The following is a 72,089-nucleotide window of genomic DNA, read 5'->3' as shown; positions in this document are numbered from 1 at the left end:
TGCCAAAAAAAAGTCAGCCGGAATTAGTCTAAAATACACTATCTTTAGCACCTATTAAAATAGGGAAAATGAATTTTGCCCAACTAGACAATACCAGCTTCTGAAAGTCCCATGGATGAATTACTACATATATAAAATGTATTTAAAAAAACCGTTATCAGCTCTTTATTTACAATATATCTCTGATGTCCAGGAAGTGAAAATGACCAAGCGGAGCTAACCGTTTTTTAAAGATGCACATCTGGAGTAAGGTCAAACCGTATACTCTATAACCCATAATACACCCATCAATCATACACTAAAATAAAGGGAATTAGAGGTTTTTGAACAATACCTAAGATGTATAAGGTCTTTTTTAAATAGCCAGTATAACCAGTGAGGAAACCCGGGAAATTATTTCTCTTTAAAATTCTAACCCCTATTCAAAATACGAAACTGTAGAGCGCCACCAATAGCTATTGAATTTGTTGTCTTTCGTATGTCTCTGCATATTACATCAGTGCACAAGTGTATTGTAAAGAATTAAACCTTCAAAATTCTTAATGTTGGCATACAACTCGAATGATAAGAATTTCAATATTTGGTTTTCATTTGGGATAACCTCACACTTAATAATTCAATGTCCTCGTCGTTAATATAATATAATATAATATGATATAATATAATATAATATAATATAATATAATATAATATAATACAATATAATATAATATAATATAATATAATATAATATAATATAATATAATATAATATAGTGTTGTGTCGTGGCGTGTCGTGTCGTTTCATGTCATGTCATATATCATCTCATCTCGTATCATATCATATCATATATCATATCATATTATACCATATTATATTATATTATATTATATTATATTATATTATATTATATTATATTATATTATATTATATTATATTATATTATATTATATTATATATAGACACATACTTAGACACACCTTAAAACTATGATCATATCTTTATCAATATGCACAGTTGGTGATTTCATTAGTAAAATTACACAATCACCAAACGTTTCACAAAATCATGCAATACGACAAAATTAACGCACTAAAACGATTATTCATCCAGAGTTCAAACGTAACCCAATTATAAGAGTCGTATATTGTGTATAAACCAATCATGCCAAATTACATGCAACAATGAAGAAAATTGTTATGGTGTTTATACTTTGCTAAACCATCGATGTTCCACGACAGTGTACTTAGGTCAACATATGTGTGACATATTCGGTAAAGCACAGAGGTAGTTTCCTACATCATATGTGACTTATGGAATTCCGTGCTATGAAAACAGGTATTTTCTGACCGTGGCATTTCCACAAATGTCATCTCTTCCATGATTTGATCGCTTAATTTCTATCTGAACGTTTGGATCAAACAAACGGCATTCTGTCTTAGACGCTTGCTTTCATGAGCATGTTTCACTTGTTCACTGCTCCAGTCATACATATATAAATGGTGTCATATGATGAGCTTGTCAGACTTGATGAAAGCAAAATCACCCTCTAGTCTCAGTCGAATTATATAATCAAGCAATGTTGTTCTTTCAGCTTTAATACGCTTAGAGAAATCCTCTCGTTATCTGAAGCTATCGTTACACATAAGAATTTCCTGCGTTTTCATTATTACGTTGTCTCTGGCCTTATACTAGACGAACTTTACGATGATTGGTTTGGCAGAACCGACTTTGATGTAACTGGAGCACTCTTTATCTCAATGGAATTTGAGTCAGCTATATGGATGGTGTCTTTAAGGAAATCACAAAACAAATTTAGTGTTCGGAAACATCACACGTTTCGCTCCGGGTACTCCCAATTTCATTAAATAATTATTTCTACGTGACTGTGATGCTAACCTTCCTAATCTATTCTCAGCATTGACAATGTTATCAGACAAGATCTTATTATTCTCCCGAATCTCCAGATTATCGGCTCGTGGTTCACATAAAAAATGGTTTGCACATTCGAACTAAGTTTTAAGCAACAAACACTAACTGATTAAGTTCCTAATGTGTATCTTTCAAGGCCTAAAAAATGTCAGGATCTGAGTCTGGGATAGGTCATGAGCGGGTCACAAGAACTTGTCCAGATTCGCCAACAGAGAAAGTAGACTTCATCCTTGAATTCCCATTCCGAGGACCCAGGTATATCTCAGCTGTCCCGAAACAATACACAAAACGTTGACCATCAACACGATTGTTAAAATTTGACCAACTGGATGTTCCCCAACACAGATTGAAAACATTCTTACATTTATATTTAAACAGGGCTTAAACAGCCAGTTTTTGTGTGACAATGGTATGTTTCTATTGCTCAGTGGCATGGTCATCAGAATGGACATTATCGTTGATTACAATTTCCGGAAATCCAGAGACTTGTATAAACTTGTATGATATTATTATTACTCATAGATAACAGAATCATATGCTAGAAGCTGATAAAAAATACATGAAAGTACAACAGAAAGTTAAGATGACAAAAGGAAAGGAAAAAACAAGTGAGTAAAAAATTATGTATGAAACAATCATGCTGCTGAGAGCTCTACGGTCAAATCTGACAAAGCTATCCAATACTAAGATGTTCACATGACACATGTCAATCATATAGTGTGTACGATGCCCTAATTAGATACGTCATAAAACCATATGTGTCATGCAAGGAGCAAACGATCATATTTATTGAAGCTTATGGTTGGTGGAGCCGCTGTACTATACTTTTATTTACATAATATTAGTTTAAAAACCGCTAATGGCTATACATTTGGGAATCGCTCAATCTTGCTAGGTACTTTGATTACACCCTTGATCAAGAATGAAAACATCGAAAAGACAAAGTCATTATGCTAAAATAGGCACGATAATATCTTCAGCTAGGAACGAAACAACCTGTACATTTACATTCACAGCCGGCTTATCTCAGTTCCAATTTGTTCAGGCAATGCTGCTGATTTTTTGGGCTCTTCTGAACAAATAATGATTTATATGTTTAAGCTCTTGTTAATTTTGTTAACCATGAATCGTCGTTGTGTCCTAGTGGGAATGCTGCAGTTTCATCCTCTTCTAACCCCAACTAAATGTTGCACAAAATGTGCAGTAGACATAACAACAGATGATTTGTCATAGCAATATATGGTGATATTTGTCAACTTTATATTTAGCTTGTCTCATCTGTGAATCAAGCCGATCGTCCGTGCTTATTGTTTCAAACAGTCAGTTTATGATTATATTTAGGATGAGAATCCTCAGCAGGTCATTCACGTTTTGTAGCTATTACATTCCTTTGTCTAACCAAATGTGTATAAAACTCCTCTCCATTCTGGACAACAATAGTAATACATGTTTAACATTATTCTGATGGTTTCTTTATCACAATGTGGACTATCATCTCCGTTCTGTAAAGATGTATAAAGTTTTAATATCGTCCAGTCTGATTAGTTCATTGTTTTCAGATTATTATTCCATAGTTTTCATCGTGATCTGACTTGTCCAGGGAGTTTTATTTATGAAATAAATATTTTAGTATTTTGTTCTGTCGTTCCTGTACAGTGTGAAAAAGACACACATTTTATCATTTTGATTTTGTGTTCCTGTTGTAAGTCTCTGCAGACGTATTTTATTTTTTACTTGGATATAATTCTAGAGGAAAACAACAATTTGTTTGGACTGTTCGGTTGAAATGGAAATAGCTCATTATTTTGACCATAATATTATTCTGAAATATGGTGAATTATTCAAAGGAGCTCTGGACGACGCCATTTTGAAAATATCACGATTCTTGGAGAGCCAGTACATTTCCGGTTTTATAACTTATACGGAACTTTTCATTCACTTAGGACTTTCACAGTATCGGGGTTATTTTGGATTCATACTACTTTAAGTTCCTCTCTCGTTTTCATTTATAACTTTGATAATTAAATTATTGTTACGTTTACAACACTTGTTTGGTTTGCTTCTTTCTTTTACTTTGTTGTTACCATACGGTCGCAAGAACTCTCATTGTGAGTTAATTCACATGCTGACATAGTCAATTTGGATCTCATGCATTTGTGCACATTCAGTCCTGTTACCAACCCTGCATCTGGAAATAATCTAAAATGTACGCTGTTTGGTTCATGATTTGATTACGTCATGGATACAGTACATGGTTTGTATCAAATCGGATAAAGTGAAGGAAGAACATATTAACGAAATAACAAAAATCATGAATTTATGTATGTACAGGATTTTATGGTACATAACCACAATCCTCTCTATTTAGCGCCAGTCAATAATACTAGGCAACAAAAAGGTAACGCAAACGGCATTGCCTAAACCTTCTGAAAAACTGACACCTCTAATCAGAAGCACGCATGCACCTGAAGACAAAAGAGAAACCATAATGAGGCTGCAAAAAATCCCTACAAGGCAAACAAAAGTAAGGTAAAGGCAGCTATATTCTTTCCTGGTGACACTAAATCTAATAAACAAAGAGACTCCGTCAACTTCCCTGAATTATACATTGTATTCATACCTGATTTATTCTTCTCAAACACACACTAGGAAACTAAAAGCGCTATTGTTACTATTGTAATAGCAACGAAACTAATGGATTATAATTGAGTATCAACTAATGTGTTTTGAATGATGTGCGTCACAGATAAATGAATACATCCATACAGTACGATATTGAAATTGGAGCGATCAGTAAGAAATGCATGACTACGACACATTCTGGAATAAAAGCAATCTATCTGGTAGCGATGAAGATAACTTGATTACGGATGTTCTTCATCAATGCTATGATTGCTAAGAACTTTTTGTCATTCTTGTTAAAGCACTGTACTGGTTAACTGAACAAGATTTTTCGTAGTGAATAATTGTTTTTCAGGACTTAAAAACACCATCACCACCAACACAACCATCACCAGTAATAATAATAATAATAATAATAATAATAATAATAATGATAATAATAATAATAATAATAATAATGATAATAATAATAAGCAGTAGTAGTAGTAGTGGTATTGACGTCAGGTATAAATCAGTACAACTGAGTACAAAACTGGCGGATATCACGCAGACCATTGATGGTTTCCATGTAGATTGGCCTTATTCTTTAATGTGTGAAAATGTGTTATAAGACCACTCTCTGTCTCTTCCCTTAGAGCATGACAAGCTGTGTGGACTGACACTTGACCATACTGTCCAGTATTTCCCTAATAAGATCTTACAGATTTCTCAGGCTTTCGAGAAATTGTAATTTTGTTTCCTTTGAAGCGCTCCCAGTAGTTATTAAGAAATATTTTAAGCAGCATTTTGTATACAGCTTTTGCCATGTCTGGAACAGTTTTGATAGTCACACTTCCTTTAATATAGACTAATGAATCAGGATAGCGTGGTACATTTACAATACCAGTATCAGAGACGGTTTTAGGTCTGTGCAGGCCCGATGCGAAATAAAAACAATAAGCCAGCAAAATCTAATTTCTCTGTCACTGAAGAAATTCTGTGAAATATTCATAGAACAATACGGGTTTGATTTCAAAATCAAAAGTTATTTTGAAATAGTTTGCTTTAATTAAAATCTGCTTTAAACAAACTCCACAATTTTCGGGGTGAGGGGGAAAACTAGCTTGCGGGCCCGGTGCGATTGCACCTTTCGCACCTCACTAATGCTGCTACTACCAGTATCAGCAATGTTGGACACTGTATCATCAACAAAGTTCATTAGTGAAATTTCTTCATTGCCTGTTCATTATTTGACTCAGGTAGTAAGTCACTATCTTTAACTCAAATTAAATTTGCAATCTTCCTTCTCAGATTTCATTTTCGGGATGCACGGGCGGTTATGCACAAATACTTTCACAAAATGGTTTCTAATTGAAAATAATTATAGGTAACCAAACCTATAGAAATATTATACTAATAAAAAGATTAAGGATTAATGAAATCACACGACAGGAAATTAATTCTTGTCATATGCGAATTAAAGGATGTGTCGCAAACCCTGTATCTAAGTTCAGGCAATAGTGTTCGTAATTGGCTTTGGCCTCCAATCACATTCTGAAACAGTCACGCGGAATCATTTCCTGTATTATATTTTTATATTTTCTTCCACTAAAATGTATAAAGTATGCAAGGAAACTTGTATAGATACATGCATAAACATACATACATACATACATACATGTATGCATACATACATACATACATACATACATACATGCATACATAGTGTGTGTACTTTATCACACCATTTACTGGTGCACTGTAAAATAACAATAAATATTATGTGTTTTTCTTCCATCACTGCATATAGTCCCTAGTTTTAATCCATCTTACCGCAGTGTAGACGGCGAGGTCTAATTCGTGTAAATTTACATGTCTTTCCGTGCGAAAAACATGTAAGAAAAAGGTATTGTGATATTTATTAAGATCTTTCAAAATAGTAAATAGACTTGAAACACGTCTTTCTTAACTAGTTTTATATTTTAATGAATAATTCGTGTTGACTCAGACTTTTCGGTGAGTCGAAAAAAACAAACGTATTCCATTTTAAATTCTCCGTGTTTCAAATGATCATATGCATGATTCCTTTCGAAAATACGACAGTTAAAGAAAGAATGAAATAACATATCCCCAGGTAACTCATTCAAACATTTCACTTGTCTCTGCAAATTGCTTGAAATTACGATGGTTTCATTGCACGTCGAAGAAGAACTTATACCATTAGAACTATCGTATGTTAAAACAAATCCACCAAGGTCATAATTCTTTTTCCTTTGTTAAATGTGCTTGATACTGTACCTTGCTGTATATTTGTACAGTTATCTTTCTCATATATATTATAGGATTAAATGATCATGGTTGGGTATTTATCGATGTGTAAATTTTACCTAATCATTCACAAAGTAAAACAAAAGTCCGAATGACTTTATGTTAACTTTGTGAGTGATTAGGTACATTTTACACATCGATAAATACCCAGCCACGATCATTTAATCCTTATAATTCCAATTTCGTCCTTTCTTTCGTCAGATCAACTTATTCCATCTATAATTCGTTTGAATTTAAGCAGCGCGTACTTTCCTTTTATTCGCCGCTTCAAATCGCCCTATAGTACATAACCTGTACAGTATCACACGAACCTATTGACTGCTGTCACATTTACGTTTATTCAGAATCTTCATACTGTACATCTTAGGCAATGGCTACCAGCGGTTTCAACACATTTCGTTTATTTACAACATTCTTGTTCAATTTTAGTCACTTCCATCTGCTACGTCAGATGACCATGACCTTACATAATAACAGCTGATACGGATTGAACAAGTGTGCTAAATTAAATTTCCAATCAAACCTGAAATCATAATGGATTTTTTCAATGAACAACATAGAAATATGAACAAAATGATGATATCACTATCTAAAATAAAGGTAACAATGAAATAAACTGTATACGGGAATAACATTTTATGCCATTCTCAACAGCGTTAATACTTAACAAGACCCATTCAGTGATTGTCACAAAATAAGGCAAGAAATAACTTGGCTTCGCCTTAGAACGATTTGATCATTTTCGTCGTATAGGCGAACAACTTTACCTAGGGCGAATAATTGTTTTTCTAGCTAAGCAAATGGCATGTACCTCGCCATAGATCGCTTGTGGCGAGAGTTATTAAAAGCACGGTATGCACGGGTATGTTACCCTGACTAATACTCACTCTCCTGTGGATTTAAGGCAGTTCCGTTTCTAACTGACACACTGGTCTATGGATCTTGTCAAGGAGTGAACGTTCTCCATTTTTGTTCTCCAGCCAGTGTTGCATTTGTATTTTATTTGATATGTATTTTATTTGATATGTGAAGCGTATTCAGTTTTTAATGTCGTATCGTGAAATGATGCCTTCACTACTACGCAGATTTGAAACGTTGTGAACTTTTAAAGTACAAGTTGCTATTAAATAGAGTTTAATTTAGTAGCATGCATCTATAGATTTTAGTTCTGAACCTATTATTATGACCAGTTTGGTTTTATTGTAGCTGTCTAGGGCTGTCTGTAGCTGTCTGTACGTATGTCTATACGTATGTCTGTACGCATGGTGGATCCATGAAAGTCGGGCGTGGCCAATACAAGTTTGCCAACCCAGTTTAGGAAAACTGTGTGCTGTCGGTGCGTTAGTGTGTGCGGGTATATCAGGCTATCTCTCTGGAAGTATGTGTGTCGACACCGCTAGTTTGTAAACTTGTGCGCATGGTGGATCCATGAAGGATGTGTACGGCCAATACAAGTTAGGGCCAACCCAAGAATCCGGGAGAGCTCTGTGGTTTGTCAGTGAACACATTTGCAAGTTTTACAAACATTTATGAATCATACGGCTGTACAAATGACTGAGTCATGTTTGTTTTAAATGGTTGTTTCAGTTCAGAGTACAATTGAGTCATTTTGATTACATAAGATTATTTTAATCTTTATTTTGATTACATGAGGTTATGTGAATCTCACTTTCATTAAATAAAAAAGAAATTACATAACCTTTTGAGTTGTTATTCGTCTTCTCAAGAAATAAATCTTCTGTACAAATTTGAAAGATTTTAAATGTTGAAGGATATAATTACTAATGTCACCATATTACATACATAAATCCCAACCATAAATATACAATATATGTCCTTCAATTAATGACTTCACATCCAAAATAATTTAACTTGGCAAAATAATCACTTTATGGATTAATATATACATTTTTCAATGGTATTTAGTCACATTGTTGGATATATCATGATAACATTGTCATGTCAACAAACTATGCACTATGTTATTATATATGTTCAAGATCTATCCATCAAAGATATTCCATGTGAATAATCTGATTATATTGTTGTTTTATCATTTCAAAACTTTATTCAATCTTTGAATAATGGTCTCATAAATATTTGTTTGTATTTTTGTGCAGGTGGTCGTATTCACACCATGCCACCAACGCCCATACTCGTTGGAAAATAAGCAAATAAAATTGTATTTAAAAAATACCATTAAAAACGCCAATGCCCCATTTTGTGTTTCGTTTAGTATCCTCTGAGTATTGATTTATTTCAATAGCTTTAAAGTCCTCCTCAGATAAGTTCTTGAATCTTAGTTTATATCCCTAAGATGCCTCAAAATCGACTGTCCCAGTTCCCGCGCTATTATTGTTGTTGTTGTGTATGGCTAGGATGACGGAGGTCATCGGGTGCTTTGGGAAAGAATTTGCCAATCTCTGTTGTTCTGTTTCATTTTCAGCTCGTGTAACATCCATCGCAATATCATCAAATCCATGTTCATCTATTTCAACCGCTGCTCTTTTAACTCCTTGTCATCTAATTGTTCAAAAACCTCCGCAGAAAATTACAGTGAAAAATCATTGTAATTGCCAATTTTGCTCGATTACGTATCAGACGAACGCTAAATTGTATGGTAAACTATGCATTCAATCAAAGAATATTGGAAAAAGTAAAAAAAGAGTAAAGTTATATTTATTTGCTGAATTAAAATTGTAAAGATTGAAACATTCTTTTAATAATGACGTGTCTGCAATGTTTATTTATATTGCAAACCGAAAGTAGTCCCAGAATTTATCGATGTGTAAAAAATTCCAGATCGGTATAACCTGACCGTTTACATCCATTATTATTGCAGAAAATCCATTTTATTCCTATAAGTTTGAATTATTGAGATTTAAAGTTATAATACCAGGAGCGGAGAGCTTCTTTTCAATGAACATCTTGTTCACTGGTAAAGGACGTATTAACTCTCAAAAGTGAAATGTATAAATTTATTTATTTATCGTGATGAAGTGCATGATCAGCCATTTGACAACATCATCATCAGCAAGGTGCAGAGCCTGCAGTCCACCGGGGAACTTTATAAGTGGACAGTTGTTTACAATGTGTGACGAAATATCGGTCATATCCTCCGGCAACGAACCTAACTATATTTGACGTCTCAAAGTCAAGCAGACTGCTGGTTGTGTGGTGATGCCCATGTACAGTGGAAGTTTCTCACTGGAATAGACCTTAGCCAACACTTTTGTGGTTGAGTCCTGGCGATGCAGATGTGGAGGGTGAATGCTGCTGAGTACCGACAGCCATGGTAAAGGAGGAGGACGTAGTGTTCCAGAGATTGTGAGCATTGTTGTGTTGAGTTTAACTCGGTTTGGGATGATCGAGTCTAGACAGGAGCACGATACTTGGCTGTCGAATAACAGAGGGCCAAGGCTGATGTCCTGAGTGTCTGAGCACTAGCACTCCATGTTGAGCCAGCCAGTTTGCGGAGTATGTTATTTCAAGTGCTAAGTTTTGCTGAAGTTTTCTTCAGGTGGTTGTAGAATGTTAGTGATCTGTCCAGGGTCACACCAAAGAATGTAGGTGTCGGGTCGTGTTTTTTATTTGCTGCCCATTGAGGAGGATGCAAAGCTTACGTTTCGCATTTGCATTGTTAAGGTGGAGGACGGTGGAGGCTGTCTTTGTTGCACTTGTGATGATGACGCCGTTTCTTGAAGACGTCCGTCATATTCATATCCGCCAGGTCCTTGTTCAGTACCTCTTCATGCGCAGTAAATGAGCGACTTTGGGTCGGTAGAGCAATGTCATCTGCATACATAAACTTACGCGACTGTGTTACAGGAAAATCATTGATACAGACATTGAACAAACTTGGCAAAAGAACAGACCCTAGTGGTAGTCCGTTAGTCTGACGCCTCCACGAGTTGCAGCTCTCTCTGATGTGTACTCTGAAGCGCCTATCGAGAAGGAACAGTTCGGTAATCTCAACTATCAGCCAGGGAATACTCTGGAAATTTTCAACAACAGTCCTGCGTGCCAAACCGTCTCCTATGCCCCTGCTAGATCAAGGGAAACGACTCGTTTTAATGTTCCTCTGAAAACCGTTTTCATAAAATGTAGTCAGGGCAAGGACTTGATTGCAAGTGCTACGGCCATGCCTGAAGCCTGCCTGCTTCACAGTTATGATATTCTCCTAGTCGGAAACGATTCTTTGGAGAATCAGGCGCTCCAGTTCCTTTAAACGGACTGAAAGCAAGGAGATCGGCCGATACTTGGCCGCATTGCGGAGATCTTTGCCAGGCTTTGGTATCGCAATAATCTTTGCCTGGATACAGAGTTGCATACATGCCGTGTTTAACGCACTTATTGATTTGATCATGAAAAGATTAACTAAATTTGTATTTTGTATTTTATTTTTATTATATGGCTGATGATATAGAAATGCTCTCTCTCTCTCTCTCTCTCTCTCTCTCTCTCTCTCTGCTAGAAGTCATACACTTTAATGTGAAATAAAGATAACCAAAGTTTGCTGACTTACTATTTTCAACATTTTGATGCTATGTAAATTACATACTTCATTTGTGGACGCAGCTGATGCGCCGTTGTCTGATTTTGTAGATGGCGAATCCAAGCCACTCAGTCTGGCCGCTGTAGTATATCTGGGGAAACAGCTAGACATTTCTCTATCAGTGTGTTACCGTAGCTTCTATCCGAACTTTTATTTCCAATGGTTTTAATCGCAAATCTATCAAGAAAAGCTCTAAGAAAGAACAAATTAAAAGACAAAAATTACATTCAATGACGCATGAATTTTGGTGGCAGCAATTTTTCATTTCTAGCCTTTCTGTTTATCAAGAAAATATAATCATCTCTGTCCATCATTTCAAGTACTACTACGCTACCGCGTTAGCATTAATTACACATTTTCCTGATTAGCGTCAACATTAATAAACGAAAATTGTAAGCTATAACAATGATCAAAATGTTTTGCCATTTTATCGGTCAATACAAACATTTACTGTCAAAGAGACAGGCAAAATTTGCCCAACATAGTTACTTTTTCACTATGATCTCAGTTTCAGACAGTTTATATGACTTAAAACAACACGAATACTATCGTTTTGACATTAAATGAATTGTGAAGGTTTGTTATTAAAATCGTTAGCCATGCCATAATTTCTGTAGCAGCAAATCTATACCATGAGTTTAATGGGAGATTTGTGAAGTCTCAAGCCCTCCTTGTTATATTGATTATTAGATATGTATAAAATTATTTGTTTTTAATAATATACATTTTATGAATTTACGCTAAAATGTCTTCTTAAAAGCAACTGTATTTTCCAAATCCCCTTTTAGTCCCAAAAGGTAACCTCGTTGAGTTCAATTCATGACCTAAATCTCATTAACACAGAAGACGAGTTGTTGGTGAGATCATATTACAGCTAAGACAGCTTCTAAAGCAGAAGTTTATTTTGCATGCATTCCGATGAGAGCTGACCCCTTGCCCCGTTTTGATGTAAATTTTAATCGCCTGAGTATTTCGACTGATTCTTTGGTACATATTCCTGACAGTTTATTGATAGGTCAACATATTTTCTGGCGCATATTTCAGTATATATCGTATAACGGACACATATTAGACAGGACACCACGTGGACAGAGGTGAGATGGCAGTGATAGGTAAAACGAGCGCTTTAGGTCACTTGGTTCCACCACCTCCAGTCAGTTCGAAATTCAATACCTACCTTGAGTGAGCTTAAACAAATTTTCAAAAAAACAGAACCATCTTGGCCTTATCCTATTTAATGTCTCTACGATAACAATGTGGAGAGAGCAAAACTAGATGTTTAGATAATTTCAAATTAAAACTTTATGAGGGAGTCCTCTTAAGGTAATCTGGCTTACTGATCCCGTGTTTACTTTTCTTTACAATTTTTTAGATCCATTATTCAACCAAATGTGTTTGAGTCAAACCATTATTAGTCTCTCTCTCTCTCTCTCTCTCTCTCTTTCTCTCTCTCTCATATTTTAATTTTTAAATCCACTCCATAGACTGTTTTATTAAATACACATATTAATTGAATATTAAATTTCTACCGCAAATAAAACGTTTCCAATTACTGATTATAGCTTCAGGTCCCCTGGCGAGTATAGCATTTCATATGAATATTTACACGCAAACTGATCATCTCATTAACGATATGAAAGGATCTTTCTAATGTAATGGAAAAGGGAAACAATAATCTGGAAAATACATATTGACATACGTTAAGATTAATGGCTATTTTAGTGAACGTGGCTTTCTAACCATATTAATTTAGATCACTATTTTCTGTGTTCAGTGTAATTTAAATCTGGTGAAATTCACTTCAGACTGGATAAAGAATTTCAAAAATACCCCTATTTATTCTGTAGATGGACTTTAATTATAAAATTCAATACAGTATTAGATGGTAAGGAATAATATTATATTTAAGTGATATGGGTGAACAAATTTAAATTCATGTACAAAATGATGAATTTCCCTTTACGCAGACAAGGCAGCTGCTTTGGTCCACAAAACTCAGGGGGCGGAATATTTTATTCTTTGAATACCTGGATTTGTTAAAAGATATTTATTTTGTTATTTAAAAAAAAGACAGAAATAAAAAGAAGAAAATTCTAGTTATTTTTCCCATCATTTAAAGATTTAAAAGTCTTTAAAGACTCTGATTCCAAGGAACTGTTTGGTCGGGGGGGGGGGGATAACTCTGACAGTGCCGGGAGCGGCAAAATCATAAATCTGTCACTGCCTGTATATGTGTCTTATTCCATTTCTAGTCGAAGGTGTGTACATTTCTAAGTTTCTTCCGTCCACGTGTGTGCTTTAGGATTTTATGTCAAAATACCCTGACAACCCTTTATTATATTCTTGTCCTTAAACCGCCGAACTCTTTGCTTATATATCTATAGAAATATACGTCATAAGTTATTATTGATGAGGAAAGAGCTCGACATAGGCGTAAACTTGTTACTCAATCTCCGCGAATCTTTATGTGCTAATTTATACAATTTTTTGGAGTATGTTTGCAATTTGTACTGTTTACACCAGGGGTTTCAAACACGTGGCGCAGGGGCTCCATGCGGTCCGCCAAGCCGTACCCTGTGGCGTCACAAGGTGTTATGAGAGATAACAAAGGCGGTGTGGCCCTTGGGCCATCGAAAATGACTCATGCAGCCCTCAGGTTGATTTGAGTTTGAGATCCCTGTTTTCAGCTTAGGTCATATGTTATATTGTTAAGTACACCTAGATTTTAAGTTTAAATCCAATATCAGGGTTTATTGCAACTTCTATCACGGTCCATTGGAGAGAGAGAGAGAGAGAGAGAGAGAGAGAGAGAGAGAGAGAGAGAGAGAGAGAGGGGGGGGGTCTAACTCCAAAATCTTGTTTAATATATCAGCATGCCAGGTCTTTAGAGTGATTTATTTTATCCTTCAGAAATTAATATGAATTTACAAAATTATAAGGGGGGGGGGGAAGAGGGGCGAGTGGCCGAGTGGTCTAAAAAGCTTTCCGTTATAGATCACTGTCTGCGTGGGTTTTAGTCTCTGATTCGGCCAGTGTGGGTATGTGAGAAAGCTTGCCAGTAGCTTCTCGTGGGTCGGTGGTTCTTTCTGGAGTTTTCAAGGGTTCTTCCTCCACCATTAATACTAGCCGCCATGTTTAGCCTATCGTGTGCTGAAAAATGGCGTTAAACCCTACAACAACAACAACAAAATTATAATGATATATGACTATGATACAATGCACCACTCAACGTGTCGCAAGACATATTATATTAAAACGAAGAGCAAGAGGGGCCCCGAGTGGCCGAGTGGTCTAAAGCGCTCTCCGTTACGGATCACTGCCATCTCACCTCTGTCTGCGTGGGTTCGAGTCTCGGATTCGGCTAATGTGGGTATGTGAGAAAGCTTGCCAGTAGGTTCTCGTGGGTCAGTGGTTCTTTCCGGGGTTTTCCCGGGTTCTTCTTCCACCATTAATACTAGCGGCCATGTATAGCCTATCGTGTGCTGAATAATGGCGTTAAACCCTACAACAACAATAACAACAACGAAGAACAAGGGAATAACTAGCGCTATATATAAATACGGTAAACACAGCTAGTGCTTCACTTACGAGAAATGTTACATTTTATCCTTTAATAATTTGATACAGTATTATCAGAATAGAAACCCAGAATACGACAGCTGTATATGTATTACAAATATATGTATATTTACTGTAGAAAATAAACAATTGCAGTCGCATCGCTTGAAAAATGTAGGGCAGATTTACACTGATCAGAACTAGCTGCATTTACTTCTGTATCAACTGAACGGAGAACTTCTTTATACTTCTATAAATAGACTCACCTGCAAAGTAACTAATCTGTCACTAATCGGAAGGCATGCACATTGTGTGCCTTTAAAACTAAATAAAAACAGTTGCTTCGTATTCTTGTTAAAAAATTCAATAAACTGATTTGACAGAATCAGATTACAAATCTTTATAATATGTCTGAAGATAAATGATTCATTCTTTGATTAGATTTGAGGGGAAAAAAAACAGCAGGAAAACTCAGAATCTGCCAAGAAGAACATTGGGACTATGAATTATAACACTTTGACGGCAGCTCGTTAAAAAATTATTTTAAATCATGGGCAAAAAAACATAGGGATTGGGAGGAGGGTGATTCAATGACCAACATTATAACAATTGGATTCACAGTACTAAAATGTAAGATGCCGACGTTGATAAATACAATTTGGGGGTGGGTGGTTAAAAACAATTTACGATACTACCCCATAATAAGTGTCAAGGTCGATGTCTTGCACTCTTTGACCAGTGGACCACCATCACTATTACCATATACCAATAGTCTTAATGTCATCTGTAAGTAGTCTCTGTACGTAGCTGAAATTGTTAATGAACACAGAAATAAATTTAAATAAGCGACAATTGGTTACTCACGTGACTGTTCAATAACGATTCGGCCAAGTCACTTGCGAGAGCATCCAATCCATGAGTCATTCGAATTTCAAACAAAATAACACATCCATTGCTTTAAATGTTGAACTTCAACTCAGATCACATATGCCAATAAAGATCAAAGATTAAGAACGTGCTGTGAAATGCTCAAAACCTTAGATCGCCTACCATATGTAGAATAATTTGTTTGATGTTAACATTGCTATTTCGTTGCGAATGGAGAATCCACTGTTTTATGAATGGCTACGTAGCAGACGCCCTCAGCAAGAATTCAAACGCTTAAACAAATCTTTATAACTGTTAGGAAATTTCTTTAATTGATAAAGAACAGAGTTTAACATTATTTTTCTTGAGTTTATCATGGAATAAACTGTCAGTTGTCGACTCGCACAGCTTACATAATACCCTTCGATATTTAAGATGTGTGAGTCGGCAACTGACAGTTTACATATACAGAAAATTGTCAGTCATACAAATAAAGAGAGAGAGATTAGATTAGATAGATAGATAGACAGATAGACAGGCAGACAGGCAGACAGACAGATAGATAGATAGATAGATAGATAGATAGATAGATAGATATGGGTTAATGTGTAAAGGCAAAGCGATAGGTGCTGTTGTTACCCGCAGACCTATAAACTGTGTCACATGCTCGTTCTTCGTCTGAACACGCAAAATAAATCATAACTTTATAAATTTGTAAATTTACTTTTAAATGTTGAAATTAGTCCGGACGCTTGCCACAAACACCTTTTAGTACATACCATTTTAATCAAACATGGTCTATCTGCGAATGTTCAATACGTATTTCCGTACAACCCACACAGACTATAGAAGTCCTCGTGTCGATATTTTTCTATGCACGGAATCGAACTTCTAAAAACTCTAATTTTCTTTTCGAAACTCCATGCGAACTGACTGCCGTAATATATCTGGAAAGCGAGAGAAAACGGGGTATGTAATCAATACATTACTGCATACATGTTTTGTTATGAAATCCGGCAAAGAACTCACTCGATGTAGCATACGAATACGTCTCAAACAGACTGGCTCAACGTATATACCATACAAAAGTCTTTCGATTTGACGACTCGAAACAAACCTCGTATTTAGTTTTGTGTATTTACTCAACTAAGCTATCGTCTCTATTAAATCTAAGATACTCAGTTTAGTAATACATTACACAGTCATGAATTAAGTTGAAATTGGGGGGATTTAATATTTTTAAAGAAGCAATCATCTCTGTAAAATTGTGAAATGCACAATCCGTTTATATCGACCTATATTCTTTAGATTTTCTTACAAACATATATAGAAATTCAGTACACAAAATAACAAAGAAATTCAAAAGACAAAATGACATTCAAATTCAAAAAGACAAAATAACATTAGGTGGATATGAGCGCAAACACACATGCGCTGACACACTGTATATTAAGTGACAGAAGTCAGACAAGCCGAAGATAAAATCGGAATCTCGTTATTAAGGATCGCCCATCAAACCTGAAATTTCCAAAGAGAAAGACACTGTGTCTTTTGATAAATTTCTAGCAGCAGTAATGATAAAATGTTGACAAATACATTTATTTCATAACTAAGGAAGGCTTTTTAAATATAAATATTGTGACTTAGTATATTTACACTCAAAACGTCTATGACGATTTAGTAGTGAAAATATACGCTTGTAACTATCCTATATAGTATACGATTTTAAGGCTACTGTTTCCCATTTGTTAATAATATTCAATCGAAGATCAAAAATGTTTATGGTATAACTTAGAAAATTATGTTATGTATTTTTGATTTAATTATATCTGATTTAATTTATATTTATTTCAATTTATTTGTTTGTCCGTTTTTATTATTTTTATTTGTATTACATGATATTGTAATGTAAATGTATTCATTAGAGATGATACTTTTTTCAGAACATAGTTTGACCTTGACTGTTCGTTTTATAAACACTAGATGTTGATCTAGATCCTGACCATGATTCAAAATTTGTAGTAACCATGTAAACAAGTTCTATTTTTATTTTAAAATCATTGGTTGATGTCGATATCATGATGGGACTATGTGTTTAAGATGTAAACAATTTTTTTTTTATTTCTCAGAGTACACTGATTGGTTTTCGTCAGGTCCACACTGGGTGGAAGTGATCTTTAAGAAGTACCTAATTTTTATTAGCTTCTAGAACATGATCACGTGACCACCTGTTTACATTTTAGAAGACGATATAACCTCTGTTTTGAAGAGTTATTCTCAGTTGCAGCTGGCCGTTCTCTTACACTGGAAGTTGTATGTTATGCTGTTTGGAGTTATTTCAAAATTACCTGGATTCAAAACGATTAATTCTGTTATGTTCCTGGAAAATATGTGTTCTCATGTGAAATTGTTAAACGAGGACAGTTTTTATTACTTTTATTCGAATATCCGAAACCGGACTGATCATGTTGTTTCTACAAGGAACTGTAGACATTCAGACTTCAACACTACAGATTGCAGCATACGTTATCGTCTTCCATCTTGGATACTTCATCGGGATTCGAACTTGAAATCAGTAAAACATTTTGTTATTAGGACTTCGAACAATTTTATTCGTGGATTATTCTTGGATTATTTTTGGATTTGATTCTTAAAACCGTAAATTCATATTTCTTTCATTTTTACAGAATTTTCCAGGGAAATAAATTATTATTTTATTTTTCAAAGCTTGTTGTTTTCACTTTTTCTTGTGTTACTGTTTATTCGAGCCTAAACACGTGACATTAGAATTCCATCGTAATTTGTTTTTGGTTGACAGCAAAACGATATCAATACCCATACAAATTAACTTGTTCAAATTTGGGGAAAATACTAAGGGCTCTTCTTGTCACCTACAGAAGGCTACTCCACGTGCAAAGACGATATAGGTGAAAGGTGTTATGTGAGAAAATATCGTGGAAGAAGTGTGTGTGTGTGCGTGCGTGTGTGTGTGTGTGTGTGTGTGTGTGTGTGTGTGTGTGATTAATCTTGTGGTATACCTAGATGACTGTTTTCAAGTAACTTTATAAAAATTATTGTCAGTATTGTATTAAGGGAGCAATAACAACCATAAAAAGCCTGCGCCAAAAGTAAAAATAATACTACCTTTTCCGTTTTGAAAAAAAAAAAACATTTATTAATGAAGTTCTGTGTACTAAACATTTTACGTACTGGGCCATTTTCACAATTTCGTTTGAGAATATATTAAAATTATTGGTCTAATGGGTTTCCTGATTTTGCCAGCTATTGGCAGGAAGGAGATTACCCGACGGTTGTCTCAGAATTTTATGTTACCTTTCCGCGTGTACTAATGAACGATGGGTGCATCCTTCTACTCGTCCAGTATAGTTCCTTGAGTCCACATTGAGTCATGTTTGAGCCTCCAGGTATGTAGCCGTGTTAATATATAACATCTGCTGTAAGTACTTCGCCGTTTGACAGCAGGTTAAATGCATTCTCAGCTTCCGTCCACATTGAGGCGAAGTTGATTAAATACCTCATCACTGATAATAAGTGCTGATTGATGATGTTGTTGAATTTTTCTGCCCATCTTTACATTATACTTTCTTTGTTAATGATTATTGTAGTGCCGTCAACACTCGTTAATAGAGATGTTCCTGGCATCTGTGACCCGTATATTGTCTTCAAAGTACCACAGAAGTTCTTCATTTCCTTCTTATGTCCGTAGGACTGAATTTCGCCTGCCCCTTTGCTCAGCTTCCAGTATTGCAATTCTCCGAGATTGCATAGGATAGTCCTCTTAGATGCTGCTTTCTTAGATTATAAACTGCTGTCTTATAAAAGATCCCTTTTGAACCGATGTATCTCCTTCAGTAATGCAGCATCCTTCTCATCAAACCAATCTTGATGTTTACCTGTGGTGCGAGTACAAAGTCTCTAAAGAATGTCTAATTTTTCTTCAATATTCTCGATGTTCGCATCAACTGCTATTATTTGGAATCACGATTCTTCAACAAACACCTTGTTCGTATTCTTCTGCTTCAGTTTGGACCTTTAGGGTGCTATTTTCCCTTGTAATTGTCTGCTAGGCCGAATCCGGATATTGAGCTTGGAGACTTTGAGGATACAAGGATGAAACACTGCAAACGTGGTGACCACGCTCATTGACAATACTAGCACTTGGTGCGTAAATTATGTAATTTCGATGCTTACCTAAACCCTAAAGATATCAATTGGCTATGCATATCGTAATCTACGAAGCAGTTTAATTTTTCTTCACCACGTCATCATTATTTGGTGAAAGATTGTATTCTTTTATTGTTGGTAGCTACGTTCTCAAGGCTTCCTCACACAGTAATACAATTTATGTAAATTACTATCTGCAAGATAAAAGTTCAATCAAGGCCAATAATGCAATAGATAAACAAATTACAATTGTTGTCCAATACTTGTGTGGAAGTGATATGTTGAGGTTTAATATGTTGATATATGTTGTTGAAAGCTAATAGGTTATATACATTCATCAATATTCTACATAAATACATAAAAGTGTCTGTGAGCATGTCTTGCTATCTCTTGCATTATTATATCAAATAAAATATATGTTAAGTCCCAAGGTCAGGGTTTTAATACATGAGCTTTATATTTGCAAGTACACATAGTGATACATACATATATGTTTGTCCTCGAAACCTGAATGTTGTTCTCGTTTTCATGGTATTGTTACTTAATCGAATGAGTCATTTGTAACTACAAAGTCTTGATAACTGACCACACCATCCATTTCCCTGCCCGTTAAAACCAAAATACTAACCATTTTTGATTGTCTATATTTCGTTTGGTCCGTGACGTGAGAATACTGCAAACATGAAATTTAATTGTTTTTAGCACCGAACAAAAGGTGTAAATCGCTTGTAGAACATTTAGGAAAGAAAAGGAAGAAATGTCTCAGCATTGTCCAGCGGTTGCTAGCTTTTAAAGGATTCCGCGGAAATAAGATCACTAAGAAGATTCTATCAAAATGAAGTCGACATGAAATACAATTAATAGGCAGGAAATTAATCTCCTGCCGTAATATGCTGGACGGCAATTTTGTCAGCTGGCTCCACTGTCTGGTCAAATACGAAACCTTGACCGTTTCTATCCACCATCAAGTCCTTTATATGCGCATTGCTCATTCAAGGATCACTATTCCAAGCAATGATAAGCATCATCGTTACCTGAAGTATACATTGTGTGACCAGAGATGCCTTAGTATTTCATGTCTCGAAAATAGGTTACAGACTACGGATGATACATGACAATCTGTACAAATCACGAATCGGTGTAATCTAATACATACTAAAGTATAGGTCGGTCAGATTGCTTTGGTTTAAACATAACAACTAAAACACATTACAATTTTGATTTTCTTCGGGCATCTTTGTTTCTTTCCTTAATGGTTGTTATTCGTTATGACGTCAGACGTTTCTGGTTTGACATCACTTTAAACTATTACTATCTTTCTCCATTAAAGAGAATGTAATTAAGTTACTGGAATGAGAAAAATCTGTGATAAATACTCAAGCGAGTTCCGTGAGTTCAGCTGCAAAATGAAAGCAAGGAACCCTATTAAAATGCATAATAATGAACACGTCCATACTTAATTTAAATCAATATATGATGATTTATTTTCAGTTTGTGGAGGATTAAAACTATTTCAACCACTTTTATCCAAACTGTAAATTAAACGCATAATTGTTAAAAAATATGGTACCTTAAAGAAACTTTAGTTTACATCAAAGTTATATCACTTGTTTCTCTTATGACTTTGATTTTACATTAGTTCATTATTTATGAATTTTATTATCATTTTAAGAAATTGCCTTGTTATACCGTATGTACTCGCTTATGAGCCGAGTCCAATTGCAAACTGCACAGACCCAGATATGTCTTCCGATAATATGCCAGTAGATCTGGGTCTGTGCAGTTTGATAGGATTAAACAGTAGATCAAACAATATAGGTCTGGATATGCATGCGCATTATATTGCGGCAGATCAGGATCTTGCTTTTTTGCAGATTAACTCCACTTATAAACGAGTATAAACGGTACTTACAATTTACATGATCAGATAATTGGATATCACACCAATGCTTTATCCTGATTCGTATAGTGATTTTCAATGAATTTCGTACAGACATGATAGAAACACCTGTGTAAATGCTGAAACTGAGAACATTAGCTGAATAGTTTGAAAATATGTACACATTTAGCTTCGTTACGTGCACATGCACTGTGACTGAACATTCTTTTTTTCTTGTACTAGTGGAAATTATACACGAGGTAAGGACACAGCTAACCAAAATGACTGCTTCCATGTGCTTGAAATATCATGCCTGAATTAGTCTCAAGTCCACACTTTTCAGAAGTTATTTAAATAGGTAAAAAGAATTTTGCCAGAGTAGACAATACCAGCTTCTGAAAGTGCATATATATACACACATTATCGGCTCCTTTTTTATACAAATTACTCTCTAAGTCCAGGAAGTGAAAATGGCCAAGCGGAGCTAGCATTTTCCTGATAGATGCAATCCGAAGTGAGGCTAAGCTGTGAGCTCTACAACACAAATTACAACCATAAATCATATACCAAAATATAGGGAATTACAAGTTCTTTAATAGCAGATTTCTTTTTACAGCAAGTATAACCAGTGAGGAAATTCTTAAAAGATCTGACCCTATGCAAAATATCAAAGTGTAGAGCGCTGTCTAAGTCAGTTTGCGACAATCGTAATCTGCATCAAGGTTAGTCATCTAAGACAGTTTACGACTTTCAAGAGATTAATGTTCGAAAACGATTCATACGAACTGTTGCCTAATTCTATGGGGCATAAAATAGTAAGAAATTTCGTGAATTATTAAACAAAATCCTAGGGGAAAAAATATAAACATCTTATCTGAGTTCACTTAAAATTTGTAAACATTATGCTCTTGATACAGTTTAGCTATCGATAAGCAATTCATAGGCAAGACCGAATACCGGAAGAGGCACAGTGGACATTCCCCCCCCCTCAACACACACACCCAGTAATGTCTGTCCTCCCTGATTGCCGTCGATAAAACTGCATGTGTTTAAATAAATCATATATTCTCTAAACAATGTAATAGCTGTAAGAATTATTCACATATAAAGGACAGTTTAAGGGCTGCTTTCATCGTGTATCTGTAGACATCCCCCGCCACTACCTTATTTATAGGAGTGTGAATTGTCGAGGTACCTCAAAAGTGTAAAGATCAATCCAACATATATATATATATATATATATATATATATATATATATATATATATATATATATATATATATATTCTTTTAGGTCCAGTGATAAATAAAACTAGCAAATAAGACATTTGGTTTAGATTCTACTGGATGAATGTTGAAGACAAGTTTATTCATTATTGTGTTTGAGTTTCTATAAAAGATTAGATTTATTAAACTTAACATATATATTTACAGACCAGCGAAGGTCATAGCTACAGTTTTCCTTGAGATAGTTTTAGAATCAGATTGATTTTTATCGGGTCAAGAGTCATGACACGTTTTGCTGTCTATCTAACTTCAGTATGATCATAATTTTCAGATGTTCTTTGCAATGATATAAGATATGATCAAACTGATCGAAACTATGTCAATTTTAGACATGTGATTTCTTTATTGCTCATATTGCTATCAGCTAATGCACTGGAATGTATAAGTTTGAAATTATTGAGGTTTGAAAACTTGTATTTATGTCACTCCGTCACAATTCTAGCCGTAAACTATGTGTGAGTATATATATATATATATATATATATATATATATATATATATATATATATATATATATATATATATATATATATATATATATATATATATGTGTGTGAATAAATTCATGGAGGATGCACCCACCTGCTTGTATAACTGTAAACAAATAGCTAATACCTATTCTGTTTTCGTTAATTTGGCTTTCTTCTCTGCGCCAACGTGCGGCTGGGGAACGTATAATTGGTAAGTTGGTATTAGTTTTTATAGTAAACCTGCATTGGTTGTTTGAGAACGCGTACTCTTACAAATTTGCCCGATTTATTGTGAGTTTATCTTTGTTCTTGCGAGCAGTGTTTTACCTTTTTGCCTAAATATCTTTACCTAAATGCATTCCGAACCTTAAATATGTGGCCACGCAATATATGCACATGCAATACTTACCAAAAAATATGCACATGTGCCAGAGATCAAATCTTCTTTACCGTATCTCCCAGTTTGTGCCAGCAACATTTACGAATTTTGCAATGTACATTATATTATTAGAAAATCAAGATAAATATTGAAAAGATAAATAAGAAATGTCCCATCCACCACTCTACCCAACATATACAAATGTTTCATTATGTAATTTTATGTCAATCTCTACCATTTTTGAGGACCGCTCATGTGACCTAGTGGTTAGAGCGTCCGCCTTTGATGCAGCAGGTCGCGGGTTTGAATCCCCGCCGAGTCATATGAAAGACTTCAATAAAAAGGTACTAACAGCTGGCTCGCTTGACGCTCAGCGTTACGAGGTTAATGTTAGTGGTCGGCCTGATGTCAGAACAATGTGACTGGGTGTGATATTATGCTACATGTCTGCTGCATGATGTCCCAATGCTAGACATCACTATAAACTGCCACACTGCAGACATCGTAGCGATATGACCGAAACTCTTTTAAAAATCACACACACACACACACACACACACACACCTTTTTTACTTCTGAAGTCTTCTGATTTCAAAATCCTTAACTTTCTCGTCGATTGAATACAAAAAAGTTCACAATATTTTTGTTTTTGGCCTAAAGACCTCTTCGCTATTTTTTTTTCTTCTCGGAATTTGCATTTGCTTCCATAACAAGTTTAGTTTTCCCCCATAATTGATTAATATTTCCGAAAGCAACCCGACTTTTAGGACTATAATATCGATCCCTTTGTTAGAACTCTAAGGTCATAAACTAAGTAACACATTTTATGCAACTTAACAAATAATTTAATTATGAAAGACATGAATTGAAAATTTAAGAGAAACTTACAGTATTATGAAATAAATTTTAAAAAATCCTAAATAAGCTCTATACAAGTTCAAAAGAAATCACATGATCCGAGTGAATTTCAGATCCTTCAATGTACTGGTCTCTCAACAGTTCTGATGTATATCCAGACCCCTTTGAATAACTCACATAAGTCCTAGAATAATAGTTTAGTCCAATGAGTATTGTGTAGTTCCAATGAATAATCCAAACAAATCTCTCTTCTCAAATTATAACTAAACACAACTTTAAGTAAATCTGCGTACTGATATTTGCGAGGGGGGCAAATTTCTGTCGATCTACAAAAAGCACATTAGTTTGGGCCAGAGAAAAATTAATTAGATTTATGGGGACAGGCGCTTGTTAAATCGACATACTGTAGTGATTTCTAATGTCTGGTCGGTAGAGGTAGAGATTTTTAAATTAAGCATTCGTTTACTTAATTGCGAGACGGACTATTAGAGACACAGTTAACTTCGATTTCGTAGTGGAAATGTCAAACATGAAAAAATTCCAGAAACCGTTACTCGAAATCCTGGAAGGTCAAATTGACCCCAACTTTGGGCCTAGTTATAAAAGGCGGTAAATCTATTTCATCTTGATTAAATAGGCTAAATATGGGGCGTGCTTCCCACACGAACGTTCCTAGCTGTAAATATTCCACCGATCGAAAAATCTAATCAGTCTAAGATTTGCTGCAAGAGTAAAGGTACAGGGCACTCCGAGAGCCAATCTGGAAGACATTCTCTCGCAAAATATTGTCCAAAGGACCGGATGTCTGGAAGGTCGACGGACACAATTTGGCGGTATAAACGAATAACGCTTGAAAGCTCAAAAGGGGAAAATAGCTCTTCAGACCTATCCGCAGACGTATCATCAGATGTACCAACGCACAATGTATCCAAGTATATGTGTATCTACATGCTTACATATCCACCTACCCACATAAAGTTGAGGGCCGAAGGGAGGCGAAACAATAAAGAAGATGGAGAGAAAAAGGAAAAGGAAAGGCGAAATGATTGAGATCAGCTACAGTGAAATTGGAGTGAACCAGAGCTACGCAGGTTATGCAATTGTACAAGGCAACGACTTCGATTGTTCACTCGATCGTATGATGAACTCATTCTATCAGTAAAACAGATCAGCTATTTTTATAACTGTATTTGTGTTTTGAATTCGGTGGAAGATTTATTCCAAAATAAGTGTATCTTCCTAATGTATTGTATTATCACCAGTGTTTATGTACGAGTCATTCCGTTCTATATATCTGCTCAGATCTGTATTTATTCTACCTATACGTTTACTCGATCCGGGCAATAACAGAGAGGGCGATCATCTCCTAGATAACGAGAACCGAATAAAGCGGACACCTTGAAAGAAGGTACAATCCGCCAATCAACCCTCATCCTTTACAAAGAGGGAGAGGGCCGTTATAATATTTTCATAAGCATATCCGAACTAGGAATGAATTAGTCTCGCTTTACATACAGACATCCGGGCCTAAAACGAGATTTTCTCCTACCCACTACGTGACATTTCGCCATACCCCACTTCACCGATCCATCCTCTGGGAAATAACTTAATTCTTCCAAGAATCCATCTGATCACACTAGCCAATGAGGAATTACTCTAAATTTGTCAACAGGTTCAATAGATAGGCTCAGTTTAACTGTTAAACACATATTTATAGCCCAAAGTTCAAATATCTTGTTTCAAGAGGATCACTACAATTTACGGCTATGAATACTTGTTACGCACAATATAGGTAGAGTCAAGAGGCAAAGATTACACAATAACATAAATGGATATTAAACATTAAATATTCTTCTTGGTAAGAAGAATTTAATTATATAAGTTTATTAATATTCTTTTACAGTCTAAAAATGTCTGGTGTATTATAGAGATATATTCAGTATAAAGCACGTGCATTTTTCCGATAGGTCTGTGTCGAGAATTTTACACCCACATTTCTTTCGATAGCTGATCTTTTGAAATGTTCTGGTCTTAGTTGAAATCTGAGTGGGTTTCATCGATCAAGCTGGCTGTGTCATAAAGCGCGTGACTTTATCGGTCTGTTTGTTTATACGAGAATTTATAGGAATATTTTATTAACTGAATAATTTAAGTATTGCTGTGGTTTGTACGTAGAAAGAAGATATTTTCTTTTCCTACTTTAATACCAAACAAAAAGTGATTTATGAACGAGTGGCGCAGCAAAATTTATATCTTGTTGGTACCAATAAAACTTTCGTTTTATTATATACTAAACTATCTCCTGAATCGAAGTTCAGCAATTCATCACAGTGATTGTATCAATGAGAAGCAAACGGCGTCGAGTCAAATTTCTTGCCAAACATAATTTCCCTGTATGAAAGTTAATGCGGTTCCTGTTAAATCGTTCTAGCTCACAAAGAACTTGTTTATGTTACATACTGGTATGACATTTGAAAGCACATATAATCAAGCTTCGCATGGCATTATGGGAAATCTGATATTATCACATGTGAAAATATAGGAATGAAAAGAGATGAAAATTATTTTGTCAATATGTTTAATATTTAAGCATATAATAAATACAAGTTATGAGTTTGTTTTTAAAAAAACACAATAAATATAATACCTTACTGCTATAGTACGATGAAACATGACACAAACTCTCGTGTAGACATATTAAAAATACAAAATAAAAGCAAAAAAAAAAAAAAGAAGCATGTAAGTAAAAAAAAAAATTTGGGGGGTACGTGTAGGAGGCGTGGATGGTCCTATGAATTCGAATACAATTTCGAATGTCAGTGGGGACTTTTTTTAACATTCTAATGACCGCTAGCCAAGGCTTGTAATAAAACTTTTTTTTATCAGGAACAGTGACTCAGTCCTTTTCATAAACGACAATAGTTGCGGTTTCATTTAATTCTAAATACCACTCACCGAGTTGTTTTTCATAACAATTTGTGGACCAGTCACCTAGGGTAGCAATATAGCCTATAAAATTATACTGTACGTGGCAGCAAGCGGAGTAATCCAAAAACGGGACCACTGACTAATTAACATGAAGATTTCACCTATCATTGCAAATCTATATAAAGTACTGTAATGTAATTACAAAGTCTAAAAATGCCCTAATCGAAACCGCGCCTCTCATTAATCACCGTGAAGTCTGACCCGTCTTGTTGTACACAAATCAGTACAAGTCTGATCGACGGTTTGATAAAGCTCCATTTCAACGATCAAACAAATCAGGTAGTGTGACTGATACGAACCTTCAATCGGAAAAATCTTGTTTCTCAAGCCGTTAGCGGGAATCTCGGTGACAGAATCCAATTACCACAAATATCAATTGAACATCGGAGTGGGTATGAAACGAATATCAATTTGTTTGTACATCGTTTTAACGTGTAGACACAAGATATAAGATATTTCATTTAACCTTTAAAGCTGGTAATCGCTATAACATAGAATCTGTCTCTGTAGACTGTATGTATGTATGTATGAATGCTTTCATGCATGCATGCTTATATATATATATATATATATATATATATATATATATATATATATATAAAATTAGCTCTCTCATAGGTCATGTTAAAATCAATAAAAGAATCCTGAAAATGTCGAGTTTATTCTTTTGTTGTATTTTTTACATGTCCATAAGTATTATCACATGATCTTAGGATGCTTGTTATGTTTTGCTAAATAACACAAAACATGGTTTGGTCTAACTACTTTAATGGCTAGAATACAACTGACCACAACAGTAAATACACACGCATACTACTAGTTTCTCATGCTGATGTTATCATAAGGCATATATAGTTACAATTGAGCGAGAGCCTGGAGCTGACCTTAGGTGACCTGTAACTGTTAGACCATTTGTAGCAAAAGAATGTTAATACCGTATATTACCACAACTCCCCCTAACAACTCGTTTTGTGCTTTTCTTTTAAATTCACATATTCATTTCTCCTTTTCTTTTTAATAATTTGTAAACATATTCAAACTTGACATTGGTCTGTTTTGCACACGAATATATATTTCAAAAAGTTTCGGTTGAGTTGTAAATGTTCTACTAATTGTAGTTAAAATTGAGTTCTAGCCCTATGACATTCACAGTCATTCTTATACTCTTGAAAACAAGTACAATGTGATATATTGGCATTGCCACTAAAATCAATAGTCCTAATATTTTGTTCTTTAATCCAGTTGTTATCACTGCATATAAACTGATGTGATATAACAGATGTATTATTATGCCCTTGACCACTTCCAGTTTTTAATATTCAAAAGAGACAATATAATTCAGAAAAATTATCAAGTTTACGTAACAAAATCTCTGTATCTTGCAGGCTTTTTTATTAGACGTCCACTCCTTGTTCGAATCTCTCCTGTCTGATTGGCTCCTTGATGACTAATGACATCTTGTCATTCACTTAAGAGACCTCTTAGTATCTTCGTATGCATCATATATCTTTGGTAATGTCTCTTTTGTTTGTAACAGATGTTTTCGGTTTCTCCTGTATATAGCACCATCCTGGGTTTTCACATCATACGACCTAGGATTGCTACTTTTTCTGACGATTACAGCTGGTTCCCAAAGATCTTGTCTTCTGATTCTAACTTTAGCTTTTTCTGTCATACTGTTTCGTTTACTGATTGTACCTTTCACCCAGTTTCCACTTTAGGTTTCTTTCTTTTAAAACTTGTGGATGTAGCTGTATGTTGGTAGTAGGTAAAGTCGATCGAAGTCTTCGACTCATCATTATTTGTGCCGGAGATCCTATATCATCAATTGGTGTATTTCGATACTCCAATATTGATAAATATGGGTCTTTTCCATCTCTCTCTGCCTTACTGAGAATTTCTTTGACAGTTTGAATGGTTCTTTCTGATAAACCATTAGACTGTGGATACATAGTGTGTTTGAAACCCCAAGTTGTTGCAAACTGACCATATTCTTTTCAGGAGAAATGTGGTTCATTATCACTGTTTACTTCTCGTGGTATTCCATGTCTTGCAAAAACTGACCTTGTGTGTGTGATTACTGTGTTTGCTCGTGTATTTTCTAATTTGGCAACTTCAACATATCTGGATCAGTAGTCTACTATCAAGACATAGTTGTAATTATTCCACATAAATAAATCTGTTCCAACCATTTCCCATGGTGCAGTAGGTTGTGCAGATGACAATGGTTCTTTTTTATTTGACTTTGCGTATTCCTGACAAGTAGAACAATTCGATACTGTGTCTGCAATTTGTACATTCATGCCAGGCCAATACATAATGTCTCTTGGTCTTTGCTTTATCTTCTCAAAGCCCATATGACTCTTGTGCAATTATTGTAGCATTTCTTTCTGAAGAGCATCTGGTAATACTATATTCTCTCCTTTTATAACTAATCCGTCCATTTCTGAAAGTTAATCTCTACAGTTCCAGAAATTTCTGATTTCAACAGGTATGATATGTTTATCATTTGGCCATCACTTTTGAATCATTTCTGGCAATTTGGTCATTTTATTATCATGTTTAGTTCCATTCTTTATTGCTTCTAAGTGTGTATCTGCAATCTGTATATTTGATATGATCATGTGCACACTCAATTTTACTATCCATGTTCATCTCAGATGTGTTCGTCTGTCTTTATACGCTCGACAATGTATCTGCTTCAATTAACTCTTTTCCTGGACAACACGTTAAGTCAAAACTGTACTTCTGCGGTCTTAAAAGCATTCTCTGAAGGCTGGGTGGTGCGGCAGGTAGAGGTGTCTTGAGGATTGATTCCAGAGGTTTATGATCCGATAAAACTTGTACTTGACGACCATAAGTATATTGATTAAATCTGTCAAAACCAAATAACACAACAATCAGTTCTTTTTCGATCTCTGCATACCTTATAACTGCATCTGTCAAAGACCATGATGTAAATGCTATGGGTTTGCCTGACTGCATTAACACTGCTCCAAGTCCTAATTTTGATGCGTCACAACTAACAACAACAGGCTTTTTAACATCGAAGTATTTCAACGCAGGTTCTTTGCTAAGAATATGTTTGATCTCTTCAAAGCATGTTTCTGTGCAGTTTCCCAGACAAAATTAGTGTCACTTTTCAAAAGTGTTCTGACTGACTCTGTCACTGTAGACATATTTGGGATAAGTATCGCTAGGTAGTTGACTGTACCAAGTAATCTTTCAATTTCTTTCTTGTCCGTCGGAGCGGGAATTTCTGTGATTGCTATTTCTTTTTCTGGGTCAGGTTTAATACCTGAGGATGTCAACACGTAGCACACTTCTGTAATTCCAAATTGTCGTTTTTCCAAATTTAGTGTCGTGTTTTTTTCCTGGTATCTCTTTAAACATTTTTAAATTTTCCATCATGATCTTCCTTTGAAGTTCCTCATACAATTATGTCATCTATATCAGTCTCCACCCCAGGCAGGTCCCCAAAACACTGTGACATGCTTTTCTGGAACACTTCTTGAGCAGATTTAATACCAAAAGGCATTCTCAGGTAGCAATATCTACCAAATGGGGTGGTAAATGTTGTCAATAACTGACTTTCCTTATCCAGTGGTATTTGCCAGTAACCATGATTGACATCTAGTTTGGAGAAAACCTTAGCTCCAGCCATCCTTGTGGTCATATCTTCAACTGTAGGAAGTTGATAATGCTCTCGCTTGATAGCTTGATTCAAGTTTCTCGGATCTAGACAAATTCAAAGTTTCCTGACTTGAGTTTTTCAACAATTACAAATGAACTAACCTATTATGTTGGTCAATCTTTTTTACGTATTACATTTGTCCGTTCCATCTCTTCCAAAGTTGATTTAAGTGGTTCTCGTAAAGCCGTAGGAACCTTCCGTGATGGATTGACAACAGGTTTCACATGTTTGTTAATTGCAATTTTTGTTTAATACATCCTAGACCTTTGAACACACTGGGAAATTCTCTCACGATATGATTGTCCTTATTCCTGTGAACATTGCAAACTACTAGTATTAAATCTAAATCCTGAGACGCTTTGAACCCAAGAATAGGCAGTTGGTTTGTTATTGTGATATAAAAATCAAGTTCTTGATTCATGCAGTTTAATTTGCGTTTGCCTATGACAATTAGTTTGTCACCAGAGCAGCTTTTGAGACAGGTCTTGGTTGGTTTTACTTCAAAGTTGTTAATGTTCATTTTTTCAAACATGTGATTTGGAATGATGTTTACTTGCGAGCCAGTATCACTTTTAAAGTTGACATCAGTGCCATGCAGAGTCAGAGTGACGTAACAATCTTTGTCACTGATTTCAGTGTTTTTCTTTGTCACTTGTTCATACAAAAGATGTTTCTTCATCTTCACTTGAGTATTCTTGCATACCATGCACCTGTTTTGTCTTGCAGCATTTCCGAAAATGATGCTGTTTTCGACACCTGTAAAAAGTGTTTCCATAGGCTGGACACCTACCTTCTGCATGCAATTTGCCACATTTACCACAGTTGATTAATCTGGAGTCTGATTTCATATATAACATTTCCGTTTCTTTGGTTGTGCCATTTTCATTTCTTTTCTTCATTTTCACACCATGAACTTCTGTTGCAATTGCTTCATTTTGCGTATTTTGCATCTGCTTTTTGGATTCTTCGTCTGCTCTGCCGATAGCCAGTGCTTTTCGTAATGTCAGTTGATCTTCTCGTAAAAGTCTTATTTTTACTTTTTCAGAAATATTCCCACAGACAATTCTATCTCTAGTCATTTCATTCTGTAGACTTTCAAATTTGCAGTTCTTTGCAATCTATTTAAGTTCAGTTACATATTGGTCAATTGTTTCATTATTTTGTTGGATTCTTGTATTGAATCTGTGTCTCTCTACTGTAATATTCTGCTTCGGATCAGTGGATCAATTTTTTTCAGCTTCATTTCCCTCAAATGGCAACATCTTGTAAAGGTCCCTACCACTCAGACCAATAATATAAAAGAAAGCGCTCTTTGTCTTTTTTATCTGCAAGCACAACACCTAAGTAGTCTGCTTCGACCTCCTCCAAGTTTCTGTTAGATGGTGGGAATTAAAGTCAATTTCAGGTGGCTTATTGAGTTTTCCTGATGTCACAATGAACACATAATTTTGTGCATCCAAATTTCAGTATTATTATGGAGATATGCTTCTTAATGGTATAAACCCAAATTATTCCAAAGTTTTTGCTTCTGACATCGAGTTTTATTTTGCTAAAAAGGGTTACAACTGAGGTAGAACCTGGAGCTGACCTTAGGTGACCTTCTAGGTAGAGGTGGGCAAAACGTCTCCATGGGGTAAAACGCCCCAAGCCATTATGAAGCCCCAGCGCTAGAAAATGGACTGGTCTTTATACAGCACGCTTGCCCAGGTTACACATGCCTTGAGAATGGCGGCCAGTGTTGGATGCAGCCACACGCATGGTTTTATGCAAGAATATTATTTTATTTTTTTTGCATCTTCCTCTAAAAGTGTTCATTCCATTTGTTTGCAGTATTTTTGACTGGAACTACCTAAAGAAAACAGGGTACATATGTTTTTAAACAACATAGTATAGAGATGGATTATGTATAATATTTCATGATTCGCAGCAGTTTTAATTCCGCCTAGTGTTAAATTGTCAATGTTGTACGATAGAGGCAACACTCCCCCTGCAGGGGCGTGTTGCCCGTAACTATTCAAATTTTGTACACTTTTTAACTAGCCGTCATATGCCTAAAATTATTCTATACTTTTTTGCAGATGGTGCGAACTTACAGAAGGAAAACTTGTCTAGGAAATTATGGGACATCAGTTCCAAAAACGGCTCTTGAAGCAATTCATTCTGGAACTTCACTGAAAGCTGCTTCCAGGAATTATTAAATTCCAGCTAAAACTTTGCGCAGACATATAGATTTTAAGGTTTCGCAACCTGGAGTGTCAAAACTGGGAAGTTAGACTACTGTTTTCTAGCTTGATTATGAGTTACGTCTAGCTGAGTACATCCAGTCCATGGAAAAGGCATTATTTGGATTTACCTCTATTGACGTACGGCGTTTGGCATACGACTTAACAGTTCATCTGAATATTAAAAACCATGCATTTCAAGGCAATGCAGCAGGTATTGATTGACTGAATGGCTTTATGAAAAGGCATCCAAATCTAGCCATTAGAGCCCCAGAGGCTCTAGTGTCAGCAGAACCGTGGGCTTTAATCGGCCACAGGTAGCCAATTTTTACCAGGTATATAAGGAATCTCTTGACACAACACTTGCTGATGGTCTCAGAATATGGAACATGGATGAAACAGGTATTAGTACTGTCCACAAGCCAGTAAACACCATTGCATCGAAAGGTGTAAGATCAGTTGGTAAAGTTACAAGCGGTAAACGTGGTCAAACTATTACTGTAATATGTGCCATGAATGCGGCCGGTACCTTTGCACCGACAGCATTTATGTACCCACGTAAACGAATGGTTCCATCACTGATGATTGGCGCACCAGCGCGAGCACTAGGCTTGTGTAGCCCAAGTGGGTGGACAGACAGTCATATTTTCTTGCAATGGCTGGAAAATTTCACTTGTTTTGTGAAATGTACGAAGGACTCTCCCCACATTCTTCTTCTTGATGGGCACCATAGCCATAAAACGTTGGAAGTTCTTCTTTATGCACACGAGAAAAGGATTGTGTTGATAACCTTTCCTTCCCATTGCACCCATCGGCTCCAGCCTCTTGATGTCACGTTTTTCAAGGCACTAAAATGTGTTTTCAATTTGGAGTCTGGAAACTGGATGACAAGCAATCCAGGAAAACGAATAAGTGCATTTGAAGTTGCTAAAAACAATCTTCAGCATATAACCGATCTGCTAGTTTACAGAAAGCTGTCACTGGTTTTGAAGCCTGCGGACTTTGACCTTTTAATCCAAATAAGTTCACAGATGACGATTTCGCTCCTTTCTATGGTAACTGATGAACCTCAGTCAGTATCAGATTGACCCAATGCGTGTCAACAAGCATTACATATGTCATCACAGCTGATTGAATCAAATAAGACAGCTGATCATATGTCGGTTACTAGCTGTATATACATGTCGGAAGGGGGGCGGGTAATGTAGAAACATCTGCTCAAGAGGACAAGACAGCTGACAAACAATCAGTTGGTATTCCTATAGTTATTGCAGGTGGGGCAGGCGATACAGAAACATCGAATGAAGGAAATGGGTCATTTGATGATCAATCGCTTAGTAACGTTATGATAACTTCTGACAATGCAGAAACATTGACTGAACCAAGAATAAAGGTTGAATTTCTGCTAACAGGTAGCTCTACAGCCACTGTGGATGGATCGAGTAATCCAGAGACAGACAAAACAATTTATACTCAGTCACGTGATACTCAACAAGCACAGCACTCTGCCATCACCGTCGAGGAGACATGCAATCAGAAAATGTTTGACGAAGCTATTCTTGCTGAAAGAATGGAAAGTGTTACCTTGGGGGTATCACATAACGAATGCAAAAATGCAGACGATTCAGGATTTGTGAACATATTGCTTAAACTTTCGTCAAAGATTAGAATATCTAGTCAGCGCACAAGAAAGCGAAAGGCAGAATCAACCATGAACTTAACATCATCGCCGTATAAAAAGATGCTTATTGAAAAGCAAAGAAAGACGATAACACATACAAAAGGCAAATGTGATAGTACTGTACAGGCAAGTGGGAGTAAACAGAATGAAACCAAAGGCTTCGGGTCCAAAGTCAGTTGCTAAACATGATCTTGCCTTGTCAGCAGACACAACACATAATAAAGACAACATTTGTGGAAACTGCAAATTTGAATATGGAGGAAACGATGATCCTTTAAAAGAAGATTCCTGGTCGCAGTGCAATCAATGTTCCAATTGGTGCCATGTATCCTGTGGCACCACCATCAATATGCAGTGTTGCTGTGCTAAGTGTGAGTAATAAAGAATTTGCCAGGAACATTCACGGTTTTGGGGCTTTGTCTTTTTCTTCATTAACAATGGAAATTAGGGACTATTTATACTTGAGCATTGTTGTAGCTGCTTGCTTATCCGCATTGTTGTGCTAATTTGAATGATGCAGTAGTATGTAGTTTTAGCATCTTTGCCATATATAAAATGTCCATATAGGAATAATACTTGATTTTAGAGTACAATAGTATCCCTGTAGTTTTACAGACTTTGAGATATGTCGAATGCATTGTGAGGCAAAATGCCCCGGAGGGGGCGTGTTGCCCCACCATAGGGGCAAAATACCCCTTTATAAAGTTTTACTATTTTTCATTTTTCTCGTATATAGTTTTTTCGTTGTAAGCAAACATCATTCCAATGTGTTAGACGTAACGCATACTTTAAATAAATTGTCCAATTGCGAACACAATCATGTAAATCATGCAATAAATTACCAAAAGTTGTTAAATGGGGCGTTTTGCGCACCCCCACCCCCACCCACCAACTGTCAGACCATTTGTAGCAACACAGGGTTAATACTATATATTACCACAATGCTTGTAAGATAATTATATAGAAACATGCAATTCATGATGGACAGAATGGTGTGTCAGTACTCTTCCCGTATGTGTGGGTATATTTCATAATTTCCCTCCGTTTCTGGTAATTTAATGATTTTCCGACATTGAGTGATAATGGTTTCGTGTGATTTTATTGTTTAAACCATATAAAGGTTTGTTGACTTTTCAGCCACATTGGTTTTCTTCAGACGGTTTCTTTATTAACTGCAACTGATCATACCTCTGCATTTCTATCCTAACGAGAATGTCAAAAGCTAATTAAAGTGAATATGTAACAACTGAATGGTATCTTAGTTTCTTGGCTGGATAGTTGGTTAAAACCTAAATTTATACACACATTATTGGCTACATCATACCCAGAAATAAGGATTTATGTGCCTTTCCCTAAGGCACACCGCAACTACAGTACCGAGCTGACCTGGGCGGATGTCGAACTCACTACCATTGGATTACGAACCAAATGGTATACCAACTGTCTTATTCGATTATTGCATGCATAGCACTCTTATTCAAATATTACTGTAATATTAGAAGTTTCATACAGTTAGTGACAGTTGCACAATTTTATCATATGTGAATTAAATTCTTAATTAAATTATTATTGAATTACCAGACCGCTCTAGTGGCCTAAGTGGTTAGAGGGTCCGCCTCGGATGCGGGAGGTAGCTGGTTCCATCCCCGGCCGAGTCATACCAGAAACTGTTAAGAATGGTACTAACAGCTGCCTCGCTAGGCGCTCAGCTTTAAGAGTTTAGTGTCAGGACAGGTCCGCCTGGTGTCAGGATAATGTGACTGGGTGGGACATGATGCTATATGTCTGCGGCATGATGCCCCAGAGCTAGACATCACTTTAAACTGCTACACTGTAGACATCGATATGACTGGAAAATTGTTAAAGCTACGTTAAAAAAAGTCAAAATCACACACACACACACACACACACACACACACACACATTGAATTACCTCAATTCTTTGTATCTTATATTTTACTATTTGAATATCAGTTACAATGTTTTGATACTTTTAACATATGTGCATTACCAAAGTTTGACTATTATGAAGCAATTTTGTACTGAATTTATAAACAAATGTGAAAGGACTGTGTGTGTGAGCTTATGTTTTATCACTCATTTGTCATATAAGAAAACATATGGTGTTAAACCTCAAGCTTGATTGTAATGTCAATCCTTAGTCATTTCATGAATACATATAGTTACAATGAACCATAAACGGTATCGCCTTTCATTTCCAGCTGTCAAGAACATACACATACATCTTTAATTAGACGATTTTATTTCCACTGAGCCACTCATTTATCTCATTAGGCCCTGGCGACGCGTTTATGCGTCAGTTGGTAGTAGCCTACTGCCGAGCTCCGTAGCGTCAAGGTCATGTACGATGCACTAAAGTGGGTGGTATTACAGAAAGGTAGATAGATGTAACTCTACAATGATACCAGATAATATGTACGTTCTAGTTGCATTACAAAATACAGACGGGAAAAAAATCTAATTTTTGGGACCCGTTTTTTTCCCGCCCAAAATTAGCCTTTGGTCGGAATCTGATTTCGTGCCCGGATTTTAGACTTTTGGGGCTCAGATCTGAACCAGACCGGTCTGAACTGAGTACAGGCAAACCTTTGCAAAATGTAGGATAAGATGGGCATTTGGAATAAAGAGTGGTCTCGATACGAAAATGATGAGTCCGTTAAGAAAAACAAAACCTCTAACCTTTACCCTTCTGCTCATGCGCGAGTGAAATAGCCAATGAAAAAACGATGTTTCTAACACAACTAGGCATTAGGTTAACGAATAATCTCTTCGAAGTCGATGTATTAGGATCAATTCAGAAATAGTCCCCAAAATGTGTTTCCTTCTCATACTTCAGGCGAAAACGACGAAAACCTCCAGGGGTTAATGAGTTAACCGCGCATTTTCAAGTCAACTCTGCGTTAAATGGATACTTGCATTCTGTGGGGTTAACCTCCGATGGACTGGCGTCTAATCTGTGAAAAGTCATGCTTCACGCAGTGAAGTTAATCACATGAGACACTATAGGTCTGAGAATTTCTTGCCGGAAATAGTACTAAATATTCACTTACAAATATTGAAAATTAAATTGTGTGTTAAATAAAGAAACCTTGCATCAGTCACAATATATTTCATACTTTCCTCTGTGGTATATGTACCTTTATTAGTCACGAAGAACTTTATATAATAAAATTAAAAAACAAAAATTTCTGTATCGACCACTTCATTTGTTTGTCTATGCTAAAATGGTACTACTCGGTGCTGTAGTTGTTACGCACACTGACAATGTTGTACACTATTATGAGGTAGACCAATAAAAACCATAAGAAGAATAGTTATATAATATCATGAGGTAGACCAATAAATATCATAAGACGAATAGTTATATACTATCATGAGGTAGACCAATAAAAACCATAAGACGAATAGTTATATACTATCATGAGGTAGACTAATAAAAACCATAAGACGAATAGTTATATACTATCATGAGGTAGACCAATAAAAACCATAAGACGAATAGTTATATACTATCATGAGGCAGACCAATAAATACCATAAGAAGAATAGTTATATACTATCATGAGGTAGACCAATAAAAACCATAAGACGAATAGTTATATAATATCATGAGGTAGACCAAAAAATACCATAAGATGAATAGTTATATACTATCATGAGGTAGACCAATAAAAACCATAAGAAGAATAGTTATATAATATCATGAGGTAGACCAATAAAAACCATAAGACGAATAGTTATATACTATCATGAGGTAGACCAATAAAAACCATAAGACGAATAGTTATATAATATCATGAGGTAGACCAAAAATACCATAAGACGAAAAGTTATATACTATCATGAGGTAGACCAATAAAAACCATAAGACGAATAGTTATATAATATCATGAGGTAGACTAATAAAAACCATAAGACGAATAGTTATATAATATCATGAGGTAGACCAATAAAAACCATAAGACGAATAGTTATATACTATCATGAGGTAGACCAAAAAATACCATAAGATGAATAGTTATATACTATCATGAGGTAGACCAATAAAAACCATAAGACGAATAGTTATATAATATCATGAGGTAGACCAATAAAAACCATAAGACGAATAGTTATATACTATCATGAGGTAGACCAAAAAATACCATAAGATGAATAGTTATATACTATCATGAGGTAGACCAATAAAAACCATAAGACGAATAGTTATATAATATCATGAGGTAGACCAATAAAAACCATAAGACGATAAGTTCTGTACTGTCATGAGGTAGATCAATAAAAATCGAAAGACCAATAATTATATACTAGCATGTGATGTGATGTGTGATTTGGATTTTTAACGTAGCCGCAGACATGTAGCATGATGTCCCAACCAGTCACATTATCCTGACACCAGGCCGACCAGTCCTAACACTAACCTATTAATGCTGAGCTCCAAGCGAGGCAGCTCTTACTAACATTTTTAAAAGTATTTGGTATGACTCGGCCGGGGATCCAACCCACGACCTCCCGCATCCGAGGCGGACGCTCTAATCACTAGGCCACTGGAGCGGTGATTAGCATGTGATGGACATGCAACATTATAAAAATAACAATGAAACTAAATCAGATGAAATTGTGGTCAAAGATGGTAGCAATGATTGTCTTTGTGTTGTTATTGTCATTATTATTATTATTATTATTAGTAGTAGTATTGGTAGTAGTAGTAGTAGTAATAATACTATTACTGCTACTGCTACTAGTAATAGTAGTAGTAATAGTAGTAGTTCTAATCTGTGTATTACTATTAGAGGTACACTTTCTGCCTTCAAGTCTGCAGTCATCACATTTGAACGATTGTGTAACTCAGGTAGATATGCTTTGAAAAGCACGCTGTACCACCTACGCCTTTGGCTCGCTTGATTCCACACACCACACGGAATATAAAGGTACAAAACATAGGTCACAGCCAGCCTTCACACACCTGGTCCTGCGCGAAATTCAGAACCAGATGACCAGCTGCCAGGCCATCGGTTCATCTGGCACAGCGCTTCACTCTGCGGTAAAAAGCAGGTTGTTAGGTCATCCTCCCCCGCCTCTGCCTGTACATTTTGAGAGCGGCTCAAAACTGAAGCTTGCCTATTTAACAATATATGTTTAATTTCTTATGATGCTTGGTGATTGCACGTGTGCCTATCGGACATAGCCTTTTGCGGTTAAAACAAGCGTGTTGTGTTTAAACTAGGGAGTACAAAGGTGTCCGGTAAAAATTGTTTTTGGGTTTTGTGCTGTATATGCGGCAGAGTTTTAAAATCGTATTTGAGCCTACTCATGCTGAAGGTACGGTAGTAGAACATGGACCAATTACAAGATATGTGCGCGTTGTGGCGGTTACAATACAAGTTGACATGAAGATAATAAATAATAGTGTATGATACATTTTAATAAAGTTATGTGTGAACTACAACTAAATCATAACCTATTTAGAGAAATGGACTAAACTGTTATAATTCTAAAAAAGCACAAACTTTTATTTAAATTAACTCTTTAGAATCAATTGCCTGGCAAATGGCAAACAAACCATGCGAATGTGATGATGCGCTGGACGCACTCCTGACGAGTAGAATTTATAAATCAGTTCCATCTCTGCAGATCGTTTTAGCCCAAGGGCCAGTTCCAACTCCGTGAAACACTATGCGCGAGGTTGAGACTCGTGTTACGACCCAGCGATAAGCTTCAGTCCAGTGGCCTATTCCAAGCACATGGTCGTAATATCGAGAGTCCCACTTCTTTGCTTCCTGCAGATAACTTTGACGTTTTTGATGGTCGCGTTGCTTACAAAACAACCAGCAAATGCAAATCCACTTTATCAGCGTTATGGCGATGTTGCAACGATAGTGAGCTCAAGCAACAAAGCAACTAGCCTTTGTAAAGCTAAGTATAAATGCAGTTCTTCTAAAGACTAAGGTACCACAGTACCAGAAAAGTACAGGCTTGAATCCGATGCTTCTGTATTTCTTAATGATATAGCGCCCTGGATTAAAGCTTGCATTAAAAAGGTACCTAGGCAACTCTGTGGTTTTGGAGTTCAGCCTCGTGTTTACGGCACAATGAAAAAGCTGTACTAGTTGCTTTATAATCAGCGAGTAAACGCACATCCAGCCGATCAGCGTTACGGCAATGTCAGAAAGAAAAATAATGCCAAAGATTAGAGGAACCAGGCATTGCACAGTTTAATATAAGCTGTTTTTAAAGACTATGGCTCCATAAAGACAAATAAAGGCTTGAATCTGACGCTTCTATATTTCTAAATGTTTACTGATAAAAGCTTCTACCAAAAAGGAACTCAAGGAACTCGATGGGTTGCACTTTAGCATCGCGTTTACTACACGGCTGATAAAAGCAGTATCAGGTCTGCAAAACGTCTGCTACAAAAATGCTGCGCTAGCAGACACCATTCAAGTAACGTCATTTTTGGAATGCTTTCTCCAACGTATTTCGCACTGAAGACATCAACTAGCCGTTTGCCGAAACTAATGCCTGCCATACTAAAACACATCGAAGAATACACGCATGAGGGGCTGGATTGATATTTGTCTACTGCCAAGTGCCTGACTTGGTATGTCACAGTACCGTGGTGTGTCGCAGTGCCAACTTTATCGTGGCTATATCTACATTCCAGCACCACAATGCATACAACCACGACCTGTAATCAAAGTGACGAATGAGGACAAGTGATCTGAGTGGGCCGTTCTGGCAGATGACAGCCATGATGAACGGTCAGGCAAGTATCACCAACTGTTCTATCTTCGCTTTACCTGGCAGATGACAGTCATGATGAACGGTCAGGCAAGTATCACCAACTGTTTTGCAAGCTCCACTTTGCTGACATTGACTCTCCTGTGTAAGTCATAGTAATGACAAGTTTGAGATCTAATAAAATTATCGCAGTTCACGTGTTTGACTGAAGCAATAGCTTATACCAACAGTGCATTAGCGATTTGCAAAACACGATACAATATTATATTCGATGGCCCTGTTATTGCTCATTGAAGGTGAAAATAGCCATAATGTATGGATAAAGAACCTACGCTGATTGATTTGACCTCACAACAAACACAACGAGATGCACCTCTGCCATCGGTGAATACAGATCTTTCGTCTGGCCGACCTATTAGAAATGTTATACGAAAGACTACCGAAACATTAGCACAAATCTTCAGCGTGTGCCATTACCGGATCCAGGAAAGAGCATTTTAGCATTTCTGAATCAACATCCATGCCTTACTCTACATATTCAGACTTTGAGACATTAAACGTATCAGTGGAAGGCCCAGCTGACAATCTTGATAAAAGCAGCACACAGAAAATCGATGACGAGGTCCCGTGTAACATTTACGATATAGTTGTTCGCAGCGATGAAGTTATGAAGGAGTCATTGTTATACCAAGGCAAAAAGTGCAGTGCCACTTTCATGTTGTGAATGGAACTTGAGATGAAAGACGTTTGAATGTTTATTTTCAAAACAAGGCCTAGATTATTATGAATGTAGACGACTTGATGTTGTTGTTGTTGTTGTGGGGCTTAACGCCATTTTTCAGCACATGATAGGCTATGTATGGCGGCCAGTATTAATGGTGGAGGAAGAACCCGGGAAAACCCCGGGAAGAACCACCGACCCACGAGAAGCTACTGGCAAGCTTTCTCACATACCCACATTGGCCGAATCCTAGACTCGAACCCACGCAGAAAGAGGTGAGATGGCAGTGATCTGTAACGGAGAGCGCTTTAGACCACTCGGCCACTCGGGGCCCCTAGACGACTTGAAAGTTTTCCTGAAAGCCGCAGATACTAGGTAACGATAGGGTACGAGACCATTGCCATATGACCGGTAAATACAACCGACACTTGCAACATTAAATTGCACATCTACCAGCCAAAACAAGGTAGCAATTGTTATTCATAACCTGCTGTACCATGACCATCATCTTACACTGGAGGTTATCAGAACAGCCTTGTTTTTAAAACAATATGGAAAAATGCAGCACACTGTAAACAATATGGAAAAATGCAGCACACTCTGGCTGGTACAGCAGCAGTTTATCGATATAATCCTGTTCACGAACATCAGCCTCTGCAGTAGCTAATATGCCAAAGGAAGTGTTTTGTGACACGATCAGGCACACGGCGATCGGCTGTGGGAATGACAACATTTACCTTTAGTTGTGAAATGGAATTTAACTATACGAATACATGAGCAGCAAGGAGCGATTAGAAGAAACGTAGATTATACTGATATATGCATAGCTAACACAGTCCTGACTGTACAGTCTAAAAAGATATGAGCATCCGCTGAAAGTATGCAAGACATTTGACTGTTAGAACGTTGGCAGCTACCACGAACTTTGCCAAAAGACCGATATACTTTTTCTGGCGGACATCTTTGAGGCATTCCTCGACACCTCGCTAAAGCACTACCGCAAGGACCTGGCCTATTACTACAGCGTACCAGGTATGAGCTGGAACGACCAAGTAACATTACAGATACACAACTCGAGCTGCTAACAAATATTGACAAGTACTTAATAATTGTGAAGGGTATCCATTGCTGCATTTCGAAAGTGACCAGGTAGAACGCAAACACAAATAACACAATATGCCTTCACCATGACAGAGAAATACCAACCATTCTTATATCATACGCGAGTCGACCATCCTACACTCTGATCACTTCGATTGGACGCATCCAAGAGCTACATCCTTGAAATCAACATCGAGCATGCGGAGTCACTTGACAACACATACAAGAAGTACCCGCTGGCTGTAGAAATAATGAGGGTTCAAATGGACTTTCTTAGCTACTATTAATATGCCTCAGTAAGCAAACTAGAAGGCAAATTGTCCGAATGACGAAGCTGGTTCCAACACTGCGGGAACAATTAGTCCTACGTTGTCCACTACCGAAAATTGCAGCTTTACATATTGAACTTCACGTCACTAAAGCTCATCCTGTAATGGAATTAGCACAAATCGGCTTAACCGACCCATTAATACGAAGCAGGCTGTCCTCGGCCTTAGAAAGCACTTAATGTACGCGTTTCACTGCAATCATGTCAAATCTCAAATCTTCTGTACACGAACACTGACAGTGTAATTCGTGGCAACGAAACTGACTATGTCTACCACGAAGTGGTTGATGATGCTCATTTCCACGACACGAGTGAATATCCTAAAGAGCAGTTACTCTGCATGACAAGACGAGCAAAAACAGGAACGTTTAAGGATGGGTACTCCGGAAAGTCCATTGCTGAGTTTGTGGGCCATCGCCCAAACTTAACTCCATATTAACGGCTTACAGCTCAGAAATGCACAAGGCAAAATGAATAATTAGGGCAGTTTAACGACCGACGTAAGACATCATCTCTACCTTGAATATGTCCAAAAAGAAGAAAGTTTCGACACTCATGACCACCATTAGTATCGGCCGCCACAAGATGGGGAGTACAGTATAAAGGACACGATTCCATACACACACAAAAAAAGCTAGTATGCTTCTCCAAACACCATATCGTAAAGGTTGCCACTTTCAGAAACGTTGACAACTGAATCTACATGCAGCTCTACTCTGGCAATCTATATAATCATGTTAATGCCTGCCCAGTCTAAGCACCTAAAGCCGCCCGCAATGCAAAATGTGGCATCGACCTTCAGTGTTTGACCACGAATCTGATAGTCATACAAATGGTTGGCATCATGCATCTTCTCGCCTTTCTTATTCCCGTTATATTAGCCACTGACATGGCAGCAGTGCTCGACGCGGTTAGTTCACCTAATGGTATTGCCCTTAATTGAGTCGTTCATGCCTCAAATAGCTGCAGTGGTAAAAGAAAAAATCTGAGCGAGGCCTGTGCGCTAGCGCGATGGTAAAGGTTCTCTCCAGATTTGAACTTCTTCGTATGTCCCAGTCAATAAAGCACTTCTTATGAGCCTACACTAACGATGAGTTACCTTATTAATTATAACTTAGACTCACATCGATATTAATGAACCATATGTGGGTGCCCCAGGTGGCCGAATGGTTTGAGGTGATCGACTTTACAGATCACTAACATATCATCCCTGTCCGTGTTTATTCGAGTCTCGACTCGGCCATCATGGGTATCTAAGAAAGCTTGTCAGTAACTTCTCGTAGGTCGGCGGGTCTTCACAGGGTTTTCCCGGGTGCTGATAAAACCAAATATAAAGGCCGCTATATATAGCATATATTCTGCTGATATATGGCGTTAAGCCCCAAAACGGACTGTTACGACTCTTACAGTCTTAAACTTAGTAACAGAAAAAAGTGAAAACAAATAAGGTTTGCAAAATTCAAAATATAATATATTTCAGCAAATTAAAAAATGAACAATAAAAGCTTACTTAGAGTACGTGAATGAAAACCTAGATAGTCCTAAACGTTCTATTAAAAGTCCAAAATCATCGAGTTTTCCAAATGAGTTCTAGTAAGAATCAATAGTTTTAGATGCTAAGAGTCGTGACTTATCACAATGATATAATCCAAAATGTCTTGAAATGGATTCACAGTAATTCCAAAACTACGTTCTCCTAAAATGTATGAGCACTATGTAATTCAAATGAATTATTGAAATAAATAAAATTATATCATATCAACTTAACACAACTAAAAATAATTCGACTAAGACTGATGTTTAAGATAGGAATATCTAATACTTTGGTAAATAATTCTTATATAAAAACCAAGTCTAAGTGCAGAACCAGAATGAGGGTTGAGTACCCATTTCCAGATCATTCTAACTTGTCAGCAAAGTCAAGTCCTTTACCAGCTATGCAATCAAAAATTATGTCAACTGGTTTTCCATGGCGTGAAGCTCATGACCTGATCTCAAATCCCATCAAATTCAACAAATTTTCATTTATACCTTCCAAGGTCAAAAAGCGATAATAACATGTTTACTCCAATTAAAGGTACAACACACTATCTTAAAACTATGTAATGCATTTAAAAATGACCCTTAAAGTCATTAATCATGAAAATTAAGAAACATAATATAAGTATACATAACATAACTGTGTCATCAGTTCTGTGTAGGACTATAGCAATCGGTTATTTCAAGATTCGACGGAAATAGCTGAACGATGTTCCGACTGGGAAAATAGTGGTATGGTCTGTTTACAACAATATCTACTATATATAAAATCTTAAGTTATCCTTCTCAAACTATATTAGGCTCGGAAAAGCTCGGAAATCATGAAGTATTTCCACTGTGAAAAGGTCTGTTGGATTACGAGGGAAATATTTGAGCCCAAGTGCCGAGCTGAAATGTACTGATGCTGCGGCGAACATTTCTGCAGCACAAAGGCATGGTTGACAGTTACTCATGCATGATCAATTACTTGGTGAATAAATTATATTCCATATACATACACAAATGTGTTTTTCACATGGAATAAACATACTCATGCAGCAAGTGCAACTTTGATGTCTGTGTACGGGTGACGTCACAAAAAAATGCTCACGGCAATAAAGGTAAATCAGGGTTATCATGTAACAAATAAATATGGTATCCTTTTCTTATACATTGCGGTATTGACGGCAAGCTCTTCTCTTGTTCCACCTATCTTGATGGTTACATTTCTGTCAAAATTCAGATTTTATCCTTGGCTTGGTTTAGGGTTCTTTGTAGCATGTAAACTTTTCCAACGCCCTTATACGATGCACAGCACCATGTTTTTTAATAGTACTGGAAAATACTCATACAGCACCTAACTGCATAAATAATTCATTTCCTTAATATCGTAAATTGGTAAATTCGTTTAATTTTCTTTTGAAAATTTTTCTAACACATGCAAACTAATGAAAAATCATAGCAACATATATTATATTTGTGACAAACGTAAATGTAGGAAACTGCTAAATAGCCAATAATTAACATGCCGTGCAAGAATATGAAAATGTAGTTAGTAATATCTTTTCGGAAGATGCATCAGGTAGTCACTTTCTTTTATACACGTAGCAATTAAATTTTCTGGCAGATCGTAAAATGGATTGAACTATTTGGTGATTTTCCATACTTAGTTGAAATGGTTTAAGCTAACGCCGAAAAAAGTGTGCGTCAAGAAATAAATCGTCTGTGACATTATTTGAAAACTCTTACACATTACTGAGCTGATAATAATAATAATAATAATAATAATAATAATAATAATAATAATAGTAATAATAAAATAATAATAATAATAATAATAGACAGCAAGCAACCTGTCCCAGCACGAGTTCGAAGAGCAGTACTGGCATAAGGGAAAGAACTCAAAGATGCTCCGTCAGATAAACGAATTGGAATTGCTGTTCCCTTTACATTGGTAGAGCAAAATATGCTCTCTCTCTCTCTCTCTCTCTCTCTGCAATGATAGGTCAATGAACAAGGTATCGAGAGACTATTTCTCACCAATGAAAAGTTTAATGACTTAAAATTACATTGCAATACATAATGGAAGATATTTAAGAGAATGAAAACATCAGATGGAGAGAGAACGTAGACCTTAAAACTGATGTAAACAAGATAATGTAAACAAAAGTCATTTAAAAAACACATACTCTTAATTTTAAGAAAATGAGACATACCTCTAACGCTTATAACAACAAATACTAAACTATTCATCTCGTAGCAAGAAGAAAGGACAATAATTGTTGCTTCAACATGAATGAATGTATCCTTATCAAAGGGTTACAGGAACCCCTCTTTGTCTGGAATAAAAATGTATTTGACATAGTTTCCTGTTACCGTCTTTATTTAAATATACTTAGTATCGAAATGCAGCCAGCTAGAACCAAATCTGCCATGACATAATGCATAGGCAGATTAGGGTGCATGCTATTCTTTTGAAAAACCTAAGAACGTACAGCGTAGACCTTGATCTACCAGCCAATTTTGCGACGACAAAGCTGGTTCTGTAGTGGGCACATTTGAGGTGCGTATACTGCACAAATATATACAGTATGTGGGAATATCTTTATATGACATTATTTCAACCATTTGATAAGTTATCCTCTACTGTAACTGATAACTTTTCAACAATTTACTCAGCTAACCTTTCATTTAATGTATGGCTACTCTTAACTTCATAGTATGTCAAATAAGAGTTTTTGAAAACGACGGGAAGAAATAAAATGTTGATCAAAAGGAAGAAGTTTAAGTTGTAGCTAAAGATCTATTTTCTCATTTAATTGATTAAATGCATAATACATACAAGCTTATTAAATAATTAAAAACTTAAATTTTATATAAAGAACAATAAGCGTTACCTATTGATAAGATGTGATACATTACAATGCAACTAGGTAAGTTGCTTCTCCACAGCCCTCTGTTTCTTAATACTAATAAACTCCAAACCTGGAAGTTCTGCGCATGATATATTAGAGTTATTACTTCCTTTAATTTGCAATACAGCAAACTCCTTTATCCAAACCTGGTTCGGTTGCTTCGAACCAAATGTTTCTTTACGAAACGTGCAAATTTGCTATGAGGGTTATCTGAAAAGTTCTGAATATTTTGTCATAACGCTTTGCTTTTTTGAACGTTTCAATAACAATTAACGCTAATCAATAGACAAAATAATGCATGCGTCATGCCTGGGACCTGCAGAAATGCGGTTTGAAATCGCATAAACAGCTACTTGATAGATTTGAAAAGAGACATCTGAATGAGATTGTCAACGGTGATGAAAAATGGATGTACTTTTTAAAACCCAATTCAAGACATAATATTAAAGTTTGCATCCAGGAAAATAAGCAGGGACCACAAATCGTTCGTCAAGAGAGGTTTTAAAAAAAAATCGTATACGCATTGTTTTTCGATACAAAAAGACCATGTCGTCCAGGTACCTATGCCAACGCTGATATTGTCGCTGAATATTTGTATGTCTCCAAAGAGTTGCCACTAAGAACCTTCCGTTAGTGAACATGTCCCCGAGGTCTTCATCTCCTCCATGACAACGCACCGGCGCATAGCTAAACATCCTTTTTACAGCCCTGATTTAGCTCCAAGTGATTCTGGATGAATTCAGTTATCAAAGATTAGTTGAGGGGTATACTGTTTTGAAAGCTTTAGCTCGGTTGGAAGTACAGTTTAAGCACCATACAATAAAGTTAATAATGAAGGACGTTGAACATTGAATTATCTTTCTAATATAGCCTTTAGAGATGTATGGGGAATATTTTAAGAGATTACGCTCACATATTGTTCACTGTAAAAATAAACAGTGTTTTACAGCACACTAATACACACACTTTGTTTTTTTAAAAAAAATCCTCAATCAGAACTCCCATTCAAATGAATTCTTTCTTTGTGTCTCTCATTGCGTTCGATGAAAAAGTTGTTCTACGTTACATAGCTTGAAATTGAAAACAATACGTAACGTCTTTAATACAGTCAGCAGAAAAACAAACGCGTTATTTATTTACGGTACACACTACTGCAGATTAACCACGCGTGCAAGAAAGCAAGTTCGGAATTATGCTTTAAAGCTGAAAAATATTAAAGAACTTCTATCTTTTATTATTAAACAAACTAATAGTTCCTTGACATTTTATAACAGAAATAGATCAATGCATCAGAAACAATATCACAAGGTAGGATATTTAATAGTAATCCATGACAAACTCTTATAAAGTTTCCACATCCTCAAAGAATTCATGTCTCTGGTAAGCGTTATTTTGCATTAATCTGTACAATGGATACCTTTGTTTTAGTATAGATTAGCTCCCTTTGGCTTGATGATAATCACTGTCATAATAAACAGCAAAGTGATTCTGTATTAATTTGTTGTGAGAATACAGAGATGATACTTATCTGGGATGGAATGAAACAATGAACTTCGAGTTTATGAATATAGCATAAAACTCGGGTAAGGGTAATCTACATAATATAACCTCTGTTCATTTAACAAGTATGTCGAATTCGCTGTTATCTCGTACAAATACAACACGTCCATTTGTTCTTAAATTTCACGTAGAAACTTTTCTTATCAAGGTTTTCCCCATTTAAGCCAAGTGTTGAGGTTTTTTCTTTCCTTCCTATATTTAAACACTTCCAGTTTCAACTTGTCTCGTTCCAGCTCAATTAGCGCTTTCTGCTGCTCAGTCTCTGACATGGCTATCGACTGTATAGCCATTTCTGCAGAGAGTTTGGTATAAGCTTCTTTCTGAGATACACTTTCATGCAGTTTGGACGCAAAAGTCCCAAAATCAGTTTTTATAACCAAGTTTTCCGCCATGCTTTTCTCGAACAAAGTGTATAAATTTTCCAGTCCTTCTTCAAGTATAGCGGTTACATTGGCCCCTATATCTCGCAGATTTGTGGCATCTCTTTCGTCTTGAGTGTCAATACTCTTTAAGATCTCGTTTATATCTTCCTTCGCCTTTTCAAAATCGTACATAATGTCTTCCTTTATTGTACCAGTCTTATCTTCTAGGTTTTTCTTTATTCCTTGGAGTTCCTTTTTGACGAATTTTTCAATGTCTGAAAGCTTTTCTTGGTTGTCTTTCTGCCAATCCGTAATCTTATTTTGATACTCTTTGTATTTCTTTTCGATATCGTTTGAGCGTCTTCTCCATTTTTCATTGAGTTCCTTCAGCTTTTTTTCCATGTTTGTCATCATGTTGTCACACATTCGGTCAAGAATGGTTATTTTTGTCTTGTCGGACACATCGCTGTGGACAATTTCTTTCCTGGCTGTTACTTCATCATTACAAGAACATTCATCAATGCAGAGAGCCTTTAGTTTATCTAGATGGTTGTTCTCCGCGGCCAGAAGGTACCTCAGACTATCCTAAAAACGAAGAGAGTAGTTAAAGTTATCACAACAAACTACAACCAATCGCTACTATGCTTCTAACTTATAACAATGTAATATTTGTAATTCAGTGTTTACATTTTTGGAAAAAATAGCAACAGCAAACACAAAATAGGGACGTCTTAAATTAAATATACGAGAACATATTTAATTTTTAATCGTTTTCTTCAAATAAATTATTTACAGAGTCCGAACTAACAAGCAAGTTTTTGGATTATGTAACTATCATGAAAAGATAAATGTCATTGTATTGTATTGTATTGTTATATTGCAATGGTGCAAAGATTGAATTTCGCAGTAAATTATGTCGTGGTCAGCGTGACACGCAACCATTAAGACTGTGTAAGGCCTAGACTTGCAAGTGATTTCTCTGTTTGAGGCATGAATTGAATTCTAATTAGAGTCCGTTTCGATAACAGTCTGACAGATATGTCAGTGTAAGGTCAAATAGCGGAAAATGGCAGTGTCGAAGCAAACTAGAGCAAACATTTTGGTAAATCTTGGGTAATTTGAAACAGGTGTCCTAAAATGATATTTTCTAGAACAGTTATTAATAAAGGAGTCATAGAAATGATTATCCCGATTTCGATGGGAGTGTTAAAATTTTGGTGGTTAGAGAAAGTAATCCTGGCTATGCTAAATCAGGAAAATCAATAAGTAATTTATCTCGATAAATAAATCATCCAAGGGACAGGAGGCTTGGAAATTTCAGAGATTCGGAACCAGAGAATTGGATATAATACTTTTATTTGATGGAGATAGCTCCCTACCTGCACCGCATAGTGGAAAAGAGCACAATCCACAACCAAGACGGTTGATGTCCCGAAGAGGAGAGAGGGAGAGAGAGAGAGAGAGAGAGAGAGAGAGAGAGAGAGAGAGAGGGGGGGGGGACAAAGCTGACATATATCGGCAACAATGATTTGGAAAATACCAGAAATGACCGGGTGATGCTGACATGCCGGTAATTTGAGTTTGTGATCGGTATAACAGAATGGCAAATTGAATTTCATATGAATTTTGTAACTCTATTTCTAATTAAAAGTGAATCGTTCAAAGGGCATGATCAATTTTATCTTATGTATGTAATTGATTACATTGCTATAGTTTGTAAACGGAGGCTCCTGAGGTTCTATTCTATATCTCTGCTCAGATTTTTCTATTTCACACATTAGTTTCATATTTTATCTTACTGTTTACTCGATCCGGGCACTAACACCGTGGTCGATCACCTCTTAGATAACGATAATCAAAACATCATAAGTAGTGGGGAGATCACTGACCATCCCACCCTCTGGTGCAAGACTGTAGGTTGCAATGAATACATGGTTGTTTACAGTTTTTTTTTATATCTCAGTCTTACTTTTGAACCTGTGACAGTTCAGAGTAATTTCACATTTGATTATTATGTCAGGTGGAATCTCTTGCGTTATGAATCACATAAAAGGAGTTATACAGAGTCGTAAGGAGTCGTGGACATGTATATAAAGAGAAAATTGATTCATTCCTAATGTCTATTTCCTAGTATTGTTCAAATATCAATCGGCGGACGTATTTATTGTTGTGTTTAAATTTAGTTTTAGTGAAATTGTTTATTGAAATAAATTATCTATTGGTGTTACAAAGTGCTCATATTACAGTCTTGACTAAAGCAACATTTTGAGACTATTGTGAATGCATTCAAAGTACCTCTTGATAATGCCATTGAATTACATCAAGTCTGTTTGGCACTTGATTATATTCAAAGATATTGGTAGATTAGTCATTCAGAACTTGGAATTCATTTGGAAAGCTATATTCTTTAGAACTTCAGATAAACATTTTAGAATTAGTTTGGATTTAATTCATAATACTTTAAGTTCCCCTTAATTTTTTATTGTATAAATTGGAAAATTAAATTATTTGTTAAGTTTTAGAAATCTTGTAGGTTTTGCTTCTTTTCTGCTACTTAGTTTCAGACCATAGAGTCGTAAAATTATTTATTACTTAATCTAAAAGAAATCACTTTTCAAAGTATGAAATAAATAGATGTCTAATATTGTAATAAGCTATCCTACTTACTCCAATTGAAGCCGTTCCCGGTACGTTGTCCTTCCTCCTCGACTGAAGTTCTCTCATTAGGGTTTGACCACATTTTCGTTTCAAGCCTGAGACCTTGTACTCCGTTGCTAAAGGAAGTAACCGCCAGGCCAAATCGCCTTTGAAATAGAATAAAATTTGCATATGTATAATCTCAAAAGAATTTGGATATTAAGGAGCGGATAAAGGTTCAATATGGAGGACAGACGTGACATTAGGCGCACTCAAACGATGTGGGGCATAACATTTGGAGGGAAACATCAAAGGTGTGTTACAATCATACGTATCGTTATATGGCATCATGTTCCTGGCAACAACGTTTGTTGTTAGGCAAAACTGCAATATGATTTGTATTATTACCGACCCTTCCTTTGGAGTTATAGATGCATTCAGCTAAACGATTTTGAAATGAAGAGAGCCAATATTACTGTAAATAAAGATATTCGTCACATTCTGATAATACAATCTGCATATAAATGCAGTTTCTTTGGGTGCAAAACTAATTTAATATATAATACGTACCTATAACTACTGCCGTGCTACTTCTTCCAGGAAGAAAAACCGTTCGTTCAAGCTTCATCTTCCAACCTCTTATTAGATTAAACGTTCTAGAATTCTAGAACAGTGAGAACCCATGACCAGTCTGACTACCACATTATAGGATCATGCAGTTATACTCTTTGTCTTGGACCAAGAATATGCATGGGTCATCAATGCGGGGTGGGAGGAGGTCATCTTGTAATAATGACAAGTAAGTATTACAATATTACAAATTAGTTTTACACACCAGCAAGACCTTTTAACAGTAGTAAGTACGTGTGACTATTATCTTGCAGAATATGAAGCTCAGACGGAGGTTGTAGGCCTCAAAACAATATTTAGCATTACAGTACTACTGAAAGCTGGCAGCAGTTCGGGCTCGTGTAATGCCGTAACTGTTGAATCCAACGAAAAGTGTCTTCTCTCTGGTGCTGCAAAGACCGAAGGTATAAGGGGGAGAAAATAGTATTTAACCTAATAGACGAGGCTCTCAAAACATCTTCTAATGATAAGGGATTAAAATAGGCTCATGAACTATCATGGACGAAAGGACTATCTCAGTGAAAGACTGACTAGCTCTCTTGATAGTGAGGACAATCCACATAGAAATGGTGATGCTAAGATATCAGCGGAGCCTTTAATAACACCTAAGAGGCACTTCCTACCCTTTCTGTTCCCTTTTAATACGGTCAAATAGCACCTTAGCTCATTAACTGGGCGATAAATCTATCTTGATCATCTTCAGCAAAGATATGACTTAGACTGGGGATCTATAAAGAGAGTGTGGCAACTAGCTAGTTTCTCGCCAGGCGTTAAGGAGAGCAAGAACAATACCTTAAAATGTCAAGTTCTCGGAAGAAACTTCACCCAAATGTTCACAAGGAGGGTTTTACAAAGCCCACGACACGCATAAGAGATTCCATCTAGGCTTTAGTGAGCGAGATAATGGTCTCTGCAGCTCAAAATACTTGATAATATCGGAAAGATAAAGGTCCAAGCCGATGGCCAGACCTTCAGAGAACTTAATCGTGTTAGACAGGGATGCTCAATAGCCTTTAAGAGTAGAAACCGAACATTATCTCTGTTCAAACAGGCAGAGAAGAAGTCTGCCTCTGCACTCTAAAAGATAGCTAAGATTAACTAGTCTCCTGTTGTACCAATATCTAACGATTATCCACATTACAGTTTAGACCTGTGACGTGGACAGTCTCCTGGCTTGGAAGATGCAGTTGGCAACCTTGCTCGAAACTTATCCTAGCTGACAGACTGTCTGAATGAGCCAAGCGAGAAAGTGGAGTATATGTGAGCTGTTGTGAAGACGTCAGCCTCTGTGCTGAAATAGCTATTTCATACTCTGAGGTAATGTCATGGGCTGGTGTACCAACATGTCAAGTTTATGTGCTAATCTTGTGTAGCATTAGCGGAATTATTCTGAACGGTGGGAAGACGTAAATGAACAGATGATTCCGCCTTAGACTGGAGGCATTTTTTGCCCAAGTCGTTTGATCTGGGACTGGGGGAGACATAGAAGGGGAAAGTTTGGTTCAGTCTCATCGCGAGCAAGCCCACCAAGGGTCTCCCCCACAATGTTAACAGGAACACAGCTTCAGGCTGGTGCAGAGACGATTTCGAAGGACTGTATTACCTCTCCTGAATAGACTGTCCGACAGATTATTTTTCTTACTCTGAATATGGCGAACTCCCAGGAGAATGAGGTTACAAACTTGCACACAAAGAGAAGTAGCGCGTGTGTGCTTCCTTGTCGCCTGAGGTACAGTACTGCCGATATGTTGGAGGAGGATACCACCACACAATGACACCTTCTTTGGTTGACCGACCATTTAGGGCTAAATATACCACCTTCATTTTCAAATTATGTATGTGAAAGGTACCTTCTTACTCGGACGTCAATCCCGGAAGAGCTAGCCCCTAAGGCTCCTCTTGAGAGCCGCAACCGATTGCATACTAGCTCAAGTGATTATGAAAATTCTGTCTCAGGAGAAATCCGATGTGATAGAGAATACTTGTGTGATTTTCAGTTTGCTTGAAGGCGAATCTGAAGCGGATGCAAACATAATCTTCTCCTGAGTGGAATTAGGTCAGCCTCAAAGTTCAAGGTGTTCAGAAGTATCAGGTATAGGTGAGGTGGCAAAATAAAAGTCCAGAACGACATTACGAAAGTATTGGGATCAACCAGTCGTTGATATACTTGAGGATGGAGATCCCCAGAGCCCTCAACTGGGTGGCAATTAATCTCATCGACGTGATAAAATCCCTGCGAGCGGAGATTTATTTCGGAGGCCTCTTACCACTTATCCCTGGGAACAGAGATATTATCGGAGTTCCAAATTTTAAAACTTCCCGGAACAGATAAAATTAGAGGTATTTCTTGTAAGAAGAAATACTTCGGATTGAAAGGTACCCATCCTGTAGGTCGATGGACACTGCTCAGTCACCGGGCCTTAACGCGTTTCTGACAGAGGCGGTTGACTCCACCTTCAGTGCTTACTCCCGATGAAATGTGTTTACAGCAGACAGAATGATGACAGCTGAAATTTTCTTCCTTTTGCAACGCAAGAAAATCTGGGAGCAAAAGGCCAGAAACTAATCTTCAGTCACCCTCTATATTTCACCCTTTTGCAGAAAATCGTGCACCTTTTACCTTAATTGAACCAGTTTTTACTTGTATAACAGAACCGATGTTCTTTCATGAGGGGAATATTCTCAGAAACGAAGTCGGTATCATTTCTTTATTAAAAAGACCCACGTATCTACCGCTATGCTTGACTAAACCTATGAAATGAGAGCAAGCCGAGTGCCTACTGGAATCAATAGACGATGAATACACGGCAGGAGAGGGTTCCAGTCTCCAGGGCCTAACCCATCCTTCCATAGAAGGGGCGGACGAGTCCACCAACTTTCTCCTTTAAACATTTCAGAGGCCTCTTATCACTTACGAAGTCCATGAGGGAAGCTTGAATTGATGTTGCCTCCTGGACTTATCTGGCTGCATCCCTTTAAGAAACACTGAGGAAGGATATAGAAGGTTATTAGGATAACGAACCGTCTTGGCCTGTTTAGACTTGCCAGCAGGCGACAGCGAGGATTAATGTTGCTGGTCCTGCATAACCTGGGAAGTCATGGAGGGAATAAGACCTCTGAAGAACGTGTCGGCTTTCAAGGAAGCAGCCCTATGCAGGTTGTTAAATTGATCTAGTAAGGCCTTTGACGTGTCCAGAGTAACGTCCCTGCCGCAATGGAGGAGCTTCGCCGAGAGCGCCATGGACATTGACAAAGCATATCTCCAAGTTTTGGCAACCGCCTTCAGCAAGCGCTAAAGTGTAACTTGTAACGAAGATTTCATCTTCAGAAGGTACAAATCGACATTCCCACTGCGTCTGGTGGACGGGGAGGGGAAGGGGGAGGGGCTTCAAATAACGTCAACCATGTATCCGGACGCTGAAACCAGTGGCTCCATTGCAGATGGGGAATATAATGCCCCATAAGTTGCTTGGTAAATTCATGGTCCTTTGAAAGCTACAGGGAAAGTTCACTTCACAATAGTCTAATGAAGAATAAACGGAGCTCTGGTCGTGAAGAAGCCCCCAAGTTTCTCTCCAAATTTGGGAGGGTTTCCATGTCCTCCACACCTGAAAGCATTGAATTTAAATTCTTGGGTGGAGGCGGTAAACCTCGTTTATTATTTTGTCAAATGACCAGATCTCTTCCTACCTCGCAGCCCAAACCGACAAGTGGGAGGAGGAATGCGAAGCATGTGGATGATGTGTAACCGTTTCAGCCAGATTCTAGGCGAACTCGCTTGGGTCCACATAAATGAAAAGGGCGTCATCATCCTGCTCTCGCTCGCTCCTGGGGTGTGGGGTGGAAACAGGACTCCGTACGAGCAGGTGATGTAGGACCGCGATCTGCCAAATCCAAACTGATATAAAGCCAAGACACATGCATTCATGGCACCATAAAGGGGAAGGTAGAATCGCTTCCCTGGAATGGATGTCCCAAGAACATTAAGGAGGATACGTTTATGCTGACTTCCTATCCAAAACAGTAATGGTCTGTAGAATGCAGACTTGGCCATGTCAACCTGACCCCTTACCACTGACATCTAATGGGTCACTGTTGACCGGTAACGGGTACTGGAAGACCGTTGACCAGTGCCTTGTGGAGCCCTCCTCAGATCTCTCTCTCTCTCTCTCTCTCTCTCTCTCTCTCTCTCTCTCTCTCTCTCTCCACAGATTCAACGATTCAATGATTTTGCGATGGTGCTTCTCCTCCATATACGGGAAGCGCGACTCACGATACAGAGGGTGGTGTACTACTATATGGGGGAGCGCGACTCGCTCTCACGGTTCTTAAGAGGGTATTGCTCCTCCCTAGCCGGAGCGGTTGCAGGTGGATGCGAAACTTCGCAACCCTACTTTCTTTTCCCTTGGAAGGGATCCTAAATTGCACCCATTCCGACTCAAAGAAGGATTCCATACTCTCCTGGGATCGATGAGTATGGGGGAAAATGGCATTGCTTTCTCCCTTTATACTCACGCCTCCTGTCGGCCATGTCCCAAACATCGTCGGGACATAGACAACAGAAAGGAATCCCGTCCATTCGAATGCACCTCTTAAAAGTTAAATATGTTTTGAGAATATCCCCAAGCCTTTCTTATGTCTACATTTCACGACATTTTGTGGCATTCCCGAAAAGAAACGCATGTACTGTGGAAGCTATTAATTCCTGAAAGCGAAAACATCATGCACATTTCGGTTCCATAACGAGTTGTATAATTTATGGTTGCACTGCCTATAGAAACAGTTGTTCTAAAATATTCAGAAGAAGCAATACAAAAAATAATTAAATGCAAGAATTTTGCGAACTGCCTAAACAAGTGCTTATTACTTATCCAACTGCACAATCGATGAACAGAGGGAGTTAAAGTTCAGGAACCACAAATAGGTAGTGATACTTACCCACGGAAAGTGAAAATATAACTGATTACTATCCAAGAAAGTACAATAATACGTTCCTAAGTACAAACTGAAAAAAGACTTACCCTAAAATGGAAATAGAAAAAAGCACCGCCATTTAACACGGTGCGATAAAATCCCTTGAACTAACATGAGCTACCCCATCTCATGGATCGTTTATTTAATTCTGGGCTATAACAGGAGTATGAGGGTAAACTTCAAATCTTCACGTTTATTGTCAGATTTTAATTAGTAACCCCTTTGAATGAAATTATGGGATCTAGACACATTAAAGGGGATTTAAAGTATGGTATTACCGTCGAGAAAAGAAATACTTTGTTTCTTTGTTTTCTTCTAGGCTTTTAAGGGGTGTAGGGAGGGGATTCATACAAACTATAATTTGAAATAACTTGACTACATTTACGGCTGACCTCGGTATCACAATTTCCAATTTTTTTGTTTTTAAAAGACAGTTTTGGCTTAAAATACATCCAAAGAACAAAGCTACCTAATAAAACACAAAATGTGTAAATGGTCTATTTTACAGTAGGTTTCCAAACACGCGTGGTAGTAGACAAGGATATCCTGTCTCTATATACTTTTTATAATACGTAAACAGATTCCGGGACACCTGATTAGATCGAATCCCAGTATGAAGGTTAAAGATACTAAATATGTCTAGTAACAATATACAGATGATACTTCACCGATTATTGATACACCCAAAAACATTGCACTTTTCTTTTGACGTATTAAAGTTCTATGCAAGATTTCTAGCCTCTGTGATCACATTGAAAAGATTAAAACAGTATGTATTGGCAAAGAGAAGAACAGTACAGATAAACGTTCAGAATATTATTATTAAATTGGGAAACGAGATTTCACACTGACAGGCATAAATTGTCAAAATATCATAAGGAATTGTCCGATAATAATTACAAATATACAGCTTCTGATGTAAACTATCTACAAATCTCAGTTGTAAAAAATGTTCTATGACTAACCATTTGATTCAGTGCTTACCAAATCCATATGAAGGAAAATCTATAATTTTATTCCAATCTCCTTTTCAACCTTTATTTATTATGAATGTTATGATAAAATAAAAAGAACAGTATGAATTCAAGGTCGCTTAAAAAGAGGGTGAAAAATGCTAATGCTAATATATATATATATATATATATATATATATATATATATATATATATATATATATATATATATATATATATATATATATATATATATATATATATATATGTGTGTATATATATATATATATATATATATATATATATATATATATATTGATCTTCAGAAACAACCAGGATGCGTAGGCTTACTCGTAATCCTAGGCATTACTAAGTTTTATATGTCCATACATATTTGATATTTTTAACTTTGGAATGGACCTTGTCAAAAATATCACTAGGAAATTTAAAAAAAAATAAACAACAACAAAATCCACTAGTTTTGAAAATATTTTATAAAAGCACAGTGCATAATGTTTGACAAAGTAAACCCAATATGTGGCAAACACTTTTGGTTGTACCAGTTTCATTCAATCATTATAAATGTGATGTGATGTGATTTGGATTTTTAACGTAGCTTTAACAATTTTTCAGTCATATCGCTACGATGTCTGCAGTGTGGCAGTTTATAGTGATGTCTAGCACTGGGGCATCATGCCGCAGACATGTAGCATGATGTCCCACCCAGTCACATTATCCTGACACCGGGCCGACCAGTCCTAACACTAACCTCTTAATGCTGAGCGCCAAGCGAGGCAGCTGTTAGTACCGTTTATGTAAGTCTTTGGTATGACTCGGCCGGGGATCGAACCCACGACCTCCCGCATCAATCATTATAAAAAAGTTGAAGATAGCAGTATGGTATGCTGTTTTATATATCAGTTGTACGACACTGGAATTGGTCTAGTTGGGCATTATTATATATATATATATATATATATATATATATATATATATATATATATATATATATATACAAGCTTAAAGGACTGGTCCAAACGCACACTGCACAGACTCCGATAATGCGCCGGCAAATCGGGATCTATGGGGCTTTTTTATTTGACTTATAAGCAAGTATAGACGGTATGTTTTTATGAATCTTTAAGAAACCATCAACACAGAATTAAGTTTCCACAATATCAGGGTATCACGTGCCCAACTAACGTCTTTCCAAAAACATAAATTTACTGTGCTCTACCCTTGAAATACGTTATTAAATTACATTTACACATCATTATTTGTAATAAAAAAAGGTTGTGTCGATATATACTCAATGATTTTTATAGAATGTCATTCTCACTCCAGACCTGGTCATAAATGGAGTCAATATTATAAATTAATTTATAGTTTTAACCAGAAAGATAGATATTTGACTTTATAAAATAATACTAATGATACTAATGTAAAACAGCAGTAGTTTAAAATGTTTAAAAGAACGACAAGAAACATCATGTTTAAGAGTAAGAGAAGACAGAATAGATTATATTTATTCTTAGGAAGAAACCGTTATGCATTTATTCCATCAATACAATAAAATTATAGTTTTCGGACAATAATGCTTGGTTGGTTGTTATGTAGATATAGAACTGAATTTATCTAAGGTAAATATTATATTACAACATGCTAATAAAAAAGGATCTGTGATGTTTTAAGCTTACCTTCATTTTTGTGGAAGATCTTATAAATCACATAAGCAAAAATAATCAATCTGAAAAATCAGATCTCCACCGTCCTACGTGAAGATTTGACAGCGACCGCATAGGGATCATGTTCTGGTGACCTTTTAGTTAGCCAATGGAAATGCAGATTGAAAAAATCTGAAAGTGAATCAAAGCGTTGGGCACACATTGATGCACTTCATCCACACTGCTCAGTCTCCCAAACACAAAGATATAATATTTAATCTGATTAGGGGATAAAATTAGCAATTATGGTAATAACGTAAGTCATCAGAACATGAATCTAAGCGGTTACTGTCAGATCTTCACGTAATACATCTTCACTAGCCAAGGTTCCTATGGCTTAACCCTATCTACACTTTGGCAGATCGTTCAGATATTCGGGTGCTTTGGGTTTGTGAATTTTATTCGATGCGGCAGTCAAAGTCAATTTGTTAAAATTTTAACGCTGTTCCCACAAGATCAAGACAAGTGGAGCACACGCCTGTAATAGGCTCATGAAAAAGCAATTTTCCACTACATCCTGTCCCTCAAATTCACATGTAATGTCTTCTCTCTGGTATATAGTCATGTTAAAGTTACACAGTATCCTTTTGAAGTTATTAGGCTCATCCATTTTCAGCTGACGTCGTACAACGCACCACTGTTACGCGCTATTGGTTAGCCGACATTAAATACTAAGGGAGACAACTCATGAAATCCATTAGATATTACTAGCACTCAGAAATATCTGGATCCGCCAAGGTGTAGATAGGGTTAACAGATTGGAACCTTGGCTAGCGAAGATGGCACTATAGTGGAGATCATATTTTAATAAGATTGCCAACTTAATTTACCTGTATTTGTAAGTTTATAGAATGAAATATATACATGCAAGACAGAGAAATACATAGCTTATATAAAATGTTGCGCGTGAACACAATTCATAAAGATGGACTGTATATAAAGATATACTCTTTTTTCAATTTGTAAGCACTACAGAAGTATAAAAAAAAGACTATAAACATATAAATTCCCAATCTACTGATGGGGATGTATTTTTGGCTCTCATTAGCAATGATTGATCAAAACAGTTTTGTGTGCTTGATAACACTGGTCAACAGTGAAATCATTACTGACTTGAAAAGGCCCTAATCTGTAGTATTTTGGTGTGCCGAACACGAATATAACCGTGAAAAATTTGTATTGGCTCTCGTTTTGAAGATATTCATATACCTCATTTTCTATGTTTCACTGTGTAAATTTCTCCAGTAGGACTGCAGCAACATCCGGAATAATGATGTAACATTGCATAATACCATCATGCTCACATCATCCACAGTTGATTGCATCATTTTCTGATGCAATGCAATACTAATGCCATGCGGCTGCTGAAGTAAGTTGACGTCAGCAGTGTACTATACATGTGTAGGCCTATTATACTAATGCCAGGCGGCTGCTGAAGCTGACGTAAGCAGTGTACTATATAAAGCCCAATCAGATAGGTTCAGCATTTAAAATATTTCAGACGTTGTGCGAGACAGTTCAAGCTACTGTTACATAAAACTTATTATTTTATCCATTTACGTACAATAAAGAACAGTAATGCCTTGAAAGTGTGTTAATACCGCGGACAATTTTTGCTATATTTGTGGGGAAGTGACATTTGCCAACCAGAAGAAAAGTATCAATTCTCAAGTGAAGAAGGCATATCATCTTTACTTCAGATGCAAGGTTGGTGACCAAGACAAGCCTTGGGCTCCGCATATATGCTGTGCTACATGTACAACACAGCTTTCACAGTGGTTGAATTGCAAAAGGTCATCAATGCCGTTTGCAGTCCCAATGGTGTGGAGAGAGCCAAGCAACCACCTAAATGACTGTTACTTCTGCTTGGTTCCTCCTCTTTCCGGCGGAATAACGAAGCGAAAGAAGTCGAGAATAGTCTACCCAAACATTCCGTCTGCATTGAGACCAGTTCCACATGGTGAGGGACTTCCTATTCCAGAACCTCCAGCAGAATATTCTCTTGATTCATCTGACGAAGACAAAGGTGAGTCGACCTGTTCTTCTCCTGGTCCATCAGCATGCAGTGATCCAGATTTTCACTGTGGTGCATCATCAACCCCACACAGAATAACACAGGAAGAACTAAATGACCCGATTCGTGATTTGGACTTATCAAAGAACAAGGCAGAATTGCTAGGATCAAGACTCCAACAATGGAATCTTCTAGAAGATGTCACAATTACTGCATATCGAAAGCGCCACCAGCAATTGGAGCCTTTCTTCAGAAAGGAAAGTAATCTGATATTCTGTTCTGATATTGAGGGCCTCATGAATGCTTTAAAAATCACTCATGACCCACAAGAATGGAGACTATTTGTGGACTCTTCGAAACTGAGTCTCAAGGCTGTGCTTTTGCACAATGGAAACATTCTTCCATCTATTCCAGTAGCGTATGCTGTCCACATGAAAGAGACATACGATAACTTAAGGCAGCTACTGAATTCCATTGAGTATAACAAGTACAGCTGGCACCTCTGTGGTGATTTGAAGGTAGTTGCCCTTTTAATGGGACTGCAGCAAGGATATACAAAATACATGTGTTTCTTATGCGAGTGGGATAGCCGAGCAAGGGAAATGTACTACATGAGGAAGGAATGGACTCACAGGCAGAATGTAGCCATTGGAGAGAAGAATATCCAACACCCAGCTCTGGTTGAGGCTCAGAAAATCTTGCTACCACCCCTTCACATCAAACTAGGTTTGATGAAGAACTTCGTGAAAGCCATTGACCGGACTTTGCCAGCATTCCGATACCTGCATGAAAAATTCCCTCGACTCAGCGAAGCAAAGATTAAAGAGGGAGTTTTTGTGGGTCCTCAGATTCGAGAGCTTTTCAAAGATGACCAGTTCAACAACTTGCTGGAAGGTGACGCGAAACAAGCATGGAATGCTTTTCGCCTAGTTTCTACAAACTTCCTCGGAAATGTTAGGGCAGAAAACTATAAGGAACTAGTGGAAGACATGTTGATGAAGTATAAGAAACTTGGCTGCAATATGTCTCTAAAGATTCACTTCCTTCATTCCCATTTGGATTTCTTTCCTAGCAACTGTGGTATTGTTAGTGATGAACACGGCGAACGTTTTCATCAAGATATCGCAACAATGGAACAAAGATACCAGGGAAAATGGTCCACTACAATGCTGGCTGACTACTGCTGGACACTCCTCAGAGATGCTCCCGAACAGCTGTACAAGAGACAGGCGAAGAAATCTAAGATGTAGTCAATGACTTGATTTTTTATAGGTAGGCTATTACAGTTGACCTTTTACTATTGGAATGCATTTCGTTATGTAAACATTAATTTCTTGCAGATTACAAAAAAACTAGAGCCAATTTTGCAATTTGACTGTCATATTCGTGTTCAGCACATAAAAATTGATAAGAATTGACTAATTTTATTTCAGTAACATTACTTTTGTAAAAATTTGTTGTCCAGTGTAATAGACCAATTCTGTTCATCTTCATATACGCTTGGTATCTCTTCAAGAACAACGTGTCAAGTACATAATACAAGTAATAACTCACCATGGTTAGGCAGAGTGTAATATCCAATATATGTCTTTCTATTTTGCGGATTCTTAAAAATAGATATCTCCAACTCTGTGGTTTATCTTATCACATTTTTGTCAGGAATTATTTGATATATATGCTAATATAATCTAGTTCCCGATCAACAATTACCTGTGCACGGGAACTATTCAAAAGAAACAAACCAAAGCAACATACATACATACATACATACAAAGCAATACATTCATGCATACATACGTACGTACGTACGTGCGTGCATGCGTGCGTGCATACATACATACATGCATACATAAACACACGCAAGCACGCACGCATGCATGCTTGCATACATGCATATATACCTGTCAATGGCATACGTAAATGCGGTAAAGTTTTAGACCTTATGTAGGGAATTTTGTGTGTATCTATAGTGTTAAATAGGTAGACGAGTTATGAAGGAATGGCTGAGGAAGGAAGAAAGAATGATAACGATGCGGAGGTGGATCAAGATGCAGTGTACACACAAACTTATCTCAGGCAGGATATTGACATCAGTGAGATTAAGTATTACCTGTCATGTTCTCGCCTGAACTGTTTTTAGGGTGCATGTAAGTCACGAATTTTTTTACATCTCTGTACTTTTTGTCATGCAGGACGATCTCGGTTGGTGGCGCAGTCAGTGTCGTCTGCACTGCCCTACTACTGACAGAAGTGAAAGTGGGTGAAAATCCACCCCACTTCATGATAATAGACCTGTCAACTTCAACAACTTTCCCACTTTCTGGGTGAGTTTTAAACATTTCCGCGAAAACGGAGGAGTTTTCGGCGAGAAGACTTTTCGTTGTAGAGATCCGTTTTCCTTCCACCACCAATACCACGTCGTTAAATAGGTCGTTATCGCCATTGGTGTCGTGTGATGAATTTAATTTTTCTGTCATAGTAGCCATGTTTTACACCTATAGCACATATGTCTCTACAAAAATTGATGGCATAAATCCTTTACCTGAATGCTTAAACAGTGGTCCTTTGTCTGGCAGGTACATACAAATGTCTGCTTAAACCTGGCATTTCAAAATGTCGATGCGCTCATGTCCCATGTTCAATAAAATCAATCCACCAGTGGGAATTAGGTAAACTAACACTGAGTCACCTTTGGGCAATATGATCAGTATGAACAACTGATAATTATATTTCCTCAATAACACTGTGTTGCCATTGGATCAGTGTACATAGTGGAATAGTGCTGGTACTTAAGAATAGTATAATACACATGAATCACCTAGTGTATTTGTATATCGCCAAGCACCGCCTGAATGACATGCCGTAGTAATTCCAATGTAAGTAAACATCAGTCAGCTTCGTCAGGAATTTGAGGTGAAAGTTACTTTTACATTTACAGTACACATTTTGATGGGAATGAAAAAGAAAATAAAAAGAATCTTTCATTTTTTCTTAATAATGTTTTATGTGATAAATAGAAATTAAGCGTAATATAATTATGCCCAGAATGACATCTGACCTTACGCAAAGGGACATCACTCGTACAAAGTGGCAATATGTATATTCAACAAAACAGTCCAATACAGGAAGTTTAATTTAAAATCAATTTATATTATCCAGTTAGACCGATGTACAAAGTACAATCTTTGAGATCGATATACATGCATACATACATACATACATACATACATACATACAATTTTAATCACTATAATGGGTTTTTGAAATCCGTGTGCGGGTGTCAGCTGTGACACATAGGGTAATTTTAAATGAAACTTGTCAAGGACTTTCCACGGCCTGGTCTATAATGGAAATCAAAGCAAACATTTCGGCAAGAATACAACTCTCTGCATGTATCACATGACAGGTCAAAACCTGCAATCCATGCACCTGTGTAGTTCGATTAATCAATTAAAACAATGTTGTTGAGGGCTGAATAACACGTTCATTATACGACATACGCAAGGTCTTTATATTTTGCCTGTTATTACGTTAGTAATATTGTTATATCTTATATAAAAATAAAATTACTGAGCTGAAAAATCGCTAGAAATGCTCATTTTTTCGTCGATTTCTTTGCACATATTAGGATACTTATCCTATGGTGTTCCAGATACTTTCCCGAGTGCCTTAACAATATCGCCACCTTTTTTGACAATATATTGCCGATATCAAGACCCTTTAAACTTGTTAAGGGAAATTGTATAAGCTCTGAAATAAGGTGGAGATAAAGCCATGAGAAATAACTACATTGTCCTGTGTGCTTTTGCTCAAAATGCCGATGCTAGTACATATAGTTAGAAAGACCTGGACTCTGTGCCATTTAACCTGTAAAAACTGGTTTATACACTTTAAACATATGTGTTTAAAAATTAATAAGACCAAGCCTGCATCATTTTATGAATATGCACACTTTTTTCTTTTTTTTGGGGGGGTTTGAAAAATGCTTGGCAACTAAAATACAATTTTACTACTCTGTACTAGCCTTCAAATTTTGTGGAAAGGTTCCTAGGTCACAAACCCTCAGTTTTATGAAACATTGTTGACCATTTCCTTTTACTGTTATGTACTAAGCCTCGAATTTGTTGAAAAAATCCTAGGCCAGTAACCTTTAAAATTTTATCAAAATACTGGCCCTTAACATTTTTACTCTGTACTAACCCTCACAAAATTGTATTAAACATCCAAGGTCACTTTCCGTTATCACTCTGTAACAACCCACACACTTTATGAACGATCCTGGACACTTCCCCAGACCACCCTGCACTAACCCTTATAACTGTATGAAAAAATCATAGACCAGTTACCTTTAGTACTCTTTGTAAACCGGTTTTATTAACGTAGGCCACGAACCTCTAAATTGTATGAGAAACTTTGGCCACTCTCACTCAAACGTCAATGATTATATACAAAATTACGCTACGAAGCCCTAAACGCCAAGAATTACAAAGGAAAATACAAGAAAAATATCTTTAGGTTGGAGTATCCTGATTTATTAAATTATTCAAACCAAAACATTGGATATAAATCCAGCTAGACACGCACACACACACACACACACACAGAGGCAGAGCAAACAGTGGGTCTGTATATAGTCTTATTGTTTTCTTTTCAAATTCACTTAACAGTGAATAAAAACAACATTCTTATAAACCTGGATTCGAAAGAGACACCGATAGTAGGTCAACCACCACAAAATATCTTACTTTTAACATTCAGAATACAGTTGATTTACGTGATACTTCTCTATTTTGAATACAGTCAACAACAAAAAAGGCTAGTTACACCCTCGTCCTATTCAAATTATCTCACTCAACAAAACCTACCCTCATAACTGAGATTCTGAATGCAGGCTTTATAACTCCAATATTATTTGCAAATTGTGATAATGTCAATTATGATATGGTTTTTATACTGTAATTTTATTCCGAATTAAATGGAACAGGTGGAAGTAACAGTGTAGGAAACTACATTCTTACTGAATCACCAAAGAAGGTAGCTTGAAACAAAAGTTAAATTAACTGCTTAGGAAAAATAGCTTTCCTTTTAAAATTAAACGTAAGGTAGTGAAAGAAAACGAAGTTCACAAGAGAAAGTAATTCCACAGAAGATAAAAGATACACGTCGAGCTGAACTTAGAAAAGTACTGCAAAAGGGAGAAGACAAAAAATTAAAAAGCCAACGCATAACACATAAGTATAGCAGATATATATCGAGAATTGAAGGTAAATTCTGCTTACATGATGGCAAAATATGAAATAACATTTACTTCACAGATGGAGAAGTTTGTTGATATAGGAATATTCAAAACGCACTATTTAAAAAAAAACAAAAAAAACCCACCTCAAAATTAGTCAGGGACGGAGGAGACTACAGGATCTGGCTGCAAGCCAATTATAAATAAAGTAAATCAATTCCATAAATGATGTAGCCTAGCAGGCTCACGAAATACAATGATCTAAAAATAAAAGTTCGTGAAAAAAATGGGTGTTGCAGCTGTTCGAGTAGGTCTAGGTTTCATGATTAGTTAATTCCTTTATCCTTCACAGATTTGGTGGAGCTGTACTAGAGTCTGCTGCACAAGATTTAAGCGACAAACAAGTATATACTAAATTTCAAAATACGATGACATTACATCCTCTGCATGTAACTAAGTTGACTAGCATTGATCGAATGAACAAAGCAAAAAGTAATAATCCAAACGTCACGTTGCATCAAACAGAATAGTAAATACAACAAATGACTGCAATCCAACAAAACAATTAAGAATTCTTATTGCTTAAGAGGAAGCCTGTCCACTTCTAACGGTGAAGTCAGCAGCAGGGAAGGCGGGCAGACCGAGAGAAAACGACGGTCCAAAAACAACAACAAAAAAAATACTTTACCCGGAGAGAGATTTTATTTACCGAATAGATGCTTCCTGTGATAGTTACGTTGTTATTGATCCGCAATCTAGTGAAGATCTTCCGGGCAGATGTTGTTCACTAGATTGCGTACTGATCATGTTCATAAATTATTTTGTTTTTTGGGGTTATTATCGTCGACAGACTATACTGGTCCGCCCTCCCTGCTGCTGTCGTCTTTAAATGAATTTTAGAATTCAGATTCATTAAAATATAACAGAATAGGATAAAATATTGAATTAATTTTTCAATTTCAAGATGCAAAATGAAAATAAAATAACATGGATGTTGGAGAATCACTTAGCGCGAAATTAGCACGAGAACGACTAAAGGCAATAGAGGAATATCTACCTGTGCAAAGAGAAGTAAAGAAGAAAATACAAGCGACTAAAAGAGCAAAAGAAGGATTTGCCGAGACGACACAAGAATTATTCAAACCAGTAACCAAAGCAACCGAAAAAGCCTTCATAGGTGATATAAAAGACCCTGAGGCGGCGAAAGAAGCAGCAAAGGAGGGAATCATACCTTTGTTGAAAAGAATTGAGAAACAAACTACAACTAAGATTCGTGCCGCTGATGAATTTACTGATGATAACGTAACAAGAATAAAGGCGATAGCGGATATTAATGTCCTCGCCAACTTTGCTTTTGCTTCATTTATTCGAAGAAGAAATATGTTGAAGCCCGAGTATGCTGATGATGTCACTGGTACAGATACATGGTATAGGTGGATCTATTACGTCCGTTATAACGTGGATCGAGTTAGCGGTAAGGATCCCGGGTATACCATGTATCTCGATGCAATATAAGGTCTAGGAAAACAACCTAGACAACCCAAACGACCTGTGGAACAACCTCTACCTGTACAACCGCCTCTACCTGCAGAGGAAGAATTCATGCCGCATACCATATTCAAGGAAAAAATTCTTCAGGAACTCAAGGATGAGAAAAAAATAATCAGCGTGATTAACGATCCTGATAAAAGTAAATACTTGAAAAAGAAACATGCCGGAGTAGAAATTCCAACGGAGGAATGGATTCCGACGGTATATTTTGCTTCTAAAAGATCGAAGATCGACCCTAACGATCCGGATTATTTAAATTTTTACGAAAGATTAAAGACTCCGACTATAAAACCATCAACGGCGGCTATGAGACCATCAACGTGGATGTTTAAACCTGAAGCTATCAACAAACTTTTCACGAGTCGTAAAAGAATCACTGAGGTTGCCGCACACGATTATGAATATAGAGATAAATATTTGTTGTCAGAACATGTTAATAGAATGAGAGAATCCGAATGGATTCCAGCGTTATATTTTGCTTTTTATAGTGAAAAGAAAGGCGATCTAGATGATACTGATTACAAGAAATTTGTTCGTGAAGTGGAGGAAGAAAAAATACGTCCAACGGAAGAAGAATTAGATATCCCAGAGGATGAATCAAAGACGAGTGGTATGAATGCTTCGGAGCATTTTCTTACTACTGTCGTAGATAATATCAGAGAAGATGAAAATGAACTGTACAGTGTTATTATACACGGATACGAAAATAGAAATGACTATTTGAAGGCCCAACATCTCAACATGCGACTATCTTTCGACAATTGGATTTCTCTGTTATATTTTGCCAGCAAGGGAGAAAATGTTAATCTCGAAGATGAAAAATACGAAAATTTCAGAGAAGAAATTTACATCATGAAAAAAATATTGAGAAAAAAGAAAAAGAAGAAAAAAAAACTGGATGGCTGGGATCATTTTTCGGTATTCCGAAGACGGGTAAAGGATATAGCGTCGTTAATGATGTATCTCGCCTGGAGGTTCTTGTTGGTGGAAAACGAGCCGGGAATAATTCACGTGAAATAATAAACGAAGCGGCGTATATCTGCAGAAGATTGTTTCAGGGAAAAGTTATTGATGTATCTATCTATCGTGATCTCGTTGATGAACTCGTAGATGATTATCGCAGTGATTAAATAATCAGATTATAAATAAAGATGATTGTTCATAAGAGTCATCAGAGAGCGACACAGTCTCGTATTATGAATTCGAGATTGCCCGTGTACAAACTCAAGTACGGATCGGGGATAGGTGATTCAATAATTAAATTTTTCACTCGAATAACTCCTAAGGTCGGTCCGCTAGCCAAGCAGCTATCGTCGAAAGCCATAGGGGTTGTTCGCGACAAAGTCATAGGTACCGTTGGTGATGCTACCAGCAGAGCATATGACGCTATTAAAGATAGAATCTTGCGATTGGTAAGGGGAAAACCGAAACCCAAAGATAGATTACCCATCACGGCTGAGATGCCCGGCGACGTCAGCAAGATTATAAACGACGCAGCTAATAAAAAACTAACATCGTTGGTTCTAGAACAACCACAACAAGTGTTGGAACAAATACAACAAATACAACAAATACAACAATCACAACAAGAAATCAGTACAAGTGCATTTGGAGGACGTCTTCGTTTTAGACGGTAAAGAT

At 36.7% G+C, this 72,089-nt stretch overlaps 1 protein-coding gene across 2 annotated transcripts; it reads right to left on the bottom strand.

Annotated features, from left to right (window-relative positions):
• Window positions 1-47,913: 47,913 nt before the first annotated feature.
• Window positions 47,914-66,532, bottom strand: LOC149795293 (uncharacterized). 2 transcript variants are annotated; one of them, XM_089965017.1, is made up of 3 exons: window positions 65,772-66,532; window positions 53,397-53,533; window positions 47,914-51,314 (listed from the first exon to the last, which is right to left on the bottom strand). In XM_089965017.1, exons 1-3 carry the CDS (start codon window positions 66,145-66,147, stop codon window positions 50,511-50,513), a joined length of 1,317 nt encoding a protein of 438 aa, XP_089821143.1. In that variant the 5' UTR covers window positions 66,148-66,532; the 3' UTR covers window positions 47,914-50,510. The 2 variants fall into 2 exon arrangements, with proteins under 2 accessions (XP_089821143.1, XP_089821144.1); XM_089965018.1 differs by having other exon boundaries at window positions 66,204-66,532.
• Window positions 66,533-72,089: the final 5,557 nt, after the last annotated feature.

Source organism: Sinohyriopsis cumingii, chromosome 7 (genome assembly GCF_028554795.1).
Source record: "Sinohyriopsis cumingii isolate HCF-2022 chromosome 7, ASM2855479v2, whole genome shotgun sequence".
NCBI classification, from domain to species: Eukaryota; Metazoa; Mollusca; class Bivalvia; order Unionida; family Unionidae; genus Sinohyriopsis; species Sinohyriopsis cumingii.
The sequence above is the reverse complement of the archived record's forward strand: the minus strand, read 5'-3'. Positions and strand labels throughout refer to the sequence as shown.

Excerpts from the sequence above, each read along its gene's own strand:
- LOC149795293 (XM_089965017.1), bottom strand. The coding sequence starts at position 66,147 with ATGGCTACTATGACAGAAAAATTAAATTCATCACACGACACCAATGGC. Across the intron at positions 53,534-65,771 it reads TTCAGGCGAGAACATGACAG|GCGATTTGGCCTGGCGGTTA; the intron begins GTAATACTTAAT and ends TCTATTTCAAAG. Across the intron at positions 51,315-53,396 it reads CGGGAACGGCTTCAATTGGA|GATAGTCTGAGGTACCTTCT; the intron begins GTAAGTAGGATA and ends CTTCGTTTTTAG.